The sequence below is a fragment of the Symphodus melops genome (genome assembly GCF_947650265.1).
Source record: "Symphodus melops genome assembly, chromosome: 15".
NCBI lineage: Eukaryota > Metazoa > Chordata > Actinopteri > Labriformes > Labridae > Symphodus > Symphodus melops.
In genome coordinates, this window is record NC_136705.1 from 12431025 (window position 1) to 12502355 (window position 71331).

The following is a 71331-nucleotide window of genomic DNA, read 5'->3' on the forward strand; positions in this document are numbered from 1 at the left end:
CATACTTGCCCAGTGCAATAAAATCAATCTGATATGTTGCAACTACGAGTTGGATTTTTAACTGCTGCAACTTGAGGTGTAAGAGTACTAAAATATTCTACTCAAGTAAAAGTTACTTTCATATATTTGACTTAAATACAAGTAAAAGTACCAGTTGAAAAGTAAAAGTAAAAGTAGCTCACTGAAAATGTTAGTATAGGCAAGACCCCCCCCCCCCCCCAATACATTTATGGTTATTATTCTGAGACTACTCAGTCTCAAAGGCTGATTTAGCTGCAACTCAGCCTGAGATGAAAGATAATACATGCAGTACTTTAAAGTTTCCTCCCGTCGTATTTCTGGTTGAGGAGGCCTAACCATACAGGCACTTGTGAATAAGGTTGGTGTTTGCAAATAATGTAGTTGTTGAATCTTACCATGTCTAGGTTTTCCAAAACATACATTGGTGAGACCTAATGGGCTATTTAAGCAATATTTAGTGCATGATTGTATAACCTCCAGGTGTTTAGTCACAGATAAACTTGCCTGTGACCATGAGGCGTCACAATGGCAGTCTCAGAATAATAAGCTACTCCGTTTTTTATCTTGTCTTAAGATCCACCTTTTTTCCCTTGGCCTTTGACACATAAACGTCTACTTCATTTATCTAAATTTCTCTTCTTGTGTCTCTTTTAATTTCACTCATGTTTTATGTCTTTCTATGGTCTGTAATTTGTTTATTCTCCTGTGAAGCACTTTAGTCAACTGTGGTTGTTTTAAAGTGTTTAACAAATAAAGTTGGATTAGACTATGAAGTTTGTGTTCAAAAGCTCTCTTTACCTCTTTCTGACTACCAGTTTCAAAGAAAAAATGCTTTTACCTTTTTTCTTTTTCCCAAAAATATTCATACAGCTATAAAGATTGAAAGACATGTGTTCCTGTTTGTTTAACAGTGCATTTGCTTAATTGAATTGGGAAATTTGTCTTGCACTGAAAGTGCTAACAAACTTTGAGTCCAAGACATATTTCCTCAAGGGGACAATGACGTGTATGTCTTAACCACATATAATTTCGTTTGGAGATGATTTCAACATTGATTCACCTTATTGCTTTACAACAGAAACATGTGAATGTTGCATGACATTTATATATTAAAAAAAAAAGAAAATATAAAACGACACTTTTAATTTAAAAAAGGGAAACAAATATAAAAATGAAATATAAGAAATAATTAGCAATGCAATTCTATAAAATGTTATATTCATCTTTAAGCACACCACTGTTTGTTATCAATTTCTCATTTGGTAATGACAGTCTATATGTGGTCCTTACAGAATCTCAACACCTGGTCTTTACTATTTCGCCCTCTAGTGGGTAAATTGTGTATGTACATACACAGTGACCCTCGGCAGTATTTACACAGGTATATAGTTACATTTATTTTATCCTGCTTTATGTACCATTTGGCGGAGGGGGATAATGATGATGTTTTGAAATTGTTAATGAGATATCAACATCACAAGTTTAATCTCTTATTTATTAGAGCATTACTACTATTAAGAAAGTTGTTCTTCTCCGGGCTGCCATGTGATCTCTTAGCCGAACCCAGACAGAATGTCAACCGTGACATGTAACCCGTTTCCCGGTAAGAGACACCCCCCTTCCACGGTGTCGTCCTATTGAGCTACAACACGTCGACTTTTTTTTTTTTTAATGCGGTTGGTGATCTCCCTTCTCTTAAAGTTGGTCTGACTGTTACCAGCTGGAGTTTCCTACTGAAACTGTGAGACTCAGCGGGGGGCAACATGCGCTCCTTAGCGGGACTGGCTGCCATTATGGTGGCGGCAACTGTCTACCTCTACCTGCTGTCGACTCATCTTCCCCCGGGACCCAAACACGTCGAGTCGGGCGCCGAGGGGGGAGAGGACGGGGGAGTCCAGGAGTACAGGTACGTGCAATAGGACAGAAAAATGCCATTTTTTAACACCGAGTAGAAACTTCCATGTGGTTAAGAGTTCATAAGAAAATCACTGTGCTTCACTATGGACAGCCTAAAGAAATCCTAAACATTAGATTATTAATTTATACATTAATCCAGGAGGTAAGTGAATAGCCCACACAGTGAGAGCAAACTGATCTCTGTCAAATCAACTGAAGTAGCTTAATTTATTTATTATAAATTAGATTTACAGGGGACTAGCTGATGTTAGAATCAATAAACTGGGTTATAAAATGGTTAAAGTAGGCTGATATAGAATTCAGAATTGGCTATACTTCTCATGAAGAGATACTTGAGTGACATAACTCAATTTTTGTAAACTGTAGATTTTTCTTTAAACATAATTCATCACACATAAAAACAATATTCTCTTCGGCCCAAAAATATATGAACTCCGTTAAAGTGATAGACATGCTTTTATTGTTATCATCTAGATCATATGTCCCTGATATAGGTTTTCTGCACATAGTTGGAACTTTAACTTCCAGTAGGTTACTTCAGGTTTATTTATGCGTAATGCTTCTACACTTTTTTATTACTTTTATGAAGTATTTTATGCAATTCAGTCTCAGACTCTCAGTTTCGATAAGTTAACAATTTTCTACCATCACTTGTAATGTGTGGGACATAAGTGGATTCCACTTTAGTATAGGTGGAACTTCAGTTTTTTTTTTTACTCACTCAGTCATAATTGTGAAACTTTTCCCCAGTTTCTTGGGTTCACCTTGTTTCCTATTCCCTTTGTATGCCCTGAATGATGGGGTTCCAATCCTTGGCTTGTGAAACCACTTCAATTAATGAATGTATTCATAAATAAATGAAGACCTGTATATGACACAAATATATGAGCTATTCTGTCCCCTTGGACTGTTTCATTTGGAACATCCTGAAACAAAATAAGAGGACAGTCAAAAAGGTCAGATTATATGTGAAGAAGATATTGAGTGGTTGTGATCCCTTTTATTAACCTCTGATCCCATCCCTCAAGAATGACAGCCACAGGTCATGTGAACCTTCAATGTATCCCTGTCTTTTTCCCTGTTAATGCTGGAATATTATTTCTACAGCGAGAGGGTACCAGTCAGCTTTACAGCTTGAATGGGTAACATGACTTCTAAAAGGGAGTGTGTGCATCTCTTAAGTGTGTTCTTGTGTGAGTCTGTGTGAGTCGTGTAAGTGGTATGCTGCAATGTGCCAGACGGTAATATGTAAGGATGTCCAGGGATGATAGAATAACACCGACCAAGACTCTCTGAGGCCAAGAGCAGGATCTGTGTGTGTGTGTGTGTGTGTGTGGGGGCGTGCGCGCGTGTGTGTGTGTGGGCATGTGTGCATTCGCACAAACTGAACTGATCATACTGTTACCTATCAAGTCCTTTGCACGTGCCAAGGTCAAAAGGTTTGCCTTTAGAGTCATGAGAATTGCTCCTTCCAATTTAAAAAAATAAAATAACTTTATGCAAGTAGATGGGGTAGACTTGGTCAGAGCGTAGATTTAAAAGCATCATATTGGATAGTTATCCAATAAGTCAGACACGATAGGAGCCTCAAACACAGTAATGCCAGGATTACAATGCTAAAAACATGTAACTCCTTTCTTAATACCACACACACCACATCCCTTCAAAGACACTGTATGTGATTTCTGTAAGTCCAAAAAAAGGTTGTATTTATTGACATCATGACTTAGCAATGGAAGACAGGAGTCGTCTTCTTTATTACTAAAAAGCCACCATTTCCGATGTCAAATCTATCCAACACTGTCTTCAGACAAGGTCAATAAACGGTTTTATTCATGTGACTTCTTGTCACAGTTATTCATATTTTTCAATTTATCTGTGGTTCCCAACTGGTCTAACCTCAGGATCAACCACCGACCAGCGCCATCATTTTTTTTCTTCCAGGCACAAAATTCACAACTCACTGAAAACCGCTCTGTAACCCAACTTTGGTTCCCGACTGTGCAGTTGAGAACCGCTGATCTAAATGGCATACCATCAGATCACTTTGACAAACGTTTACAGTAAGCAAAAGTCCCTCCTCACTGTCTGACGTGTCATCTAATGGCCATGGGAGACAGGTGAGGCAGAGACAGTTACTGTGAACTTAAAGAATATTCTGAATTTGTCTGCGTAAACATCGTCAAAAAGTGGGACAGAGTAAGTACTCAACTCATCAAAATAGATAACCTAGGTCTACTCACCTACAGAGCAGGAAATGTTACACATAATTAATTTTTCTTATTTTGAAAACATGTTTATATAATTGAATGTTGCTGAACAGCCCCAAAATGCCCCTAATGATGCATTATCCTGAAGTCATTTCAAGCTTCTTTCAGGGCTAAAATGATTAGTCTGTCGTCAGACAAATAAATCCAGTTCATCCTTTAAGTGCTTCATCGATATTTACATCGACTTTACATACGAGGATTTGCTGCTTTTCTTAGTTTGATGTCATATATGTAAATCAAACGTGTTTTGGACAGCTGGTTGGACAGTTGGACATCTCAAACACTGAGGATGGAAAGTGAAATTTGATTTCACAGTTTTCAAGTTGCTAAAAGAGTTTTCTCCACAGTGAACCTGATACCACACAGCCTCATGTCAGTTCTATTAAGTGACTTCATACTTGAAACCCCCTTCTCCTTGGGGTCTTTTTCCCTTTATATAAATACTGGTGTGAGTGTGCGTATGTGCGTTTGTGTGCGCGTGCAGGGTTGTTTCTGTCGAGGTTATGTGTAAGCAAAATTAAAATTGCCACGATGACACATTTCCCTCCTTAAATACTGTACATACATTCATGCAAGTGCATATCCTAGCACTTATAGCATCATCAACCTGATGACCAATGCATGAACAGAATGTATGTCCACTGGCCAATAGGAAGAAGCGATACTGAATGTCCAGCAGGTGGTAATGGAAGTCAGCATCTTGAGTTTCGGGGGGGGGGGGGGGGGGGGGGGGGGGGGGTCCATGTGTGTGTGTGTGTGTGTGTGTGTATACAACCGTCTTCCTACCCTCTGCTCAAGTCTGCAGCCAGAGACGCTATTTCTGTCTGTGTATCAAATGTATCACGTTACCGTCCCACTGACTAACCCACTCAAGAACACACACACACACACACACTGACATATCAACACACAGAAACACACCCATACACCCTCAGTTTTTTTTTATTTGCTGGAAGGATTTTTTATTTTTTATTTTTTTAATGAAATCTGTTTTTTTTTGTTCACGCTAATTAAAAAGTCATTGTAAGTTGTAAGTTTCTCTTATAACTTAAGATGCTTCAATGTTTTTCATCGTCCTCACTCAAAAATAGCCGAAAGCAATTTGTCCTTCCAGATCCAAATCTCCATGGATGCCCTGATGATTAACAGACTTCCCTGTTTTTTTTTAAATTTTCTTTAGAATTACTTACACTCTAATCTGTTCGATTTGTTGCGTAACTTGTTCGGCTCTTTCTAGTGCAATATTTAACGGGTTTATTCTTATTTGACTCGTCAACATTACCATGTGTCTTTCCATTCCATGTAGGTTGAAGTTCCCCTCTGACCTGGATGAGCTGCGAGAGCTCGCTGAGATGCTCAAATTTTACAAACGAGAGCATCATGGCTACGTTCTGCTGCTGTTCTGCAGTGCCTACCTCTACAAACAGTCCTTCGCCATCCCTGGCTCCTCCTTCCTGGTGAGACCTATTCTTCAATCCAACACATTCGATTTATAGAGTGACATATCTCAACAAAGATGATCTCATGACCCTCATGAGTCAAACATCCAATGACGGTTGATGGATGCTCAGATAACCTTACACAATAACCGTAGTTTTGTCTGTGATACGAGACAAACTACTGAAACTGATAAACTACTGGTCACTCAGTTCTTCATGTCTTCTAGGCAGGCTTCAAGTCTAGTTTACTGAAGGGTTTCATCTAGCGTACTTCATATTGATTATCATCTGCAGGAGTGTATAAAAGTTTCCAATTAGAGGAGTAAAAGTTCTGAACTCAAAGTGAAACTCAGATTTAGTTTAATCTTCGTATTCAGCCTTTAAAACTGCCACATACATTTCTTTAACAGCAAAAATAAAAAGAAAGTGTCTTATGTCTAATATATATATATATAAGGTAAACCAACTTTTTTTTTTTTTTTTTCATTCTTCGATCATCCCTCCTTCAGAACATGTTGGCTGGTGCAACATTTGGGCCTTGGGAGGGTTTGGTGTTGGCTTGCTTGCTCAGCACTTCAGGCTCCACATTCTGCTTCCTGCTCTCCTCGGCCTTTGGAAAGCAGCACGTGGTTCAAGTCTTCCCTGAGAAGGTGGCTCTGCTGCAGAGGAAGGTACGGTAGACACGTCTGTCTGTGAAAACGTGTTGTACACCAGTGCTAGCAGAGCTACAGGCTTTGGCCTTTAGCTTAAAATGTCATCTTCTTTTCACCCCTTTTTTTCTGTTATTAACTTGGCACCTGAGCTTTTTACGTCTTTCTCTAGAAAAAAAATCGTACCTTTTCATGTTTATAACTTTCGACAATCAGCTGACAGTGGCTTTCAGAAACAACGACAAATAAAGAAATATTGCTACATATTGCTATTAAAACAAAACTTGCCCTCAGTTTTTAAAGCAGTGTAAGTAGCTTCCTGCTGTTTTGTCAGCATCTCTATATTTACATGAACAAAAAAGAACCTCTTTTAGGATTTGTTTCTGCTTTTGTCTTCTGTCCACCTCCTTTTCTTTTACTTTTATCCTTTTGTTATTGTCCTTCTTTCCTCCCCGCCAGGTAGAGGAAAATCGTAGCAGCTTGTTCTTCTTCCTGCTTTTCCTTCGTTTCTTCCCTATGACACCTAACTGGTTCCTTAACATCACTTGTCCTGTCCTCAACATCCCCATACCTATTTTCTTCTTCTCTGTGTTGATAGGTGAGACAACACACACACATTTAAAACAAAGACACACACACACGCCGCACTATTAGACCCTGGTAACCTAGCTGTTAAACTTCCTCCTCAGGTTTGATCCCCTACAACTTTATCTGTGTACGAACGGGCTCCATGCTCTCTGAGATCTCCTCTCTTGATGATATCTTCTCCTGGGGGACACTAGCCCAGCTCCTGGTCATCGCCCTCGTTGCTCTCCTACCCGGAGCGCTGATCAAACGCTACAGCAAAGCTCACCTCAAGGTAGACGGCATAGACAATAATGGACCCAGGAAGGATGATGTCAAGCAGGACTGGAAAAGAAAATGATTGTGGCATGACAGAGGGATCTTGTGGTTTGGGCTCGTCCAATGGTAGGCATGAGGCCATTTGAAATCTACAGCCTCTTGACAGACTTCTCCTTATTCGTTATATTATGTTCTGTTCTGAACTTTGGAAGTGCGTTATGGCAACATAGCACCAACGTTAGAGAGTCTATGTTCCTCACTCCAGACATCTTCACACAGGTACCAGAGTTTTGGGGAGCTCGTCTGAGTGGAAGTGTACTTGGATTTACTATGAAAATAAGGTCTTAACATTGGAAGCTGAATGGATTCTTAGTAGTTACTATTCAAAAGGAAATACTGTAATAATAAATGGTGTTAAATCACCATGATTTATTTTGTAATCTTCGAGCCTAAGGCCGTTTTTTTTCCCAGGAAGAAAAGTGCTGGCTGTGCACTCGGGAGGGTTTTCATGACGCGTTTGTGCACTGAGAAAAAAACAGCAGTCTGTTGTTACTTTTTACTGTATGTTTTATATTTGAGATCGTTTTTTTTGGCCCAATCAGACACGGAGCAAAGAGGATGTGGGTAGAAGACACGATCAAAAATACAGGGAATATATATATACAGGGAAAAGTGCGCCAGTGACATCAACAGCGTCTTTTTTTAAAGGTGAAAGATATTTAACTTGAGTGCTCGGAGCAGCCACACAAAAAAGGAAGAGGGCTGGGAAGAAAAGACGCTGGGCGCTTTCTGCTACAAACGCTCTTCCATCATTGAAAACAATTGAGAAAAGAAGCTGGTGCTCAGAAATGAAAAAACAAAACATGAGGTGGATACGGGGCCTAATTTTAACTTTCAAATAGTAATTTCCATTTTAGTGAAATACAATATTGTTGTTACAGACATGATCGCTGTGATCTCAGTGAAACAGTCAGTTTAGGGGGGCTTCGTCAGAGGCTGCCCGTTATAAAAGTTGCCAGCGGCTAATTATGCACTTTGATGATCTACGTGTCAACATACTAACCACAGTTGTAAATGTGACCCTCTTTCCAGTGTGTTGCCTCTTTGTCAAGTCATCACTAGAGCTTAAAAAGGAATTCTGTCCGTGTGATAAACATCTAGTTTAGACCTGTGCAGGAAGCCCCACTTGTCCCCCCCCCACCCCCACCCCCCGCTGTGACGAAACCAGTGATGCCTTAAACACACTAGAGGTGCTCCATTTTTTGTTGTTGTTGATTTTAGTCCGCGGTGGTTTAAAGAGATGAGAAAACTAACCCCAAAGACAATCATGGCTCGCTCTGTATTAATGTTTACTCACTAACTCCGTTTGCTGCCATTACTTTTTCAGGGTCAATGTGGAGACTTTTTTAAAGACTTTTTTTTTTTTTCAAGCACATTTATACTCTTTCTTTCAAAGTCTCAAGCTTTGAGTGTGAATCCGTCTTTTCCTAAAGCACTTGAACATGTGTCTTAATGTAGTGGAGGCTGTAACCACAGGGGGTTTACTGCAGCTCTGTGAAGATCATCTAATGATGGACTCAACAAAGACAGAGAGCACGCTGTTGGGCGTGATTACAGTTGTAAGAGACTTTCAGAGATCCTTCAACTGTGATTAAAGGCAGGGTTGGTCATTTTCGAGAACTAGCATGATTTTGAAAGTAGCATTCCCTCAGTGCTCCATCTACACCACAGCTCAACACCTGACCCCTCCCCTCTGTGCTCCCTCAAAAGCCACACCCCTCAACAATGTTGTCTCACGCCTCATTCAGCGGTAAATAAACACTAAACTTTACCATAATGCATGTTCAAAAAAACAGATTATTGACTGGTAACAACGGCCAACGACAGACTCTCAGCACAAACAGCATGAGTGTGAGCTAGTGCCTGTAAGGGGTAGAGAACGAGCAGGGAGACAGGGAGTCATGATTGGTTTATCAAACTGGTACCTCGTGGCAGACATTGGTCGAAGTTTTTAAGTGCTTACAACCGCTACAGATTTTTTTTGTTCCTTTTTCAGAGCACGAGTCAATCATTTCTGTCAGGACCTAAAGACTAATGCAACCAAAATCTTCAAACGTATATCTGGAGAAAATGACCAACTCTGCCTTTAAGTTACTCTTCAATTTAAAGGTCCCATATTATGCCCTCTTGGGGGTTCATATATCTATTTTATGTGTTTACTAAAGTACATTCACAATCACAATGTACGAAAACGTTTTCACTTACTGCCGCTCCATGCAGGCTTTCTCATCTGCCTGTATTTCAAACGCTCAGAATCCCTGCTAACAGGACGACGTCGGAGAACCTGAACAAGACACCTGGAAAACACACTAAAGAGCATCTAAAACCAGAAAAAAAAGTATAATATGGAACCTTTACATTTTTAGACAATCGTGAGTCATTCTTATCGAGGCCTTTTACTGCGAGTGATGTTGCACTGTCTTTTGTAATCAGTTAAACTGATTAATTGTTTCAGTTCAACTGGTTTGGGATTATTTTTTTTAAGTGAGTGTTCAGCAGAAAAGATTTTTTTTTATATAGTCGTTTTAAACTGTAGCTCCTGATTTAAAAAAAAAAAAAAACAACATAAGTGAGTTCGCTCCACGTTCATGATGTATCTTGATAAACGAAACAAAAGTTGTTGTACATTTTTTTAATGTAGAGTTTAAAGGGTTTATCATCATTTTAAGATGATCTTTTGTGAAATGTTTGTTGTATATATATGACCTTCAATCTTTTAGCCTGAAAGTGCAATTGAGGATTTGTACAGTCACAGAGTGGAGTCACGTATGGGTCAGTGTAGCAGCTCTGGTCACGAAGTGTGAAAGCGATGATGCGGAGTGTCACGATGTTCGGACAGGAAAGTGCACAAGGCTGCACAGGAAGTCTTAATTTAACCATGAAGGGCTTTGTTTATGCTAGGAAGTTTTCTTTTTTTACCAAAATGCAAAAAACATTCAAAGTAAAAAGATACAAAAACTGTCTTTAAAAATGGACATGGTGTTATCCATTATGTTGTGAAAAAAGTTTGGTTTTCTGTCGAATGTCTATAACTGGGATAAATGTGTGATTTCTGTTGACCTTTGCTTGTACCGCGTCGTATTTATTATTTTTTTTTAAATGATTGAATTACGCACATTCAGGATGCAAACAGTAGTTTATTTTCAGTTTATTTGTGCCTTTGTCACGGTCACACTTACCCTGATTGATTTACAGCAACAAGAGCAACACAAAGGAACACACAAAAACAAAAAAAAAGTGAAACAACAGCACACAGTAACTGCTCGTATTCACATCGCTCTTGTTCCCCCTCAGCGCTTTACTACACTTAAAAACACACATCACCAAGAACTCAAGACACTTTTCTCCATGCACACAAAAACACACGCGCGCACACCTTCACATCGGCGCAGGCACTAATCTCATTAAAACATCTCAGTAAAAATAACAACCTGGCGTGATTCACATGAACAAACGTGGCGTTAGTTGTTGGAAGACCGACATATTTGCAAATTAGTGACAGGCTTGTGATAAAGAAAATGCATTTAGAAAATAGGAGGGTTTTTTTTTTTCTTCTAAATTTAATCAAGTGTTCCGGAAAAAAGGCCAGTAACATTTGTCACGTACGTATATCACCATTCATCCATTTTACACACATCAAACACAAACAATACGTGTAGTGTAGAGAGTGCTGGCAGACGTTCAGTGTGAGCTGAACAATCTGTCAACATACAGGACCTACCTTTCTCCTACTATGTCAGTTTTGTCTACATAAAGTATTGGCATAGCTTTGGACAGTAATCACGACTTTCTCAGTGTTATCCAGTAGCAACAATTTAAGCATGTCAACAGACGGGTGTCAGGATAAAGGACTGTTGTGCAAAATAAAATGCTCGAATTAAGAATCTGGTGTACAAAAAAAATGTATTAGTGCTTCCTCACACAAGTTCAGGTGTGGCCAAGAATACGTTTTTTTTTGGGTTTTTTTCAAATCAAACTTGTGCCACATGAGGCGGTAAAGGCTTCTCTGCTAATTTCTCACCCTCGCTGAATAAAGTCAATTTGTGACTTGGAAAAGAAATCAGGACCAAAAGTTCCAACATTACAGCAGCAAAGCAATACCACGATGCAAAGCTAACAAATATCATCTTCTTCTGCAGCATCAGAGTTGTGTTGCCTGTGAACAATGTCACTAGTCTGTCAGTGCAAACGGTTCAGTGCTGAAGTAGTAGTCTATTCCGCTTTCGTGTCATGCAAGTTTTTCTCCATGGCTCAGGGTGGTTACAAAAATATCAAAAGCTGAAACAACAGGCGTGACTCAAGATGATGTTGGTTTTCAGCGAGCAGCTCTCAAAGCTTATGGATACACTGAGCGCAATATCACACAAATGAAACGAGTGTTTTGCAACGACAGGCTGACGAATGGCAACTTGTCCTCAATCAGAAAGCGTAATCGTCCTTCACACGTTGAAGATGTGCAGCCTCATTCAGGAGTTGAGTGGCTGCCAGCTATCCAGAAGAGAGGACGTTTAAAATCATACAGCTGATATGAAAGCGAGCTCAGTGAGCTCATGTTTGATGACACATTAAACTGAAGTGAAGATTTAGTCCAGAGTCAGGAGAGGGGAGCGCTTGTTTCCTCTTTTTTTTTTTTTTTCCCCCCAACGGTCTCACAACAACAGCTTTGACATGCGAGCTGCTTCGACCGCCTGTCAATCAAAGCGCACACACCTTTTGAATATACCTGTAAACATCAACCTGAAAACCCCTGATTGAACCAGGATAAACTACATTTTATCAGGCTAGTTGTGAGTCAGTAAGCCATTACCTAACCAGTATCCTGGTGGTCGTTGAAAGAACTGCACCATAAGGCACTTATGCTTTGGTTTGCAGACTGGGTCGTGGTGGTTTCAGCTTTGTACCTCCTCTAAAGTGTTATAGGACCATCCCGCCCCATCTTGCTCCTCCCTATGTGAAGCTGTACAGCGCAGCGGGGTCATCCCTGAAACTGCCCTGGCCTCCCGTGGTGTCAATCACTCGTCCCTGTTGAAGCCGAACACAGTACAGTTTGGCGTCGGCTCGCCCGGCGCACAAGCCCCGCTCTGTCAGCCAGTCCACCAAGTCACTTCCCCGAAACGCGCTTTCCGAACAGGACTGGGGATGGGTTGAGCTTGAAGCAAGACCATGCTGGTGTGGGTGGAGATGAGCTGGGACCTGAGCCGTGTGGTCACTGTCAGGATCAAACGTGGATCCAGAGGGAAGGGAATATTGGCTGCAGGTTTCAGCTGGAACTTGAGTTTGGTGCAGATTCTGCAGGTTGGGGTTTCGTTGCTCCTGAGGATCCTGATGCGGGTCAAGTTGATGGAGCTGATTTGAGGGGGAATGTCTCGAAACCACCTCCTCCTCCTCCTCCTCTAGTACTCCTCCAAACCTGTTATTATCAGAGGAATGATTCACCTGTGGAAGCGCTCACACTCTCCCCTGAGCCACTAGGGGAATGAGAAAGGAAAAAAGGGGAAAGGGCGGGCGGAGGGAAGCATCGTGGAGGAAGGAGAGGAGGAGGATTACAAAAGGAGAGAGAGGAAAGAAAGAGTGTTAGAATAAAAGAAAAGAAAAAGCATTCAAGAACCCTTACAAATTCAGAGAGTCAGCGTGAGTAGGGTTATTATAGGAGATGTTTGTTGTTGAGTTAGATAGCACAGTAGCTCCATTTTATGTCCAAAACCAGTGACATCATTTTGGCTCAATGCTGTCAAAAAGCAGAACGGCGAAAAATCATCTTCATCGTTCAGCTTATTTTCTTTTCTCCCCCCTACAGATTCACAACTTTTACTACATCCTGCACAACACCGACCAGATTCAAATTTAGGTCAAACACCTTTAATCCGTATCCTCATCCTGTACTACGAACTACGATTTGAAGAAAAATAAATCGGCTCAGATTGTTGCTGCAGCAGAACAGTTAATCAGAGAAAAATGCAAAAAAGGATGCAGAGGAAGTTATAGGAAAGTCCCAGGGGAAATACAAACGACTATAAAGTCAAAGCTTAGTAAAAATGTAAATTGTTGGTTTTCCACAGGTGTACATGATGTGTATTTCGCGCCTCGTATAAAAAAATTCAAACAAGCTGAAAATATGGCGAGAATCTGAAAACAAAGAATTCACATGAAATCACTGAGAACATACTGGAATGTTTTTTTCATCATGAGGACAAAACATATGGTACACCACATGTAAACGCTCAGACTCGTCGCTATACCTGCGTGTGTGCACAATGTCTTGTACACATTGGTCTTTGTGGTAGCGGACAAACTGGGTACAGGTGAGTCTGACCTCCTCTGGTACACTTGAAGGACTTAAGTCATCGACGTCCCTGCCCTGCCACAGGCCCAAAAACCTAAGAGACAAAAACATTGAACTCTTCTTCTATCGAAACCAGAAACTTCACTATACATGTCAGACAAGGTGCCAACTGTCAAGAACTCTCACCTCTTTTTAAAAGGCAGGAGGATTAGGTGTCTGTCCAGCCCGAAGATTCCGAATGACAGGAAACCCTGCACGAAAAAAAAAAAAAAGCATTAGTAATTACTTCCTGTTGTGGTTACAAGTTTTGTTTTCATACACGCGCGTGAGGTTACCTGTCCATAGTTGGCCACAGCACAGAAGAACTGCAGTTCAAGGTAAAGTCTACCAGGATCTTTGTTGAACAGCCACCACAGACAGCTGGACAGGTTCTACAAACAGGACGACACAGCAGTGACCAATCAGAGAGCAGGACATTTGACGCGTCAAGTTTACAACTGAGCTCCCAGTTGAAGAACAAGGCAAGAGAAAATAACTTTCAGAAGTGTTTTTGATGAGTGTGCTTGTTTTGATTTTTTTTTTTTTGTGTGCAAACATCTAAATGACAACAACGATGTGTCTTTCTGGTTGTTATTACTGACAAAGACGCACAACCCTCCCATCAGATCAGTAAACCGTGGAACAGCTTGTATTGTGAAAGACACGATACTTTCACCAGGCTCACTAGCATCTCATGTGTGAAGAGTGTCAGTGTGTGACTTCTCCCCCCCCCCCCCTGCTAATTTGCTCATCACATTCAGACTTTCACAGAGACAAACACACTTCGCTCCCTTAATGAGAATTCAACTCTCACCGCCAGCAGACTGACACTGAGGAGCAGACAGAGCAGAACGTGCCTGACTGTCTGCTTGTCGTCAGTGGGTTGAAGCCCGGGCGGCGGCAGGTCCAGCGGCTGCTCAGAGGTGGTAGAGCCCAGTGTCTGCCCGTCTAATAGCGCCCCACTGTGGCCTTGAAATGTAACACAACAGTGATTAACTCCACTCTGACTGATATTTCCATTCTGTTTTAATCAACGCTTTTAACACTTACATACATTTAATATGTTTCAACTGACTTTGTTTTTCCTACTTTTAACAACACAGAAATAAATACCAGTACTCCCAGTGGAGGCAAGTTACCACTTAAAGTATAATTGCGTTAAATAGAGAAATGTATTATTTAATAAGCAGACTTTTATCAGTGCCTGGCTATAGTTTCTGCGTTAGCTAGATTAATATAGAGACATCAGAGTCAAACAGCAGGTCATACAGTTAAAAAAAATAGAATTGGAAAGTATCATATTTGTTTGTTTGTTACCTGTGCTGTTGGTGTGCTCCCTCCGCGTGCTAGCTATCATATCCGGTAAGGACTGGATTGGAGAGAAACCGTTGTGGTCTGGTAACAGAGGGGAAAAGTAAGCAGAAAGCACAGCAGACAAAGGGCTGCCTAAAATCCAACCCGATGGGGGCGCTGGTGGCGCAGTGGTTAGAGCGTACGTCCCCATATATGGATGCTGTAGTCCTCAACGCAGACGCCCGGGTTTGACTCCGGCCTGTGGCTACTTTGCTGCATCCCCACTCTCTCTCTCTCTCCCTGATTTCCATCTCTGTCCACTGTCTTATCTCTCCAATAAGAGGCACAAAAGCCAATAAAGAAATATAAAAAAATAAATAAAAAAATCTAACAGCGTTTAAGTACAGATTAGAGTCACCTGAGTTGATGCTGCAGGCAGGCGAATTTGCTGTCAGCTGTTGTTGTGGTTGTCGCGAGTCCTCTGAGCCAGCAGGGGGCCTCAGCTCATCATTATTACCCATAACAGCAGCTCTGTTCAGGGCCTCGTAGCCTCTTTGCTCCCTGTCTCCCTGGCTGAGGCCCATCAGAGATATTGCACCGAGCCCAAGGCTGACTGCAAGCACTACTGCCGTGCTAATAATCTGTAGGGAGACGCACACAAAAAAAATAACAGAACTTCCAGGACTGCTTAATGAGGATTCTGTTTGTATATTATATATTTTTTTTCGTGTTTCATTATTATACATTTAGAGATCTCCTTAACAGATTTTGATAAGAAATAAAAAGATTCGAGCAGAGCAACGACAGGAGACATAAAACATGTGAAGAAAAGCCTTGTGAAGAAAAAAAAAAAAAAAAAAAAAAGACGCTGAATTGAATCAAACGTTTCTCTAACCTGTGCCCTGCCATAGAAAAAGGCAGAGTCGATGGTCTCAGTCCTTTCTCCAAATACCAGAAGGCTTCCAACCATTAGAAAGGGAACCCTACACACACACACACACACATACACACACACTGATTATTGTTTTTTGCATCAATGTAAATATTAAAACAACAAATACTTCATCAGGTTTCAGAGAATGTTCTAAAGGTGTTTCTGCATGCTGACCTACCCCCAACCCAGGACCATGAATACTCCTGGTCGGAGTCTGAGCAGATCATCTCTGTCAGTCAGAGCCAGACACAGGGGGATCAAACCTGAACGAGAGAATGAAGCTTGTTAGAGTCAATCAGCAGTACACACCCACAAACAATTCCTTTTTTAGTCACATGTTGTCCCGATTGATGGTTACCGAAGGGTTCTGAACTTCTCACTCATATACACACTGACCCGTCCAGATGTAGGTGCTGTACAGAGAGCCATAAAGCAGCGTGAAGGTGATAATTCTGCCGATCAAATTGCCCTCTTGTTTCACCAAGACGTTCCACAGGATCATACTGACACACACCAAGAACTGGAGAAAAGACAGTACTGCGAGTTAGAAAGGCAAAGGATACGTGAATGTGAGGTGCTACTGTTCTTGAGAAGAAGAAAAAAAACAAAACTCCAAATATCATTCACACCGAACAATACTGGAGAAGCACATGCTCCTTATAAACACCCCACACACTGTTTCAAACGTTCAATCTCTTCCAGTGACTGGAGACTGACCTGAGCCAAGAAAAGATTCAAGGCAAAGAGGTGAGGAAGTCTGTTGAATTTTCTGCTGAGCAACATCACCACTATGGTCCACACCTAAGAGAAGAAGCAAGATACTTGATCACACTTTTATTTTACTCTTCTGAGTGTGGAATCATAAATGGAAGCACTGGGGGGGAATTCAAAATGATCGAAACGAACCAGTGCTAAAAGGCTGACTATGCTGATGTTGAAGCTGACGTTTTCAAGTTCTGTCACCAGGGGGGTCGGGTCCATCAGGGGGATTGTTAATAACCAGGCTGAGACGTACATGATGGGAGCAGACAGAAATGTACTGATGACCATCCCCGATGTTACCTGTAAGAAAAGGACATTTTAAAACACATAAGATAAACAAGAGGTCAAATGAAAGGAAAAAGTAATTTTGATGCATCAAAAAAAAAACTAAAAAAAACTGAGCAGGCAACTTGGACCTGAAAATAAAAACTGTATGAGATTTTTTTTTTCAATTTCACAGGCTTGGTTGTGATTTCCAGGTAGAAAGTGTTTTTTACTCTAACGTTCCATGTAACTGCAGAAGAGGAATGTAACTAGGCGGTGTCATGGGTGACTGTTAATACAGTTTGACGGTGGATTTCTGGCAAGGCATTAAAAATGTCTCTCTTTTTTTCTTTTTTTTTTGCATGTCTGTGTGAGATTCTTTTATAGCTTACTCTTCACATGTGACTTGACTGAAGCCCAGCGGTTCATACAGTAGATCCAGTTTTGACTTTGATCCGGTTCAAACGTTTAGTGGGATTTTTTTTTAAATGACTTTGAAGTAGGCAGGGAATTGTTTTTTTTCTTTTAAAAAGGAGGAACGTTGTTGATCGCAAGTAAAGAGGAGGTAGAAAAGAATTAAACCGTTAAAGTGTAAGGAGTCAGTTTTTCACAAACAAAAGCTGCTAGCCCATGCATCTTTGTTTGTTCCCAATGTCTGAAAGTCATTTTCAAACAATGCTGTTTAAAGGGAGACTACTGCCGGATGAGAGGCACTCACCACTTCCAGCTCCATGTTGTAGTGTGCAGCATAGATGGCCACACTAGGAGCGGTCGGGAAAACTCCATATAGGAAAGCAAAGTTAGACAGACTGGTGTGGTTGGCACTGGTGCTGTTCACTCCGACATCCAGAATATCAACCATGTCTTTACAGACCAGAGGCATCACCAGGCTGGAGGCACACGCAAAATAAACTGTTGAACTGATTCCATCATAATGTTGTTTACGTGGTTGAGTTAAAATCAAAATTATTTTGAAAACTTTTTCGTACAAAAACCCCTAGTAGCTTCTCAGATTATTCTTTTTTTTAAAAAAATGGAATTTCCCATGCAAAAAAATAATCCTTCTTCTAAAAGATGTTTTATAGATAATTATGATAAGATTCAAGAAAGAAATACAACAGCATGCTGAGGTTTTGTCACAGGTAGATTGATCACATTTTTTTTACACTTTTTTAAGCTGAGGAATTTATAATAAATAGCAAGGAAAAAAATTATATATAAATAATAATATATATTAAATAAAGTGTAGTGTAATACACAGTATATATTGTAGTACGTGAGGCCATCCCATAATTTTAACACACATACACCATCCCAATGTGACTTACAGTTTGGCTGTGATGAGGAGAATCAGGGCCACTCCTGTGTCTCTGGTTAGTTTCTTAAGTTGGCCAACCTGCCACAGAGACAGAGATATCACTTCACAATGATGATGACGTTCAGATCTGTTGAAAGTCTGACTTGTAGTAGAATAAATACAGAGGATTCAACATAAGTAAACTTACCATAGTGAGGCCGAGATAAAACAAGGCTGCACCTCCAAAAGAGTTAGCCAGGCCATCGATGAACTCAGACAGCACCGCAGGGATCTGCTGGCCCAGGGCAAAGTGGGCTATGATTCCCACTATCACCATGAATACCACTGGGTTCTTCAGCACCTGTGGAGGAGACAGAATGTGTGATGGATAAAAAAAACCCGGCAGTTAATATCTTAACATTAGTAAAATGACTGCAAACCATAAAAATGTAAGGTTGTCAATATGTGATATACTTTTAAAAAAAAAAACACCTGTAGCTCACCTGTAGGACTACAACTCCCACAATACCAACAGTGCTGTGATGTGAATGGCTGGCCTGCCTCCATTTCTGCACCTCACAAAGAGCAAAGCCGATGGGATTGAGCAGCATGAGGGACACAGGGGCGACTAGATAGATGTACTGGAGGTACTCTGGGTATGTGCTCCGGTACAAAGCATCAACTGGAAGAACAGGAAAGAAAGAGAGAGATGCATACCTTTCTTTATTAAATAGTGTGGGGTTTTTTTAATTTTTTTTTAACTTAACTGACAATTTGTGTGGAATTCTACATCAGTGTTTTATGTCAGCCTCACCTATAGGGTATCCTAAGGCAAAGTCATTGCTCTGCGTAGCAAAGATGGCATACAGACCAGCTTTGCTGTATCTGTTGTCTGGACCGGCCACCATTAGAGTCAGCACGCACACCAGCACAAACACTGTCACCTACACACAGGAGGGGGGGGGGGGGGGGGGGGGGGGCACAACAACATCCGGTCTGGTTCAATTGTTATCACTATTCCATATGACGTGACTTCAGAGAACTGTTTGTTGATATTTAACAGAAAGTGCAGAAAAACAAAAATTGCTAAGAGATGCAAAGACACTGACCTTGGCGACCAGCACGCTCCAGAGAAATGCCCAGATCACGTCTCCAAAGTCCAGCAGCACCATGTTTTTGAAGAGAAGCGCTGGAAGAGCAAACTTGGACACAAAGTTCCCCAAACCCTTCGCCTGGCTCTCTGTGATGATATCAGCCCTGTAGGCACAATAATGTCCTTATTTGAGGGCCAATTAAAGCAAGTCTTTTCAAGTAAAAGCTTTAATTCAATTGTTTTGTCTATGGCTGTTAGTGGTTTTTTTTTGCAGATGCCTACCTGCCAGCGATGTAACCACACAATATGATGCCAAAGCACTCAAGCAGAGCTGGGAACAGCTTGTCGATGGACATGTGGGGTACAGCGGCAGAGCCTGCAAGGGTGTTGTGAGATATGTTTTTCCCATGGATCAGCACGTAGTTGTTGGCGGTCTCCATGGTGATGATAAGATGGGGTCAGAGATGTAAAGTGATGCTGAGGGATATCTCTAGAGGAAGGCAAGGATGGAAAAACATTCAGTGACAGGAATCAGTGAAAGGAGGGAACATAGAAGTTTAAAGTCATTTTATGCTAATGTCTTCCCTTTGGACTAAACTCAACATCAAGCATATTGTGGTGACATAAAAGAGGATGAGGGTCTGCTCTGTTGTCTAAAGGTCTCAGGGTCCCTGTTTACGCCTCTGAGTATGAGCATGAGCATTAGCACAGTAAAGTCAACCAGCTTCACACAGTTACAGAAGCTTTCTTTAATGGAAACACAACAGCAGACAACTCAAATATATCAAGGCAAGATATCGGCTGTCCATGACAAAGCCCATGTTATTGCCAGGTGATCGTTACCGTTAGCTAGGTGCTAAAAACAGAACTATTGGTTAAATCGGAGGTCACGGTAAGCTATATTACCTTTAACATCCGGAAAATATTTATGATTTAAAAGGATCTAATAAGAAATTTTGTTTTACCTGTCTCACTCAGCAGACCATCTTTAAACAGAAATGAAGGAAATTCATGTATCTTGCAGATTACAAACCCCCGTGTTTTTCTCGTTTGTGAGAGAGAGGGGCTCTGGTCCTGCATCTGACAGCTGCGTCGAGCGGTGACGCCCTGGAACATAACTGACAGATGAATTAACCAATAACCGCCAAGTTACGCTTTGAACTCCTGCTCTGATTGGCTTATAGTGTGCGACGTGACGCTGCATTCATGTGATAAACGGAATGATAAAATCTGTGGATCTCTTCACTCTATGCTCGTGTTTTCTTGCACCCAGACAGCTGCAGTGGTAATGTGACATGAAAGAAATTCCAACAAGAGTAATGACGAATTTGTAATTTATTGATTATACCCGTACAGTAGAGAACTAGGGTCGGTTAAATATCTCTATAGTTAGTGAGAATTAGAAAAAGGCTTCTTTTCTCCCATTACAGCATCATGTTGTGTCATATAGCCAAGGCCTACATAAGGCTAAGGGCCATCTGCGATACTGTGGGGTCTAAGTGAGATGCTCCCAGGTGTTGCCAAACTTTTCATCCCATGACCCCCAAAATAACACTAACATAAAATGTTATTTACCAAATGTCAAGACAGTCTGATGTAGAGTTTCAAAATAAAAGATACCTGAAAAATTGAAAATATGTAACATTTCAGGCTTGTTTCAATTTAACATTAAAAACAGATTATCTGTTACCCCTTTAAAATGAAGAATGAGCTCAAAATAAAACAAGCCATTTTCATATTTTAGATAGCTTTTAGCTTTTATTTTAAAATTCTACATCAGATTGTCTTGATGTTTTGTAAATAACATTGTGAAGTGGTGAACTACCAGTCTAGACTGAGATTCTGTATCTGTGTTAACATGTACAACAAGTTTATTTTTTTATTTCAAATTGAAGTAAGCCTTTAATATAGCTCTTTTTTTCATCACCAATTTTGTTTTTGGAAGGCATCTGGCGACCCTAAAGAGGTAACATAGAAGTTTAAAGTCATTTTATGGAACCACTAAAGTAGCCAATAATTTCTGAGTGTTTTTAATTATATCAATCCAAAGTAAAAGCTTATTTTTTAAAATCAATTTCTAATTTTGATTTTACATACCCGAGGGGGAAATTGTGGTTCACACTGTGTTCTTTTAGAGACATGCCTGAGTCCCACACATGCACAGGCAGGACCTGTGGACATGCAATAATGGAGAGATGTCAGAGTGCGGCAACAGCCCCCTATCCAAATATTTATTACACATACTTGAGTACACGTTTATTCTTGCTATTACCATTGACAGTTTGTGATAGTATATGAAGAGCAAGTCAAGGGTTGTATTTATCACGTTCACACCATAGACTGTATAAATGCATTATTATTTACAGTCTATGGTTCATACATGCTCAGTAAAAAACAGATAAATCCTAAACTGTTGCGAGCTGACTCTAATTTATCTCCACTACCCTGAAATCCTCTGGTACTGTACGAGGCGGTTTAACAACATGTACAGTCAGTCTTTGCATATTTGCACAAGGTTTTATTTTTTTTTACTTTTGTAAGTTAGAAATGAACATAAAAAATGATAATGATTGTACAGCTGTACAATGGCGTGAAAATTAAGACACTCTCCTGAAACATTGACTAGTGAAACATTTTAACTCTGACATAAAATGAAAGCTATCGTAGCCCTTCTTTTATTATATGACACACTGTTCCATCAATGTATTGTCCAACTTTATTGCACAAACATGTTAATATCTTTTATCTGAAGATGTAAAAAAATGGATAATGCAAAATAAATTCCTACCTTTGGATACTCACATTACAATACAACATGTTTGTCTGTAGTCAAAGTGAAGATCTTGACACAAGAATATCAAAGCTCTTTAAAAAATCAAATAAAAGCAGTTTTAAAGCAAATACCTTAAAGCATTTATTCATATATGTAAATAGGTTTACCTCCCTATGATTGTCTTTAAGATGACATTTCTCTGACCAGCACATGATAATATATCTTGAGACAAAGACTATTTAAAGCGGTGCTGGGGAAAAGAAGGTATGAAAAAACATAATACTGCACAATACAGACACACAACTTAAAACGATACAGTCCTTCAGTATCACTTGAGTATTTCGCACAGATGCAAACAGGGGTCCTTCATAACAAGTTAAGGCAGCGTTTAACTTAAAAGCAAAAACAAGAATACTGCCATAACACTATACAATGTCCTTTAAAACATCTCAAACAGGAACAATAAATGCAACTTTTACAATCATATAAAAAGTACCATTCAGCGGTTGCAATGTAAATGCAATGGTGATAATATCCTTAATATGAAGACACGTGTGGCTTCTGCAGATTCAACCCCTGCGCTGAAGCCGATAAAGAACCATAGGCAGTAGGGTTTAGGCCATTTTTAGTTTGTTCGGTTTGATTTCTGTCTCGTAAAACAACGCTACCATATTGAGACTCTACATTTACTTCAGCAGAGGAGATCCAACTTGACCAAACAAACGTACAAAAATAATTTAAGGCACTTTTGGATAATTCCCACTATTCTTTTGAGCAGCCTGGAAATACTGTCCTGAATAGAAAGAGGCACAAGGAAAACACTGTACCAAAAAAGAGAAAAGGCCTATGAACACATCTTTGGGAGCTGACATTGACATCCTGTGACTATGTTGATCACGCTTTACACAACTCTGTCTGAACTTTGTAAACAGGCTGCAAAATACTAGTATTTTTTTTTTTCTTAAAAGTGCAGCTAGTTGGTAAGATATAAAATCTAGAAAAATGTGAAATCCAACAAGCAGGAAGCATTGCATTATGTGGAGTAAATGTGGATAAAGGTTCTTGAAAAATACTGTTGTTTGTTGATGATCAGTCTCACATGGACAGCATGGATGGAACCTGAAAAAAACACACCTAGAGAAGTACACGTTTCCTTTTTTATCCAGACATAGTGTACCACAGAAAAAGAAAAAAAACCCCAACTTTGGTCATTTAATGCTGCCACAGAGGTGTTGTTGTAAGTTTGTCCTTTTACTGTGTCAACCGTCTTTCAGATCCATTCTATATGCTGCAGTCCCGAGATGAACCACATGCCGCAGATTCAAGCACCACAAGTGCAACAGTGACGGGGGGGGGGGGGGGGGGGGGGGGGGGGGGGGGGGACAGAGAGAGGTTGTGGGTATGGCAAACTTTTCTTCACCTCGGTATTGGAGGAAGTGGAGGAGCTCCTCTCTCCTTTTTACCAGAACCTGAAAAGAGACAGAGAGAGAGGTTTACATTTTACTTAACTGTCCAAAGATATTTCCACCACCAGGGGGCACTGAGTCATAGTAGAGCTTAACTTCAAGCTAAATTCACTTCAGAGATGTTTTACATAACTATCTGACAGTATATAAAAAAAAACTTAGATGTATGGATTAACATCAACTTGTTTTGATTAGTAAACTTGTTCATTAGCGTCTAACTGACCTCTGCCGTCACTCTTGCCGATCTTGCTGGGGTAGGTTTTCTGGCTGGGCACATAGGGCTCAGGTGGAGGAAGATCAGACACAGGATGGAAATTGAATCGACTCTCCCATTCATCTGTTGAAAGAGACAAAGTCAGGTCAGTGGTTCCCATTCAGTCTGACAAAACCCTCCATGATACAAGCATAATGAACATGTACATCACCATGAATGCAGAGTATTGGGTTTGTTTCTCACATTAAACAGGGTCCTCCTGTTTTATTATTGTTTCTCAGTTTTTTATGGGGTTTTTTTGTGCATTCATTTTTTCAAACTTTTTTTTATTATCGACTGCAGAAGAAAATCCGTTTTTTTCAGATATGCCTGGTTCCGTCAATGAAACGTGTTGCTAGCTTGCTATGTTACTGCTCAAAAGAAAAGAAATACATACATTGAATATGGAATCAGATTTAATGATGCAACTACTTAATGTCCCTTTTCTATTTGAAGATCTAACTGTTCCATATTTTTCAGTTAGAAGGGATAGTGTAATTAGCTTTAAAGGAGCAATGTAAGATATGTAAGTATGTAAGATATTTACTGAACTGAATCATAACAGGACCTTACTATATCATCAGACATAAAGGAGACATACCATGTTGAAGTTTGCTTTTGTTTTGATCAGAGAAGGAAGGCCGTTTTAAGGTTTGCCAGGCAAACTGCAAACCAAGGTGTGGAGCAGCGAGCGAACTGAACTGATTCTACCTGACCTAAAGAAAAGCCTCTGCATTATTCTAATAAGCTTCAAGGACAGATATTGTGGTTGGATAAATATTGGAGATGCGGTTGAACAAGAAGGCGGAGTTAGGACTCAGAACCCTTGGAAGTTTCCGTCTGCGACATGGTAACCCTCGTGAGCGGCAACTCTTGGGAGGAGGGGACCGGGAGAGACGGCTCTGTGCACCCTACAATGTTTTAAATTTGGACTACAGTCCTCATTTTAAATGCTACGTGTCAGAGTGACATATTGCTCATTTAAGCCTTCATGTAATATCATAACACAGTGTTTGGCCTTTTTTTAGAAGCATTCCATTTTCACTGATTATTGGATGGGTGAATTTAAAAATGTCAGGTGTTTCCCTCGCAGGACATTTAGGACCTCTTTTTACTTCTTCTTTTCAAATCGTTCTTTGGCTCAGTGAGAAAACAAAATAAAACTGAAGGGAGGTCAGCGGTTTACTCTGCAAAGCAGAACATATTCAAATCTCCAGTGATTAAAACAACACAGTGGGCATCATAATAATCAGCCATTAGAGTAACTACTGGCATACATGAATTCATATATCAGACAGCTATTATGAACAATAGGGTTCTTACTTTCTCTGACATTATCGTTTGTACGTCCCAGTCTTGTTCTTTACTGCTAAAAGTAAAGAGCTTCTTTCCAACAGATTTCACTGTTCTCTATTTCCTGACAATTTAAATGATCAATACTTATATATGATATATATTAAGCGTATACCTTGTCTGATATACTCACCCTGTATCTGGTGGTGGTGAGAGTTTTGGAACCCGTTACCCATAGGTGGTTGAGGAGGAGGGGCCCCTCCTATCGCCGGCCTGTCTGGGGGGAGGGGAGGTCTACCACCAGGTCCACCACGAGGATGTTCCGGACCTGGCCTACCAATAGGAGAAGGAGCTAGTGATGACATCACACTGCCCCCACCTATGCTACGGCCTGAGGGAGGAGGCGGAGGAAGAGGCCCTTTGGAGGACGGAAAAAAAAAAAGGATGAGAAAAAGAGGAAGAGAAAAGTGATTGTTTGTACAATACAGATAAAATATTTTAAGTGCAATATTTACAGCCACTAACAACAATTTGTTTTCACACAGGAGGCAAACTTGGCTTGCAATTTATTGTTGAATGAATCACTCAAGGCTGCCAACCTGTGCGTACTGAGGATTGGTTCCTTCCAAGAGATGGTGGTCTCTCATTCGGTGGAGGAGGGAGAGGTCCTGCCCGACTATGAGGTGGAATTGGAGCATGGCTGGCAAGAAGAAACTCAATTTTGAATCTACAGTGTGTATCCACTATATGCCCCACAATATAATGATCAGATGACAGTCAATTTACAATCTAACTTTGTTTATAAATGCCACAAAATATGTTTAGACTTTGAAACTCAGGCTCAACTCTCTGTAGGTTAATATGAGGCCAGATGGAGTGGGAAAACTAAACTAGCAAAGTTACGTATAGGCTAAACTAAGAGACAATGCGTGCAAGAGGGAAGCTACATAGAGAGGTTTGCATGTTGTGTGAACTGCAGCAACACAGAACACCTACTAGATCTGAATCTATGCAAATTCTCTCTGCCCTCAAATTAGACTCAGACATCAAGAACATCCATCAGTGTCTGACGCCTGATAGAAAATGCTTTGAAGAAACAGATTCAACTTTACCTATTGAGTGAGCTGTTTCTTTGTGGCAGACGAGGGGTGCTGTGGTCCTCCCCTACAGCAGGGGATGGTGGGATGGGAGGAGGGCCCGGTCGACCAGGTGGGAGAGGCGGCGCACCTCCACCGATTGTAGAGCGAGAGGAAGAGGAAGGAGAGACAGAGGAAGAAGGTTTGGAGTTGACAGATGGAGGAGGTGGGGGAAAGTCTCGGGGCATCGATGGTCGATGACCTCCCACAGGGGCAGGTGGAGGTGGGGGTCGGTCGTCGGGAAGTGGGGGCCTCCCCCCAGGAGCTGGTGGAAAAGAGGGTCGGCTGCTGTTAGGGGGAGGGGGAGGAGGTCCAGAGAATCCTTTTGGTCCAGCTGAAGAGCCTCCTATCGGAGGTGGTAGAGGTCCATGCCTCCCAGTTGGAACGCTAGGAGGCAGAGATCCGGAAGCATGGCTAGGCCTAGGTCCTGCAGGGAGTGATGGTGGAGGTGGGCCACCACGAGAATGGAAGCTCTGGTTTGGTCTGGGTGTGTTGGGTACAGGTGGAGGGTGTCCTCCAGGAGTGTCCTGTCTGGATAAGAAACTTGGTCGGCCCTTAGGAAGATCAGGTGCATTACTACGGACACCAGTAGGGCCTCCTGGGAGTTTAGGCGGACCTCCACCAAAGGGACTTGGCCCACAAGAGCGACCTCCTGGGGGGAGCATTGGTCCGCGGCTCGGTGCCGGGTCTGTAGGAGAGAAACAGTGACAGTGAATTAAGCATGTTAAGTTTGTTTTAATATCATTATTATTCTTCCAGTATTTATTTAACACATAGGCAGGCCATCCAGGTAAACTCACATCACCAGGTATATTTGATGGCCATTTCTTATTTATCATTAAAATCTTTATTCTTATAAAAAAAGTATATATTGTATACCACGAGAGAGATAAAGAGAGAGAGACAGAGGGGCGTCAGACTGTATGTCGCTCCCATTAATGAAACATGTGAGGTGTGAAAAATTAAAGCTTCTCTTACATTTAAGACGCACACTAAAATAAGTTAGAGAATCAAGCAGACTTTACACACACACGTGTATATATATATAATTTTTTTTTTAACAAAACTAATTTTAACATATATCCTAAGCTGATAGACCTCTCTGCACATGTTGCCCGTCAATGACAGACACAGAACGCTTCACACTTCAGAGAAACTTCAGAGTCATTTATTTGTTGAATTACCAGTGGACTCTCTGTTCGCTGAAGACCTCAGTTTTGGCATTCCTCCAGCAAACAGGCCTCCTAAACCAGCAGGAGACCCACCACCAAATCCACCACCACCACCACCACCACCACCTCCTCCTCCACCTCCTCCTCCTCCTCCACCTCCACCTCCTCCTCCCATGCCACCTCCTCCTTTGGGTTCTGAAAGAAGGAGAAAAACAAAACAGAAAAAGTTAACTGTTTCTTGATATCATATATTTTGTACATGTAATATGCTGCACTACATACGCTGCACTGCAACAGTAAAGATAATGAACATCATGAATATAAATGTTATTACAGAGATCTTGACTTACTATCCAAAGTTGGTCCACTCCGGTCATTGGTAACAGTTTTCTTTAATCTGGCTCCTTTACAAATGTCACCCAACAGAGCGTTCCTTCCCTGCTGCTCTGAGCGTTTTAGACTTGGCTTCTCTGTGTTGGCCTATAACACAAACACAGATACAGAAACATTTTAAACACAAATTAAATGAATTGAAGCGAGGTCAGGGGGTGTGAGTGTGTAGGTGACACAGTGTGTTTGGAGGAAAATCCGGATTGAATTTGAATTATCATCCAACATTTTTAGAGATAGAATGACTTACAAGAGCAAAGGTGGGAGGAGGGGGAGGCCCTGGGGGTGGTGGGGGAGGCGGGACTGGCATCTTCCTCTCTCCAGTTTACTCTATCTGAACTGGGCGCCGCACCCTGGAGGACAGATAACACATGCATTTCAGTCATGTGGACATCGGAGGAAAAAAGCAGATACAATGCACTGCCAAATATAATGTCAGAATTAGGCTCCCCTAAAGCAGAGCAAGGTATTTCAGAACATCTGAGGGTTTCTATCAACTTGATTTCAGATAAGCATTACTCAAGTCACCCCCATCATGTGTAATGAGTCGTGACAAGTGAATGTTTAACCAATTTATTTCATCCACACAGAACACCAACAAGCTGTCACACTGAGACTCTGTAATAAAAAAAAAGTGAGTGTTCTCCAGTGGTTCTCAAACAATCAAGTAGACACAAGAGATCAGATCAGTGAAAAACAAACAAACATAATAATTGTTGCTGATTGGGATAGAGCACTGTTTTCAATTCTTCATTTACCTTGAAATGGGACTTCAACGTGTTTCATGTCACGGTGCAAGACGAGTATTATTATATAATAATAAGTATAATTTAGTGTCAAATCAAATATTTGATATTATAGTTGATAGTTTGATTTCGGTTGTTACCATGCTGATAAAGCTTCTCCAACTTACACTTACAGTAACTCTTATTAACTTATTAACAGAAACAAGTCTGCTACTGACATTAGTGCCACATTATTTGCCATGGGCAGATTTTATTGGCCAAATTCAGATTTGCAATAGACGTTGTCTCCTGTTCCAGTCACCAAATTGTGACACACTAGCTCCTGTTACAGGCGACATGGTGGTAAGTGCCGAGCACAACTTTTTGTTTAAAACTTCCCTTCAGAAAACCAGCAGGGGAACGTCAGTCTGAAATCAGCATACAGATACACTTACCCTAAAAAAAGAATTAATTCAGAATCTTAAAGTATGTTGGAACAACATGCATTAACTCTGATCTGCTGATCGTGAGTGTAAAGGAAATGAAAGACCCGAGATAAATAACTCATAAACAGGAAGTTGAGTGTTAAGTTCCCTGAAACATGACTTCATAACGTGCTGCTTACTCTCTTAACAAACATCACATAATTCATGATTTTGTCAGTGATATTACTGGCAGAACAGGAAAGACAAGATGTGTTTTTCTGTGTTAATGTCACTGGGGAGAGATAGTCTCTAGTAATAGTAGTCAAAGCAGCACTGTCCCCCGTCCATGCGTATTTGTTATCATGGGAATATGAATCAATTTTTGGCGCTGGAGCTGGAAACTCAATTCTAAACTGAGTGACGACGCAACAGCAAATCGGATCAACCAACTGCATCAAACAAGGAGGAGTACAATTCAATGCTACCTGAAAAAAAAAAAAAAAAAGATGATGTAAAGCAGCAGCAGACACACCGTCAAGGGACATTATGAACTTCAACATGCATGAAAACTTCATCATGCAAGACAAAGAGAAGAGTTTTTAACACCTCCACTGCAGAGAGAAAAAAAACTTCCTAAACTCTCTGCATACAAATACACTGATTATAAAACACAGCGTGCAATAAACATGACAAAAACAACTCACAGGACGTAAGTCAGATACACTTCCCCTTCTTAACTTTGTGGTCTGATACACACAAAGTAAATACAAGACCATCAGCAACATTATACTGCACTTCAGGTGGATCAAAGACATGAATAGTAGTGTGAGGATTCATATATAATATCCACAATGCCACACAAAAAAAGGACTTTTGTGAAGAAGACAGAACTCACCCATCAAGCCAACATACTTGAATTGACTCGAGCTTCAACAAGAGGTGTATAGCATCAGATCTTTAAGGTACAGTTGTATTTTATCTGGATTGCTGTAAGAACAGAGCTAAGCTCAGATCAAATACCATGAAACATATCTATTTCCAAAAGTTGGACATCTTGTAAGTTGCAGCTTGCACAGTTTCAATCCTACACAAACACATTTACTTTGACACTGAAATAAATGACTTTCCCTTTACAGAAATACTCACATTGCTCGGCATTTCGCTTCATTTTAAGTCACACACAGTCAGACCATCCTCTAAAAGCCTCACACTTCCTGTATGCTGCTGACAAACAGGAAGTCACTACGCAGCTCTGGCACCGCAACCATCCGGCTGCCAGGATGATGATGATACTCCTTCATCTCAGCTACGCTTCATTTTGATATTCTCCACCTCCCTCAAACTGTGCATCACCCCCCTCCCCCATTAGCATGTTTTTTTCTCAGCTTCTGCAAGTGGCCGCATTATCTGTCACCCCAAAACTTCGCACTTCGTTACGGAGGCTCGACCTTCAAAATGGTTCGTTAGATTTGTGGTTTTAAAGTCTAAGTGATGAGTAGTGAGTCTAAACCAAATGACACGGAATTCTTATAAGTCGAAAAAAGCCAACAAAAAAATGGATAAATTGAAGTATAGGAAGCTTTTCAAAGGGACAAAGCTAAATATAATTTCACATTGTCAGTATCATAAGAACATTATTACATTAATGTCAACCAATAAATAAACAGAAAATTATATAGAAATGATGAATGTTTCTTGCTGCTCAATCTTCACCTATGAGCCTCCATACATGAGTGGTGGTGGCTGCGTCTGCAGAAACCCTGATGTCTGCCTGGACTAGTGATGTTTCTGAGTGAGGAACGGGTAAGGAACGGGGCCAATGACAGCTCACAGGTGAGTATAGGAGTGGATATAATTCAGTGATTGCACGCGATTCACACAGGAGAGTATTGCAGACGTGGATACATTAGCATGGAAGATCACAAGGTCAAACACCACACCTATAAAGATAATTCTAAAATGAGGTTAAGGCTTTGCTTGACTTTCACCAGCGGATGCGGAGTCAGCCTGCTTTCTTAGCTGGCTAGCTGGAATGCTAAATGCTAAATTAGCGTCTTTTTTTCATTACAAATGTAATATTCTCATGTAGCTTGCAGCATAGGTACAAGCTGCGAATGTACATGCTAAATTCCTGCATGGGGCGTGCAAGTCTGATGGCGATGAGCCGAGGAAGAGGAGTCTTATTTGAATGTTGAGTTTACAAGCTGCAACGAACATTTCTACTGACTTTACCTTGAAGTGTTATACAACACTTAAAATCTGCCTCACATCAACATGTAAGCATTATTACCACCAATATGTTGCTGCGCTAGCACTCTTCCCTCAGGCTGTCGCTTTCATGAAAGCTAAAAAGTCGTGTCAAAAGTGTCACTGTAAAATACCTGTAGGCCTAACCCTGAAACCAAACACCCATTGTGAAAGGACATAAGTACATTTTATGTTCAATATCTTAATCATGAAAATACCATAATATTACAATCCTCCTCCTTCAGGATCAATCTATGCACACTTATAATGTAAACACCGTAAAAACTCTCCCCCTTATGAATATTAACCATCTGTGGAGAGCTAAATTGACCGAAGTCACATTCCTTGTGTGTGTAAGCATACCTGGCCGATAAGGCTGATTCTGATTAGCAGTTAGTCTAAAGCATGGCTGTGACAGTTCTCTGCCTGAAGGACCTACTTGCAATGCTGTCGCTTTGATTTGAAGGCTCTGAAATACAAATACAGTTTTCGCAACACACTTATTAAACCGTCTCTAGAATCCTAAAAATAATAATAATAATATAAAATTTCATCTGTACTTTACATTCATCTCAAAGCGTTAAAATAAAATGTACATGCTAAATTCTCGAGAACGCTGTTCAGATGAAGAACCAAACTTCCACAGCAGTGGCCTACACTGACTGATATGCAGCATTTATCCAAATATATCAACACACCGACCTGACTTTTGTGCTTATTTTACAACATGATTATTCCTGGGCCTGTTAATGTCTTCATTGAATATATTAAGCCGTTTTTACTAACTTGTATATGACCGCCCCTTACTTCCACAGAGAACATGATGGAAAAACACTTGGAACGTGTTTAACTCACTGAGAGCCAAACATGAAAAACACAACAGTGTAGTAGAAAGGCATCTGTTCTAAGAGCTTAATGCCTTTCATGCAGATGATAAATGTGTATGTTGTGTGCATGTGACAACAGTTATCACTGTGGTTAGAGTAATGTAAAGAAAATGCTCGAGATCATGGATACATAGTTTGAGATTCAGGTTTTAATACGTAGGACTCTGTGAGGATTGGAAACTATAACAAGCAGAGTCTGAGGTTAAAGAGGGAAGTCAGTCCTCAGTGTGACTTTGGGAACATCTTGAGGTTTAATGTTTTCTGCTTTATCTGGTGGTAATACATCAAAATCATTGACACTACATCTGATATTGCATGTGATTTTTTTGTTTGTTTGTTTTGCACTGTAATGATGTTGAGCTGTGGCCCTTTTTATGAAATAAATAATAGAAATTATAGGAAAAATACAAAGTTCAAAGACTTTAAAGTCAAAGCTACACCATAGAAGACCTCTCATTGAAACATTCAAACTCATCTGTTACTCAGACATTGAACTATAGTAAACGTGTATCAATTTGTGTCACACATGAGATTAACTTTTAAACCCAAACGTTTCTAAGCAGTGATAACAAAAGAAAGGGAGTCTTGATGACTTCATGTTCTAAAGGTTTAGTGTGCCATTCTTACTTGCAACAACTTGGAAAAAAGCCATTTATCTAATACTGTCTGGCAAATTGCTGGGACATTCTTCTCATTCTCAAACTGTCACTTGAAAAGAAATAAATGCTGCACACTATCCTATTTTCGAACCCGGCGCAGTTTCAGCCGGTGGCTCTTTCGTCATGAGGCTGGATTTGCCCAAAGGTGTTAAAAGGCCCCCTGCAATTTATGCTAAATTTTGCTTAAGTGCTACGCTCATGATATATTAAGCTGGGTCTTTGTAATGTTGCAATAAGTGTCTTGAGATGACACTTGTTATGAATTGATGCTATACAAGTAAAGATTGATTGATTGATTGACTATTCTTGCTAAGTATGAGCAACTTATTAGAAAATAAAAGTGTTATCACAAATCCTGCTGTTCTGTTCCAGCAGGATTGAACTCTCACTCTCAAGCACAGTGATGACATGCAGTAAAAGGCGCTTAGGTCAATTAGTGGGTCTAAAAGAGACCTCACTCTTCCCATTACAAGTCAGCGAACCCTTCAATAATTAAAAACACTAATTCATTATCATTATCGGTAATTATATGGTATACAGAAGTTGCATGATGTTGCTTACTCAGATAACTGGCCAGCGACAACTGCCAGTCTTTGATCTGAAATTAAATATGCTCAGAGTTTGGTTTAAACAAAGTTAGCTTTAAGTTAGCTAAGCAGGAAAACGTCACTCACACACGGGCAAACTTCAGGCTGCTCAAGCTGCACCGACAGATAACAAAGTTTAAAGCCAAGCGCACATATGCATGTTTTCAGTGTGCTAACAGCTACAAGATGTTTCTATTTGGCCTGCGAGACATCTGAACTCTCTGGGAGAGTGAAATGCTAAGTGTCCATGTTTAAAGCCTAAAAAATGCTGATGAAATAGAAGCCGAGCACGCTGAACTAAAAGAACAGGCTGGTTGTTGTTAGGAGACGGCTAAGAGTGAACACAGAAAGATCTTACTTCAGGTTGTGGGGGAATTCGTTCAAGCATGAGCCAGTCTTATTTCACAGTTTGAATCATGAACAGTATATAGAGGCTAACAGTTTTGACTCATTTCCTGTAGCAGTGATGAAATGACACTGAGAACTGCAGACGTAAGATGGGCAGATAAAATCTGGCAGGAAGACGGGAGTCATTGAGTTTAATTTCTTTGGTGCTGCAGGGGGAGAGGGGGCTGTTACGGAAAACCCCCTAGTTTACTGTTGGCATTTATCACTTTCACAACGGTCACTCTCGCAAACACAATTGGTTCAAAACATCTAAAGATACACTAAAATGTACAGGCTGAAACCGAGAACACTGAGGGCAACTATGAGCTGACTGTCAGCTGGTGCAACATTTGCTCTGAGTGAAGGCAGAAAGAAATCTACTTTCCTGCCCCAGAAACAGGCCTGTGTGTTGAAAATGCATGACATGACCCCCCCCCCCCCACCCCCACCCCCCCCGACACACACACACACACACACACACACACACACACACACACACACACACACACACTAATATTAGCAAAGCATTTACAATGGCTCCTTTGATGGACACAGAAAGTAGAGATGGAGAGAAACAGAAGAAGATACAAGGTTCAGGGTGCGGATTCTTTGAACACACACACACACACACACACACACACACACACACACACACACACACACACACACACACACACACACACACACACACACACACACACACACACACACACACACACACACACACACACACACACACACACACACACACACACACACACACACACACACACACACACACACACACACACACACACACACACACACACACACACACACACACACACGTGTTTCAGTTTACAAACGGCCGTAAAAAGGCTTCTTCATCCTGCCCATGAACTTCCTGTGCTCCTCGACTTCATTAGAGTCACATTGGACCACGTCTCAACAAAGATCAAGTGTTAAACGTTAAATGGACTTGTATTGCACTTTTCTAGTCTTCTGATTACTGGAAGCGCTTTTTACACCGCAGGTCACACCTACCGATTCACTACCACTCCCACACTGACAGCAGAGGTTGCTATGTGAAGTGTCCATGAGAACAAACTTGGGGTTATGTGTCACGTCCAAGTACACACTGGACATGTAGCTGCAGAACTGGGGATCGAACCCCCCGACCTTCCAATTAGGAGACGACCGAGTCTATTTGTGCCACAGCCGCCCCACGTGTGTTCTGCTCCAACTTGTTAAATCTGTTCTTTTCCTAAACATCACACATCAATAGATTCACAAGATTGTCTGCATCATCTGTATTCAAGTATCTGCCGATGTATCTCCCATTGAATTTTGAATCCCTTTTGTGGTAGCTTTTAAGAGACAGCTGTGTAAACACTGTTCATGACACTCTAAGTCGTTGTTGGCTTCCTGGAGGAGGTCTCTATAAGACTGTTAAGACTGAAACCATATGTTACGCCGGCTTAAACTGCTGCAAGGGGGCAAAAACAGAAAACTGGAGAAATTTGGAGAGCCTTTTTTTTTTTTTTTAATCCAAACACCACCCAAGCTGGAGGCCAGCTGGTTTCACATCAATGTGCAAAGCGATACATGACTCAAATGGCACAGGTATAACCACAATATGAAGTATAACCAGCCAGTTCCAAAGCAGCCGCTGTAGGTTACTATTCATGTGTCTAAAGTGACTGAGAAGCTTTCTCTCGAAGCGATACAGAAAAACTTGACAACATTGGGGGTGGATTACTCAGACAAGATCATGGATGGGAGAGGGTATATCATTAAATGGAACCCTCTCATCACTTTGACTCAGCTCCACCCAAGTTCTCAAACGGCTAAATAACGTGCGTGAAGGCTCGCGAAACTATCAAACAGGCTTTCTGTAACTTGATGATTAAAAGCAAAGAGATATATTCATATGTCTCACTAGAACACAAAGGAAACATGAACATGCACTACGGGGGAGGGGGGGGGGGGGGTTCTGAATGCAGACCATCACTAGTCATAAATGTGTTAGCTGTGCAGTAACAGTGCTGAGTGGCTAAGCTAACATCCTGTGGTGTGTTCACAGGCACTTGCTCACACACACACACTTTAACACTGCAGCTGTATCTGGAAACAGATGTGGTTCTCTTGCTGCTGTTTTACACATCGACTCAGCGGTTCATTTTTTCTCTTCTACAGTCTTTATAAAGAAATGAATGCTGCGGTTCAGAAATGTTCACAGAACAGCGTCCTCTGTGTATTTGTTCTATTAACTGATGGATTTCTTTCACAAGGACTGTGTGTGAATAGTGTGTGCGCGTGAATGTGTGCATTTCCTGTTTCATATGTGTGATCTGTAACCAGATGGAAGTTGACTATATTTATAGAAAGATTATGAAAATGTTCTTAGCAGACTAGAAGAGATTTTTTTTTTTTTTGCAAACAGTCAAAAAACAGACGGTTCTGAAAAGTCATAAATCTTCCAACTCTGGCAAATCAAAATCACTTAGCACCATACAATCCAGATGACTACTTTGAAAGTTTGTGTCTGCTTTTCCCTCATGGCACTAAAGTCGATGAAGTTTCTTTTACTTTGTTTTGGGCTGCAAAAAAATTGTGAAGTGTTGTTTTTCTTGGTGACAAAGACTTCATTTTCACTTTTAGTTTGATACGGAGTTTCCACGTTTACTAATAATACCCTTTTCACACATACGGAAATCTCATGAAAAAACCTCATTACCCGGAGGGGCTGTATATGTGACAGCCCGAATACTTTTCTCAGACTTCACCCACAGTTTCTCTGAATATCTTTCTGCACGGTGGTGTCGTGGATGTCCTGCGAGCCCACAGACATTCACTGATGTCACCGTTAGAAACATTGTGACACCTCTACATTAAGCACAGATAAGCAGGTGAGAAAGTGAAGCTGAACTTTGATTTGGAACTGTAACAGAAAGATAGACATCTTTCTCTGCAGTGAGAGTGTCCTGTCTACTGACCTCTTTGTAGAGTCGGCTTGTCTACCACTGATAATATATCACATATAACATCAGCAGGGTGCTCTTCAATAAGGAAACCCCTTAATTTTGTGTCAATGTACAGCATTGTGGTTGACCTAATGCAGTGAACAACTGGTTACGTTTTCTAGCCTGAGTTCATGTGAGCCTCCCAATCAATACTGATATGAAACAGGATATATTAGCATGCGTTTGAATAGTTTCATAAAAAAGAAAAAAAATGACTGCAAACCGTTGCTTAACGAGAGACTTAAGGTATTATATCTACAAATTCAGCTCAAAATAGTCGAGTCAAAGACAAATTGAAAAGTCTACTTACTCAATCTGTGTCCATAGAAGAATCAGCAGTTGTGTTCAGAAGGTAGTAGCAGAAGCACCTCTTAGTTCTTTCCTCATTAAAAGGCTAGATGAGAACAGCAGCCACATACAGCTGAAAACAGTAAAAAGAGGAAGATTAGCAACACCGAAAAAATCCTTAAAAAAAAAAAAAACACACACACTTTGCCTAAAGTAGAACTTCTTGATTCTTCTTCCTCTAAACCCCCATCTCACTCTGAAGTCTCACTTTAGCACACAAACATGCGAGTCACTTGCGGAACACAGCATTTCCTCTTTTTCAGTTCCTCACCTGAGGTGGGGGGGCTCGGGGTGGGGGGAATGGAGTCAGTCTCTTAATGTTCTGGATGTTATTTCACCAGAAGGTGTAGACATCCACGAGACAAAAAAAAAAGCATCAACATACTGTAGTATTTTCTTCGTAACTGGATTATGTTTTAATAAAAAAAAAAACAGATGTTGTTAGCAGACAGTCAAGTTGCTTTTTTTTTTGAGTGTAGTTCTTCGGCAATGTCGTCCAAAGCATACCAGCAAACATCGTTCGGGGGAACTTTTTTTTTTAATTTATCACAAGTATAGCAGCATCTGGGGCGCCAGTGGCCTAGTGTGCGCATCCCATGTAGGAGTGAGGCTAAATTCCTGCTGGCGGACGGCCCAGGATCAAATCTGACCTGTGGCTTCTTCCCCATTCTCTCTCTCTCTCTCTCTCTCTCTCTCTCTCTCTCTCTCTCTATTGTCCTGTCTCTTTAAGAAAAGCACAAAAAGCTCCAAAAGTCAATCTTTAATAGATTTTACAGAACCTAGATTTGTTGCAGATTACAAACTGCTTCATCGTGAAGTTGTCCCACTGACCTTATTCGAACTCCACCGTTTGCAAGACTCTCACGCTGATAAAAGGAACTGTTTCAGGAGGAAGATGTAGACTTTTGCAGAATTGTATGTTTGCTAATCTACATTACAATACCATGTCTGGTATTTCCTATATTAAGATGAAATACAAAATCTCCAATATTCATAATGCAGTCTCCACAGACACCACTGGTCTGCTCATGAGTGATGATAGATACAAGCTGTACTTTCTCTTTTTAAAGACGAGATGATAGAAAGGAGGAGAGACATTTAGGTCAACTGGGTGAGAAAGAAGAAGCTCCAAGAAGTAGTTACACTGACATATTTTCACCAAGGGGACAAAATCCTTTATCGGGCAAGTGACTATTTTTGGTCATTTCGGTACACAATACATATGGCCCCCCTTCTGCACCTCGGGTAGGGTTGAGAAGCATGTGATCCTCACTCAGCCAATCAGAAGAGATCACCCTGAGTCACTGATCACGCTATTGTGGCATTTGAACCAAATATGGTAACTTCTTCAATGTTTGTTTTTCTAAATGAAAATTAAAAAATTTGGATTTTTTTTTAACAGAAATAAAGTTCTGTTATGTCCCCCAATAACACTCTGAGGTTGAATTTTTGAATTTCAAAGTATTTCAATGAGTGCCCTATAAAGGGTTAAAAAAAACTTGAAGTTAAAAAAAAAATGAAAGCAACTGCAAGTGTTCACTATTTAAATAAATATACATATTTATTCAATGAAAAGGGATTTTATCCCAGCCCTTGAAGCAGCTGGGTGAAAAAAGAGCTAGCATAGCTCCACACACAGCAGCCGCTTCCTGTGCTCTCAGTGTCACACTTCCTGCCTTGCAGCACACTTAGCGGCAGGCTGCCAACACACCATCAGCTGCACTTCTGTACTCTCTTTCCAGCAACTACAGCAACAGAGCTGCGTCTCTGAGAGGAGCACCTTGGCTTTCTCCCCTGAGCTCAGCTGGTTTTCTTTACTCCCGTCTCAAGTGAAAGGGGAAAACATGTCTGAGCTGCTTCTTCCATTCACAATAACAAGCCCAACACAGGGCTCTTTACTTGGCTAATTCATCAGGAAAATATGCACCCACTGTTTGATTAACACCTCTTGCATGCATGTTGAACAAATGTGCAACAGGAAGTCAATTGGACTCCACATGTGAAGCAACGAGAACATTTCAGACGGGAAATAAAAATAGAGCGTGAAACATCCCCAAAAAACAAACTCACACATCTCAACATCCTCCTTAAAAGACTAAAAAAGGTTAATTCCTCAAACATCTGGATTGTTTTCTTGTAAAAATGATGTAAGTTTTTGATGTGAAGCCGTTTTCCTGGCAATGCTGTCATTCTTATATTGTTTCTGTTTTTGCTGAAATGCAGGTCTTTGTTTGGAAAGTGACATAATGCTGTTTGAGATCCATTTACCATGTAACACCACAATGCAGTACTTTCTGACTGCTGAATCAGGCATCCAGGCTGCAACTGCAGTCAATCAATCCTTCCATTCATTCGCTAAAGGGGACGCTTGAGAGTCATTTCAGCGGAATCACAATTAAAAACACCACTTTGAAGAAGAAGTAGGACATGTTTATGGAGATTAAACTCACTGCCAAATCTCCCAGTAAAGCCAACAAATATTGTTGTCCCCTTTTTCGTATATAGAAAAAAAAACCCAAAGATGATATAACAGTGAGCCCTGTGCTCTTCACAGATAAAAGCAGGTTCACACTGAGCACATGTGACAGACGTGACAGAGTCTGGAGACGCCGTGGAGAACAGAAAGTTCTGCTGCCTTTAACATCCTCCAACATCCATGACCAGTTTGGCGGTGGGTCAGTAATGGTGTGGGGTGGCATTTCTTTGGGCGGCCACACAGCCCTCCATGTGCTCGCTAGAGGTAGCCTGACTGCCATTAGGTCCTGAGATGAGATCCTTAGACCCCTTGTGAGACCAATATGCTGGTGCTATGGGGCCTGGGTTCCTCCTAATGCAAGACAATGCAAGACCTCATGAGGCTGGAGTGTGTCAGCAGTTCCTGCAAGGTGAAGGCATTGACGCTATGAAGTGGCCCGCCCGTTCCCATCTGGGACATCATGTCTCGCTCCATCCACCAACGCCACAATGCACCACAGACTGCTAAGGAGTTGGCGGATGCTTTAGTTTAGGTCTGGGAGGAGATCCCTCAGGAGACCATCCGCCACCTCATCAGGAGCATGACCAGGTGTTGTAGGGAGGTCATACAGGCACGTGGAGGCCACACACACTACTGAGCCTCATTTTGACTTGTTTTAAGGACATTACATCAAAGTTGGATCTGTCTGTAGTTTTTCCACTTTCATTTTGAGTGTGACGCCAAATCTAGACCTCCATTGGTTAATAAAATGTAATTTCCATTGATAATTTTTGTGTGATTTTCAAAGTATTTAGTAAGAATACTTCACTCGTTCAGAAATAGGAAGTGTTACTTTCGTGTTCCCTTTATTTTGTACAATAAATACAGCTCACAGCTCGGCAATTTCGAGACAAAACAGCTTTACTCAATTGATCTTTTAGAGCTGTTGTGTTATCAAAACACAGCACGTGTTCATTCTTCAGAACACTTCTTTTCATCTCTGATATTAGACTGGTTTTGCGACAGCAGCCAGCTCTTCTCCGAAAACTGTCAACATTTTCTTGTTGTTTTCTTGTCCCACCACTGAGTCTGGAAAGTAATTATTTAAATCATGAACACAGATCCTCAGTCACTAGTTGCCTTAGTGCATTCTCTATGAAACACTAAATACATAAGAAAAGGGGAACTGGCATGGCCTCCATTCTGTATGTCACGGTCACATGAACAGTAGGGCAACTTGCCTGAGGGTTTGTCAGTCACTTCTTCAGTGGTCACACATGACTGATCAACTGATGGCCAAGCAGAGGAGCCACACAACGAAAACAATGTGATTCAAAGGGTTTAACTGTCCAAAAAATCTATAAAAAAACATTAACATTAACTATACTTCTAATCAGAGTAATTGTGTTGTCGTTATATTCAGTAGTTCTAGTCTGTGTTCAAAGCTTTTAAAATAATAATACTCATTTATGTATTAAGTTTAAATGCAGCAAATAAGTGTTTTATATTAAATTAATTGGGGAGTGCTAAAGGATGACCTGCCCCCTCAACTCTGCTTTGAGAGTTTTGGAGTTTATGACTTATAACAACTCTGATATATGCCAACCACGCGCTCACAACATTCATGTGTAAATCAGCCCCGATGACTCTGCCCTGTTGCATTCAGAAAACATGAGGCACATAGTCATGTGTCTCTGTCAGATGGACTGCGATATGTCAGGGTCACATGATTAACACAGGAAACAGAACACAAGCACAAAGACAGAGCGTTATGCAACCCACGCACACTAAACAAACGCACATGCTCTCCTCTGACCATAACACACGCTGAACAGGACGTCTGTTCTCCTCAAATGTACAAGAAAATGATGAGACACTCTTTCAAAAAAAAAAATCTTTTCAAAGGAGGACACATAAGAGGTTTGAATAAATAGTCAAGCAGGGACACAGCCCCTCAGTCACCACCTCCTTACGCTGAGGCATGCCAAGAACTCAAGAGCTGCGTTGACTTCAAACTACAGAGCGCACAAATGACAACACAACCAAAAAGGCAACATGAGCATGTAAAAAAAGGCTCCTCTCTGCTGATGACCAAAACCTCAAGACTTTTTATGTAACCCCAAAATAAACTGATGAGATCGAGGAATGACTGATCAGCCTCTGCTGCCGCTGTGGGGTGACAGCCAGATGAAGAAACGGATAAACAGACCATGAGCTTGTAATTCCTCTCGAAGAGTTGGAGGAGTTTAAAATCCAGCAGAGTGTAGAGAGGGACACGAGAACATTACAGAAACTGACATGTCTTTTATTTATAGCCAAATATGGTTAAATATGGCACTATAGTTTGCTTAATCTGAACCCTAAACATTGGGACACATGCCCATCGTTTGCTCTGTCCTGCATTACGTGAAGTAACACAGGTTGATATTTTGACATTCTTTTGTAAAAATGTGACCATATAAGAAGTGTTTTGGTGGCAGTACCTCCATCTTCCTCCTGTCCAGAGGTAAAAATTACCCTGAGCATAACAAAGACAAGCCTCATTTAAAAATCACGATTTGGGATGTGTTGCATAGGCTGCTTAAGCTTTTTTTGTATTTCAATGTGGTACAATTCATTTTGTCATATTTTAACACACTTTAGGTGATCTAGAGTCATGTTAGCAACCTGGTCTCACAGTCTGCGTACAAATAACATTACGCTTTCAAATTACGTGTCCATGCATTCGCCAAATTTCAATTTTGTGTGCATATGATACGCCAATCCCTGCCACTAACTTCTGTAGCGAGCGGAAGCGCACGCTTTACCTTTCAACGTCATGACGTCTCCAGTGAAGTATAGCGAGACAGTACAAGAATGTACATAACTTTCATCAGGAGTCAAGGGGTTACCCATTCCTTAAGCAGTCAGGATGTGTTGCAAGTCAGTCTGCTGGTTAGGCTTAGAACAGGGGTCTGGGAGGGACCAAAGACAACTACTCTAACCTCTCCCAATCCTTTTTCCTAACCTTAACCAGTCGGGATGGGTTGCAAGTCGTATCATACGCACGCAAAATTGCAATTTAGCGTATGCATGGCCACGTAATTTGAAAATGTTATGTTCTGTTATTTGTATGCAGATTGACAAGACCGGGTTGTCATGCCACACCCCTGCACAAGTTAGTGCCCAGCTGGGGTGACCATGAGTCCAAAAAGTCAGAATCTGTCCCTTTTAAGTTAAACCATGCTACTTCCTGTAGGTCAACCAAAACTCAGACTAGTGACAACAATGTACCTGGTTATTAAGGTAAGAAGGTGTGTGAACAGAAAAGGAAAGCTGTTTCACGTCCATCAGGCGAGTGTCATGAAGGCATGAACCAATTCCTCCAACCAAAGTAGTCAGTTCTCTCTAAACAAAATGTTTACAGAAGTAAACGTTTAGTTTAGGGAAGCTTAGCCTGGGAGTATGTGTGTCTGTGAAAGAGTAGTGAGTATGACAGCCAAATGGCATTCTGTCAAACAGGTTACACACACACACACACACACACACACACACACACACACACACACACACACACAGTACAAACAAATTCCTTTCCCTTAGCTTTCTGACAGTTAACTGGTGTGGATGATAGGTCCAGCTACATTGTGTGTGTGTGTGTGTGTGTGTGTGTGTGTGTGTGTGTGTGTGTGTGTGTGTGTGTGTGTGTGTGTGTGTGTGTAGGTGTGTGTGTGTGTGTGTGTGTGTGTGTGTGTCCTCTAGCTCTCTGAAATGAACCAAGATTTAGGAAAAATCTACGCACCCCTCCCCAAAAAAAAGATGTCTAATGTCTAAATGTTTAGTAACAAGCGACATCCTCGCAGCAGAACAATAAATCCGTCACTCCACGACTTCTACTGATCATCGTTTGTTAGTGAAGGAGCGAACCTTGATTTGTCGTCAAACTCTCTGAACCCTTTTTCAAGACGTGTGTAAGTGACTAGATGCGTGTTTAAACTGTTTAGCAAACAGTATTTCTGAGTTCATCCCCTTACTGCTGGACTCTGCCCCTTCGGCTTTATGAAAACGTAAACTTATTTTAGTTTGTTAATCGAAGTCGGATCGCAGGAGTTTCCGCCCCGCTGAAGCCCTTTTTCTCCACAAGCAAACTGATCACTAAACTGAGACAAAAACTTCCGATAAAGTTGACTTAACATACCTCAGATGCTGCGTGCACGGCTAATAATCGTCCATAGATTTTAAGTATGCTGTGGTTGGTGTGCAGCCAATCCTCAATCTGCAGTCTAACAGGACGACGCTGCTACGCTGGCCCTGTCCAGAGCCGTATGTTCAGGGGGGCCGAGCGAAGTCTCCTCCTGCGGGCTGTCATTAGAGCCAAATAGCAGGCCTAATGTTTCTTCATGGAGACACTGGAGGCATTAAAACCATAAACTTTAGAGGGAATAAACGCTGGCATAACACAGAAAAGGAAGTCTAAACAAAGCTCACTTCCTATTCTACTTACATTTTATATCACCTGATAGGTCTTAATGGGAATTTTAATATGGTTAATAGTCAGCTCTATAAAAAGTCGCCTAACTATTCGGCCAAGTACAGCTAACTTGTACTACACAAAAAAAGCTAGCCTGTATGTAGTTTAGTTCTGCTTAATAGCTTATATCAAAATGTCATTATATTGTATTTTTTCTTCCTTTATTTAATTAATGTAAACTTGCATAAAGCTTTGTTTTTAATTTTCTTTGCTATTGATGCTGCCTTACATTTTCTCTGGTGCTGCTTTAACAAACAAATTTAAAGTTTATCCATGTCCAAATAGCTAATGCTCTAATGCTAAACTTTGATGCATAAGTTTTGGTCCACCAAGAAAACTTCATTGAGAGCCTCAAGATTTGTATTAACACATATAAATTACAGGCCTACTCAATGAACCTATCATCATCATCATCATCATCATCATATTTGGCCTTAATGCTAATGTCTAGCCTTGAATCATTGGCAAATGCTACTACATTACTGGTTAAACAGTGCAGATTAAGGCATCTCATGCTTTTGCAAATGGTGTTATATCAGAAAAGTGCCCTCTATCTTTGTCCTAACCTGAGCTGGCTTCTTATCTTCTTTGCTGAGGACGGTTTTGGTTGACTAAACCCTGTTTATGCACCACTCTGGCTGTTGCTCATGCAGCTGTGTTGGCTGGGTCTTTTGTCCAGGGTTTTAGCAGTGATGCAATGTTTCCAGATGTGGAGCAGGAGGAGGGAAAAATCATATTATTATTACCAAAGAAAGAACTATTATTTACCCTCCCACAAATATGAATAAACATATTTGTAATGATACTAATGTAAGATCAATCTAGGGTCAATGGTGCGTGCATGCAACGTTGTATGTTGTGGTGTTTAAACATAGTTTACTGCTGTATGTTAAACCTCTGTCACTATCAGATATATTTGACTGTTCTTTAAACATAACATAGTTAATGTGTTGTATGACAGACACCTGGACTCTTTTTACTTGCCACCAAACAGCAGACTCGGAGTCAAAATTGTGAAGGATTACATAACCATTTATTCTAACCTTTGTATATTTATTTCCTACAGGGAAGGTTACACAACAAATGACCGTCAGTGAATATATTGTGACAATATCATACTTTGTGAAGTCTTTAAATGCATATTTTGACTAACAATTGTGTCAAAAGGGACTTACAATAACACCCCGTTAACAAACGAGGGACAACATGCAAATAAATATTATTTGTTTTGAGCCTATAAGCTTTTGGACATGTATAAAAAAGTCACCATCTACATGTATTTAATTATATAGCTTGCATAACTTTGACACACGTGCCATTTTTTCTAGTGAACAACACAGTGATGAAAGCTGTTTTGTGTGTTCCGTGAGGAGGGAGTAGGTGGAGAAGCCTGTTGGACAACAATGCACTGTGGTTTGTTTAGCCAGATTGTCTCCTGAAATCTGATGGACAGAGACTTAATTGGCCACTGTCACCTCCCTGAATTTGAACAGAAAAAGTCCAAGTGCACCTCCTGTTGAAGAAGAGAGGACACAAAGATGAGCTGTTATAATGAAGGGATAATGCAGGACAGTCACTCGTGGATTTGCAATGTCTGAGAGCACTAAAACATTCTTAAATTGAGCTGTCCTCAAATTCCTTTCTTCCAAAAAGGATTTGTGAACTTGGATGGCAACAAAGGTGCAAGGACTGAAGATAAAACTGCTTCAGTGAGCACAACAGACTCGGTTTTTCACGTTTTGCAAAGTTTGGGGAGGACTGTTTGTTTTTCATGTGCCTTAAAAGAGGTCTTGTGCTGCATTGTGTACATTTACATTATAAATGTCCTGAAAACAATTGAAGTTGAAAGCCTTGTGCGTTGCTTATGTACAGGAAGTATCAAAACTCCAATAAGTTTTGAGTACAAAGTTTAGATTTAAAGACTGGAAAAACTTTTCAATAAGAATACACATTTTTATTTTGTTTAATTAATGGTAAGAACATTAATCACTCATTGTATTCAGGATGTTTTTGAACCCCTGTTCCTCATCAAGTAATGATGGAATCACAAACTTAAAGGGATACTTCACCCATTTGCATGAAGCTGTGTATCATTAGAAACATGGTAGCAGTGTTGAATGGTTGTGAGTCCAGCCCTTATTTTGCCCTGAGATGAGAAAAATGTGTTTTTCTTTGCCTGGAAGTTTTCTTCATGTGATGCAATGACGCTTTTTAACTTGAAATTATCTAATAAAATACATGGAAAATTTACATGTGATTAAATCACTTAAAGTCTATGTTTTTGGGTTAATTATTTTTATGGCTGTTGTCCATGTGGGACCTCAGTCCAGATTTTAGGGCATGTAGGAAAGAACGCCCTCTGGCCAGAAATTCGACTCAGAAATTTTCCACATAATGATGAATCTACCAGCTTTATTGTCGATTTGGTTTCTTTAAGAGGGTAGAGTAGTTGAAATATGGAGGAAAACAATTGTGGGAAAAAATTCTGATGCACAAAAAATGTATTTTTTACTTTAATAACACTGTATAATTTCAATACAATTTCCAAAGTATCACAATTATATACAAGGGATGATTGTTACTGCAGAACCTCAGCATGTTGAGCCCCACATACGTCTTTCTTTCTTGATATGAAACATTGTCTATCTGAGAAGTCTAATAGAAAAAAAAACAGTAATTAGCCTATACTGATTTTTTTTTTAACTTTATCACGTAAATTTCACAAGTGGAAGTATTCTATTTATTGTTTTATATACCTATTTTGCATAATGTATAACAGGTGTATTGGTCTGCATAAATGTAGAAATTCAACATTTAAAAAAAGAAATCGCAAAACTATTGAAAGGCATTAGTGCTGCCTCACTACCCCCAGCGTTCACTCCTAGACTGCTGAGGGTCAGATAAAGAGCACAAACTTCATTTGCTGATCAGAGAGGTCTGTAGGAGAAGACAGAAGCTGATTGGCTACTCAGCCACTTCTGCTGGACAGACACTGGTTGACCACCTCCAGCAGAGAAGAGTTCTCCAGAGCTGCTGCCACTCTCTCTTTGTCTCCCAGCTGTTTGTTCACTGCAAAAGAGCAAAGGTAAATAATGTTGATACATCTTGAAAACAAAGTGTTCCCTGTTAATGATTAGCAATAATGTAGGAATTAGAGTTTAGACATAATGTTTGACATTACATACCTGCGTCCTCTGAGGCATGAGTGCCGGGAGTGATTTGGACATCAATCTGAGAAGAAATAGTTCAACACATTGCATTTAGAGAACAACTGACTATCAACACAGCAAAGCTAATCCTCAATAATTAGTGGAAATCCTGTTGGCACATGTATGTGCTTACTTTAAACCTCTCTGGTAGGGAGCGTAGCAGTTTGACTTTGATTGACAGACCAATGAGTGTTGCCATGCTGCAGTGAGGGATGGTGGGTGTGAATTCAACGCCCACCATGTTCTCTGCATCATTTACCTGTGAAGAGACAAAAGGACAGAAAGGGAAGGAACTTGTAAACCTGGGTCATTTTAACTTCCACCACAAACATCTCAACTTAACTTATTTGGGGGGGCTCAAATTAAATCAAAGGATACCTTGACTCGAACCTGCTCCACGACATTGAGTTCCTCAAGCGACAGAGGATGTTCTGGGTCATTGATGGATCTGATCATATGTATTTCTAGTTAAAGATGTATCACACCCAAAAGGACGTCACAAAAGGCTTCACAGTGAATTAAGATGTTTGGGTTTTTTTTCAAATTATTCATAATGAAGTCATATTACGTATTTAATACCAATTTAAAACTAGGTGAATCATTTTAAGCTCACAACCTTTGAATACGTCTAATTGGACTACTTAAGTTTCCATCAGCGTCAGGAACAAGTTGCTATAAGCAAGTCTTTATTTAAATAGCACCTTTAAAACAATTAGTTACAAGGTGCTTCACATAATGCAAAAAGTAAAAACATACACGATGAAAAAATGCTAGATAGCAGTGGATGTTAATGTCATTAATATATCAAAGTAGCCTACTTTAAGACGAAAAGGCTCTAATAAATGACTTCCTGTCTGATACGTTGACAATAACGCCATGCTAGATATAATGTAAGCATAATATAATTGCAGTTAAAATAAGAAAAATAAATAAATATTCGTGGACACAGTATCGCTGTTAAACGAGAACACAGTTATCTGTCAGGAGGAGCCACAGCAGGATATCAAATATTTCTCTGTCATCAATCGGATCATGGATGTCTTCATCCTCATCGTTCACAGTCTGCAGCCTCTCCCCGGTCCGCTGGAAAATCACTGGGTTTGCATTCTCCAGCTGGCTTCCTCCTGACATTATTTTAATCCACGGTAAAGAGTACAGAGAAGGCACGACGTTGTGATACTGGACTAACCTCACCGCATACACAAACACTCGAGTTTCACTTCCGGGTATTACGGAAAGCGAATGTGACCAAAAAGATAGTGGTATAAGTTTTAAAGATACAGTCTAGCAAACCAGGTCATTCTTTCATTTTGAAATTCATCGACACGTTTTTATTGCCAATACTACATTATTAAAAATATAATACCCAACATAACACAGGTAAAAAATGTAGTAAGCTAAGCATAACTCTTCTTACTAGTTGGGTTATAAGCAGACATTACTTAGTGTAAGATTGTAAGTGCATTGCAAGTCACCAAGCAGAAACCTTAGGAGTTTTAAAAACAAGCCATTTTTGAGGTGAAAAAAATAAAACAATGCTGTGAGTGTCCACTTAAGCCTGGCTCCAAAAGACACAGTAGTGCCATATATGTCAATTTTCACAGCAGACATAAACATGATTAAAACCTGGTACACAGAGGGGCATTGGTCTAATTATTTATTGTCTGTATCAGCACATATTTTTTTCATAAACCCACCCATTAATATTTTAATAAAGACTAGCTAGACACATGACTGATCGGTAGCGCTTTATCAGCTCCAGATACTGTATACCAGTATATGCCAGATCTTAGGATGACTTAAGGTTTGATCGAGAGACAAGATATTTTAGGCAACATCATTGTAGATAGCCACAATTTTGAATCCAGAGGATCTTTAAATAGAAAGGTAGCTGCCCACACGTGTAAAGAAAGTGGAAGAGATACAAAACCAACCTGTTTTTGTCCTTTTCGTTACAGATTTAAACATATTCTCTGTATCAAATGCTGTTTACCGCATACTGCTTTGAAATATATTTAGCTGTTTGTTTATCTCCAACCTTTTTGTGAATGTTTTTTCAGTTTGCTCCTGCTCTGTGTTGCATCTTTAAAGCAGTATTTTTGTGTAAACTGTTCCTTTACTGTTAAGCTGTGACTCACTATCTGACCTGCAGATGGCAGACACTACCTATTTTAGCTCAATAGGATTGCCTGTTTTCAAAGAGGAGTCCTATCACGTTCTGCCTTGGGTTTTGTGCCTGTAGTTTTTGCACTTTCAATAACTAATGGCAGTTCAAAAGCGTGGTCAAGAAGACAGACCATTCCAGCTCAACACAGGAAGTCCATTTCCTGGTCTGTAATCCCAATTAAAAGAGAAACAGCAGCAGACACAAATGTTACCAGAAAAATCATTTATTTAGATTTTTTATTTTTTTTAAAAGGAAAGTCAACAGTTTGCATCTATGTGATACTATTGTACTTTCCTCTTGTCTCCTGTAAACAGGTGACCTTTCTCCCCGCAGCTTGATGAATAGAGCTATATGTTCTTTGCCTCCTAAAAGAAAAAAAAAATGTTTTACTTTAACAAACATTTGTAACAGTTAGGCTTACTTAACCCAAACAGGGTGATTTCTTTTTGAGATATATTCTTAGCTAGTAGGCAACTGAAAAAGTAGCACTATAGCTAGCATGCCAATGGTGGCTTATAATACATTTTGGGGTAGTTGCATTCATGCTAACTATCAAAAATGAAATAAACCAGTATAGATTCAAATTTACCTCAAAACGAACAGTTTGCGTTGAAGGTAACTTATATTTTACTGGACATCTTCAGTTGAAAAGCTGGTCTTCATAACAGCAGTCCAAACAAACAAAAAATTGGTGCGAAACAGTCGTCAGTCAAAAGTAAGCCTGCCTGCTATAATATATCTGTAACAGATTATAAAAGGATGATGCAACAGCCAAATTACACAGTTTGGATTTATCATTTGACAGAGAACTGTCCATGCCAGTGTTGCTTCTATGTATTTTATTAGGAATCAATCAAAAATGTGTAGACTTCATAATTTATGAAAACACTCACTGTATTTTACAAAAATTAGCCATGGGGGTCCAATACTGAAAATGTACCTGGAGGGACAGAAACATAGCCCCTCCCCTATTTCTGACAGTGTATGCAGGCTCGCTGAAATGTCCTTTAGCAATAACTAGACAATATAGGTCTTTATACCGGGTGTTTGTGGGTCTCTGGCTCAGTCACTTTCTGCTTCTTCAAGAAAGCAATTCACCAGAACAGTGCTTGATCACAAAGTGTTTCCTGTGCTGGGCCAGAATAATAAATTAATTAGCAATGACACTCGAGCTGCAGTGCATAAGACTGATACTCAAAAGTCAAGTTGTTGAATGTTTTTAATGGTTTTAACATCTTTTTAAATGTATACAGTTTAAGTTTTCACTTTAAAGTTGGAGCTGTAAACACATTATCTTGTTTGAAGAAAAATACTGGAAATCTGTTTATTCTTGCAAAGACAGAGAAACAAAATGGATCAACTGTAATAAAAAAATAAAAATGTATAAAAACAGGCTGTCAGGCAATAAGATAGACACACATGCTAACTCAGCAGCCAACCAGTGAATCTCTAAGGGCAGCTTTATGTGGGGGTGTTTGGTTTGTTTGTTCTTTTTTAATCAAATAAACGAAAGGCTATGATGAATGTTCCTGCTGTCTGGAGAGATGAGGAAGAAACAATGAGAGAAACTCTTTTTGTATACAGGGTTCAGTATAAAAGGATCACAGGTCTGTGTTGGACTGGGTGCAGACAGTGACACATGAGGGGGTAGAGGTAGACTTTAACATCATTTCAACAGTCAGAATAAACATCAGATGGACACAAAATTCACAATGTTCTCACCAAAGGTGAAAGTTTCTTTAATCTGTTTTTATTTTATTCTAGAGTGGTTTCCTTAGTTGTAAAAACTTTTTAATCTGCTTTTAAAAGTTACACACAATAGCCAGACTTGGTTTTATCTAAAAAGCTTTTTGATAAATCTCAGGCTGGACTTTTATCTGTTAATTTCACTGTAACCACCCTGTCCATGGTGACAAAGGATCTTTTGGTTATTGATGACTTAGACTGCTCTTCTGCCCTCCTACTGCTACATCAATACTGCAGATCACAGCTTGTTATTACACCATCTATCGAGCCACAAAGGGTTCAGCTTTAGCAAGGTTACACTGACAGGCTACTCTGCAATATCAGTTGGTCTGAAATATTTGAGACCATCCTGACCTGAAAGGTGATACAAGTGGGGAAAAAGGACATAATACTCAGGTTTTAATTCTAAAAAAACATGACCACCTTTAGATATGTAAAGGGTGATGATAGCATCAATCTTCACAAGTGATGTTGTCAGATAGAAAATTTTTGAAAAGGCACTTCCAATTATAATGTCTTTTTTGTCTAACACTGCCTGTGGTGGGGAAACATGCAGAGAAAATAATGTAACAAATACAATCTTGTCATTGGTGGTCTCATTTGCTTTTGTGGGCTACAGAATTAATTTGAATCTGCTTTATGTTACACACTGCTTTATGATGAAATCCAGATGGAACAGAAAAGGATTCAGGCATTTAAATGAGTTACAACGGTTTGTAAAATGAAACTGGATTACCCTGGGGTTTTTTTAACCGGTATTTTTAATGGTTGTTCGGCTAAAATGTATTTTGATGCAAACCAGCAGTTTGCAACTGCTTTGACTCTTATAAAACGAAAAAAAAAAAAAAAAAAAGTATGATAGAAAGTGGAAAAAAATAGCATATAAATGCCTCAGTTGTTTGGCCATTTAACTATTCTGCAGTGGAGGCTATTTTAGGTCTAGAACAATCTTATTTTCTCAAAAAATACACAAGGATAAAAACACTAAAATCATCATGGTAGCCACACAGAGAGACAGCATCCATTCTTTGTTTTCAAGCTGCCACCTCAGGTAGATTTCAACAAGAGAGAACAATACCCACAGCACAAAATATTGATGCTACAGTACTCACATGTGTACTTAGGAGAATATGAGCCCATTTTTTGTGTTGTGCTTATTATTCATGTTTGTGCACATCACCCATCGTGCAAGTTACCATTAAGACAATTATAATGGGTCTGATGATGTGAATAAACACAACAGGGATTTCACCCACGCTATGAATATTTCATGAATACTATTTCAGATCCTCAATGGTGTCATCTTTGTGTAAATCATAAAGTGTACTATTTGCTGCTTGCAGCCGCAGTAGGAACAGTATTTAAATTCAAGACAGCATATTAAGGTTTGGGCTGTTATTACCTCGTTAATCGCGATCAATTAAGGTCTAATGTAACATATTCATTTTTTTAATCGTGATCACATGCTATTTTGTCCCTTTATGCGTGGACGCATTGTGGATAAGAATGCAAAAGAAAAAAATCACCACCAACAGACACTCGGCCATAAAAAGAACCATTTGCACCTGAAGCTGTTAGCCACTAAAATATTGACAAAATATCATTTAAACAAGCATCGTCATAGTGTAGAAGTGGCAGAGTTGTGCATTTAAGAAGGCTGTTTTGCCCCTCTGTAGACCAAAAAACATGGTAAGACGTTTCAGCTGTTTGAGTGCCCTGGTTAAACAGCAACAGCTGTTTTAGCTGTCTTTGACATTGTCAAACGCTCTACTGCCCAACTTTTTTCTTCCTGTCATTCGAGCAGATTGGGTCTGTGCTGACCTTTTACTGTAATTATGTTCTGCTAGTGCTGCTCTCTGATTCATATTTGGCTCTATAGAGTAAAATTACTGACTGCTGGATTAAGTTTAGGCTGACGAGTCTCTACAAATACGAACAAGCAGAGCAATGATAGAGGGAAAACAAAACAGACTTCACAACCGTCCGTCCGTCCGTCTAATTCTGCTTTCCCTGTCATTAATATTATAATCATTATCCAGTTTTCCAGGTCACTGGAAACTTCTTGCTGAGTTCTGACCTATTTTTTTCCAAAATGAGTCCCCATCACAGAGAAGCTTTTTAAAGGACAGCAGGGATGTCACTCTGTGATCTATGAAGGCCGCAGGGTCTGGCACTCTGGTGTCTTATTGAGGTGAATTGAAGGAGATAGGAAGCAGGGCAGCACACTGGATTTGGAGGAAAAGCAGTCTGATACACTATTTGAATTTTTTCATCTCCAAAACCAAAGTCTAGAAGAAGCTCTAGTAGTGAAAAGTGGGTTTGAAGGGAAAACTTTAGGACAAAGCTTAACGTTTTTATAAATCAGCTGTCACTTTTTTTTTCGTATACGATATACTGTAAGAGTATACTGTTCCCTTACACTAATCTTTTTTGACTTCCGGATCAATTTACACTCTGGCAGCCTTTCAGAAGAGGAGAACTCACCTAGAATATGTGATCAATAGAGTTTCACATCAATATATTCAAGAAGTGATTGAAAGAGTTTGAGCTCCATGTTCTATAGGCAGCATCGATTCATTGAAATACTATGGTGAGGACGACAGTTTTGATATTATTGATGATGATGATGATGATGATGATGATGGTGGGAATGATGGTTTTGTTTTTAAGATGACGATGTTAAGATGGTTATCAAATTGTTAACACCGATAGCCAATTCGTTAGCTAGTGAAAGTGTTGGTTTAGGAAGATTATTTTTGTAGCACTTGAAAACTGCAGCTTAACATAATTAAGAATCTAAGAAAACTATTGCAGCATCGTCACAACGCTCGGTGGTTATACATTTGTATATACAGTGCTTTCACAATTGCACACAACTCCTGAAAAGATTTCCTTCATGGGTGAAAACAAGCAGCAACTGACATCAACTCATCTCAACTTAAACTTAATGTGTCCCTGAAAAGCGATTGGTTTTGTGGCAAGGCAGAAAAATGACAAAAGTACATCCAAGAATCCAACACTGCAAATTATTTTAGTAGGACCAGTGCACGTCCATATTGGCATGCACATGGCCGATACCATCTCTGTGCACATAATTAAACTGCTGAAGTTTGTTTCCTGTTCCCCAGTATACAGTATTTGTCTCCTCACTTTGATATTGTGATCCCGTTCAACTATAAAAAGATTTGATATAAAGACAGATATTATCATTTTATTATTCACATCGCTGACTCTGATGCTTTGTCCGCCATTTCCTTGTTGTTCTTTTTAAATCAGTTATTGCATCCCCCCCACCCCTCCTGTCCGACAAGCTGTTAAGTGCAAACCACCATGTCAGGAGGATTTCAGGAGAGGCATACCGTATGTGAAAACGGCTTCGCAGTAACACACCCTACTCCCCTGGAACCGTTTCTGAAGTGCCTGAAGTTGACAGTTTTGTGGGAGAGGTTAGATCTCTATTAAGATATGCCTGGATAATCTTCAGGCTTTAAGAGATGAGCGCTTGCAGGAAGTAATGGAAGGAACAAGGTTCATCAAAAAGAAAGCCCGGGAGGCTGTTTTGTTTTTGTGTGTGTTTATAGACTATTTATGGATTCCATTAGTAATAAAGGCACAACATTTATATATTTCATTGGTGTTTGCTGGAGAAGGTCCCTTTCCTCTGCATTGCTTCTCTGTACTTTAATGCTTAGCTGCATCCAGGAATCCCACTGTGCTCAAATGATGATAAGAATGTAAGTCATTTTTCTGAATAAAATACTAAAAAAAAAACATTGTTCTCGAGTGTCTCATGACTGAATTTCTAAATAAACAGTGTTTCTTTTGAATTGCCAGCCTAATATCACTGTAGGTTTATACGGCAGAACAATGATCCACACTCAGCAGTGAAGAGGTGTGTTGGGATTTTATGAATGAGTCAGCACATTCTTTTTTGAAGACGGATGGATATTATAACAATACCTGCTGAATAGTCATTCCTTGATTCATTCATCTCTTTGTCTGAGAAGAGGAATCTGACTCTCAATGCATTACAAAACAATTTATCCCACTTCTTTCTTCATTCACAAAGAACCCTGCAAGAATCCTTTAAGACCTGTAAATTGGTTATCATCTTTGCACTTCTGGTTCCCTCAGGTTCTTTAAACAAGTGTTTATCTCCTAAAATGCAGTCTTTTGTCAACACAAGCATTTTACTTTAGTAGTAAAACATGTCAGTTACAGTGTCTACACTTTAAAGCTTTGTACAGTTTTAAGCTTTAAATGGAAAGTTTGGTATTTTTGAAGTGGGGTTGTATGTACCAGTCAGAAGTATGTGTATAGAAGATGCAATTCAGCATGGTGCCTGTACTGACAATCCTGCCACAGTGCTAACATGGAAGCTAGGCTGTACATCTCTGCAGACGGGCATTTGTACCACACAATTTATATAATTTAAGCCGTTTTGACATATTCACTCCTGAAGATATCTAGATCATTTAAGGAGGACTGCTTCCGAAATTCCCCAGGCTGTTTCTAGCTGAATCTCACAGTGTCCTGTGGCAGAGGATCTAGAGGCAAGACATAGCATTAAAAAAAAAAGAAAAGAAATGAAATGATGCAGAAGAACAGGTGCACTGTACAATACTTTAATGAAAATGTCTGCCTTCATATCAACAAAAGAGTGACGAAGAACATACTGGCGAACAGAAACTGTAATGCAGCCAGTGGAGCCGTTGCATGCATGCAGTCTTATGTCACAGCCGTTAAAGCCAGTGAACAGCAGGTTTCTTGGTGCTGAACAGGCTCATATGAATTCTCTGTGCACCCAGAGCAAAGGTGCCAATTTTCTGTGACATTTTAGCGCGATGAGTGACGGGGGTATGGCATGCTCCTGGGTTAATGAGATTTATCCAGAAAGGCCAATCCGCTGATCGAATTGCCTTTCTTCCCCTTTTAGATTGATCCATTAGTGGCAAGAACGGCAGACTTTCACTACAGGCTAAATCAGAGGACAAGACATACACTTCACTCCATTTAATCTACGTCTGAACCTTTTGGGAATGATGGATATTCATTTCACAGTTACAGAAAACAGCTGGCTCTGAGTGCTGCAAACATGAAGGCTACTATCATGACATGAGTAGAAAATGACAGGAACATCCTTTTACCAGGATTGAGCATGACACATTACAAACATAAAAATAGGTAAAGGCGTTGTCTATCCATTATCTACTGTACCGCTTTTTCCCATTCCAGATTGTGGGGGGTGGGGGCGCTGGTAAGAATGTAAGTCATTTTTCTGAATAAAATACTAAAAAAAACAAAAAAAAAAAAAACATTGTTCTCGAGTGTCCAATGACGGCTGGAGCCCAGCTGTCATTGGACAAGTGGCGGGGTACACTCTGGCCTTTTTGTTAATCAATCACAGATACAGATGCACTCACATTTACACCTACAATTGACCTAAGGAGCATGTCTTTAATCTGTGAGAGAAAACCGAAGTAGCTGGAGAGAATCAACACATACACAGGGAGGACATGAAAATTATACAAAGAACACCCATCCAATGAGGATTCATACCACTGATCTCCTTGCTGTGAGACAATAACCACTGCAACACCGTGTAGCCCATAGCAGAATCTAAATGTTAAAATAAGTGTGATAAAGATGTCTTTAATGTTCCGCACAAAATGTAGCCTGGTTTTATTTCACTTTTAATTCAATATATTTTTACCCCCAGTAAGACCTATAGTGACGGATAGGCCACATTATACAGCATGTGCATAAACCACTGACAGATTTTATCACAGAGAAAATGTAAACCTAGATATAGATAGGGAATACAATTATGTGCAGAATGACCTGAGTTATAAAAACCTATGCTAAGGGTGTAGCTCCATAGCACATGAGGGGCCCTGATCTAAAGATTTAAACCTTTGGTGCAAAGTTTACAAGGGCATAACTGGCTACATTTTCCTATAGCTAAATGCTGCACAATCCGGACCTTAAATGAGAAACAGGTTGATTGAAATCAGGATGTCAGCAGAATGTCATTTCCTATAATTCCATATTTCCACTCGTGTGCAGGTATATTGCTATTTACTGGGCAGGTTTTGGGCTTTACACTCATGTAACCTGTAACATGCTCTACTAGCTTCTAAAATAATAGAGGTTTATTTGCCACAGTTATTATCCCAGGAAATGTCCTTATATATATATATATATATATATATATATATATATATATCAAAGTGAAAATCTAATTTTGGAAAGATAATGTTTTGTTTTGTTTTCTTGGTTAAAATAAGCTGCAAAATAAAATCCATGGAAAAATTATTGTGTGAGATAAGACAAGTAAGCAAGTGTGATTTCGTTAAAGTGTAGTTTTATTTTCAAGAAATAGGTGTGATGATTTATTTGATAGAACTCTGCTTGAGAGATGGAATTAATACCAATAATCTCCACATCTGCCATCTTGTTCTGCCTTTGTGTCTGTTATTTGTTTGTATGTCTGAGGTCAACGATTTTGCACCCTCATAGAAATTTGTTAATGTCACGGACAAGGGTTGAAAACAGGGAAGGAGGACCCAATTGCAGGTAAAATCAAAGATTTATTTTAAACAAAATAACTAAATTACTCAAATAATAAATCAAGAATGTCAATAAAAAGCCATGAGCAGAGGAATACCCAACTGGTAGCAAAGACACGTAAGCTACATTGAACTGCCACAGAGGGTAAGAAACACAGAGACTAAATAGACATGGGGTAATCAGACACAGGTGAGACTAATCAGGGGAAACTATTACGCAAGCTCACCACTCAGGCTACCTCAAGCCTGCTTCGTTTAGCCCAGTGAGCCCGTAACCTCATAGCCTACCTCTCCTTATGTGCTGCGCTTACGTGAGAGTGTACCTGAAAGTTCCCTGGTGTGTGCGATTGTCCTGTCTGGAAAAGGGGGGTGGGGGGGTGCATGTGGCTGACCCACCAATCTGCTGACCACCTCTCATTTGGGCCGCAACCCGGTGGTGTTCCGCTCCGCCAGCCCACGCTTTCCTCCTGGATGTCTGTTCAAAGTAGTGCACAAACAAAGGTCCCCCGTGGTGACAACATGAAAAAAACAATTGTTCATCTGGTCACTGTGTTTTTCTTCCGGCGTCTTGCGTCTCGGCGTCCATTCTGTTCAGTCTCCCCCGCCACACTCCTCCGCATAAACTGCTTATCAAGGTTTCTGAGTCTAGCCACCACACCTCCCCCAGGTGTGATGTCAGTCCTGACCCTACCTCTCCGCCTACCAAATACACCCACTGCCAAAGACCCCGGAAGAGACTGCCCTCAAGCATTATCATATCAGTAATCAACAAACAAGGAGTAAAGAACACAAGATCAGACACTACAAAGTAACTACAAAGTAAAACCTGTCACTGAAAACACAACCTAAACTATATTATTATATTATATATTACAAAATAAAACAGGAAACACTAAAGACTAGACTAAGAAACACTAAACACCAAACGAGGGACCTAAAAACACAAATAACACAGGAAACAAACTTACAGGTAACAAAGAAGGGCACAAGGAAACATTAAAACACACAAGGGAAACTATCAACACGAGGAAACATTAACACACAGAAACACTCGGGAAAAGTTTCCCTCCTTTCGTCAACAGTTTCATCAGGCTCCACGGGAAAGAGCTGACATGTTTTCTCTATAATCCCATTTCTGTGTCCTTGTGAGTGTGTATCTGTGCGTGTATAGTATTGTATTGTTTTTTCAATATGCATGAAAACAAAGTGCACTGATGAACATGAGTAATGGAAAGATCCCTGAATTTGAAGGAAATTCAGTAGTGATTGCTCATAAGAGGCGGATCATAGTGATACTAAAAAAAGAGTAGTGGTTGCATATTAGAGTCTGTACATTGAAAAGCAGACTGTTTCCCCTTCCTTGGAGTAATGTATTCTCCATGCTCCCCTTTACTAATCTGTGGTCAGATGAAGTCCCTACTAACAGCACAACAGGCAGCAATCACAGCCACCAGAATCAGTCTGGGAAATCACTGAGCAGTCAATCAACAGCACCTATCACAGGCAAGGTGAGTTCAATCAGCTAGGCTAGAAAATCAATTTGCTCCATGTAAGGCACGTTAGCAGCTTGGAGGATAGGCAGCGCTGTGTTTAAGTAAAGTAATTTTAAGGGGAGATTAGTTTTAAGACTGATTAGCTAGTTCTGCTCATCCACACTGCTGCTGCCAAGCAGACAGTTCCTGGCAGCCATTAACGGTTTAAGTGCTTTCAGGTGGAGCTAATTTAGTTTTCCATGGGGAAAACTCAGAGAACGTATGCTATGATCAGGTGGAAAAATGAGATTCCCCTTTCAGTGTGTATTCTGAACATAAAAACAGTGGGTTTTTTCTCCAGTCTTTTATATTACTAGATGCATTTTATAGGTTTAAAGCTACATGAAAAAGTATAAATTTGGGCTTGAGAGGTTAGAAAATTTGCATAGTGTAGTACTTGGGTTAGGTGTGATTCTGCAGATTTACAGATTGAAAGGGAACCAGTCCCAAAACTTTAATCCAACGAGATAAAGCACTTTTCAATATCAGACTTTCTCACAGACTTTTTCAATTTTAATAATATTGTCTATAAATGCTGAAGTTAGACATGAAGTAATTTAAATAGGACAGCAGGTTAGAAGATTTGATTGATGCTTCTTCATCAACCACTCCAGCCTTAATCAAAATGCCAAACACCAGTTTTGTTCAAAACCAATGTAACAAGTTGTTACATTACTATGAGAAAATTATTTTTCCCTTTAATGTAATAACTGACAACATTTCGGGAGAAAAGTTACTACGTTTTGGGGCACTGTATTTTGTGACATTATATAGTGGGTTTTGTTACATTTTTTAAAATAAAATATCAGGTCCTTGTTACATTTCGTGCTCCAATGAGGCCACAGGGTTTTGAATTTGATGCAAACAGAGACTGAATTAGTGACGATGTATTTTTGTAGGCCAAAGTGGAATCAGCTTTGCCATGGATTCGAACAAGAATTCGCCGATGGGATTTTTGCGTTGGATTTTGGATCATTGCCGAAAATAAACTCTTTGGCAAACTCACGTTTCTGATGCATCTAGCGGTTTTGTTCAGCTGGATAATCTTTCAGATGAACATTTATATGAAGTTTGAAGCATTAATGCAGTCGAGAGAAGTAAAAAGCTAATGTTACGTTACAAGGAAACTAAACTGCAGTCGGTTGATTTTGACGTCACGACCGTTATATGCTTCATCAGTCTATTCAGTGGTTTTGACAAGCAAGCAAAAGCTTAGCTTAATAAGTAGTTTATTAACCTAATATTTGCAATAGCACTGAAAAGCACGAGTAGAGGTTGTAAGGTGACTATCGAGAGAGTTCCTGGCAAGATGACATTTAATGTCTCCAACAACCATTGTAGTGTCATTTAACCACTTGTTAGCAACTGCTGTTTTAAGTATGCATACAAACTTTAAAATGCATAAGGGGGGTCTTAGCTATCTCGTCTAACAAAACGTAAACATCTCTTCAGCTTGTGTTAACCACAGCCCTAGTTTCAGGCGTCTAACCACAAACCCATTCAAAATCCCCATTGACTTTTAGAGTTAGGCTTTTAGAGGTGTGATCTAAAATACTAAAAACAAAACATGAACATTTTCCATGCGATATCTATAAGTGTTCTGTCTTCAACTTACTTTACTTTTTTTGAGATATTCGAATTTGTGTTATGAAAGTAACAAGAAAAACGTTTTTCAACGGGAGCCTTCAGAATAGTAAGCAGAAACCCAAATGAGAGTCTGTTACCATTTGTTACGGGTCAGAATGAATTTGGAACCAGACGCACGACTCAGAGACAGAAGATACAAACAATAATTTATTAAACAGCGAGTGACAACGGTGAATAAATGTACTACATGAAATATAATGTGACTAGACTGTGCTACTTGAAATATAATGTGACTGGAATGTGCTACATGAAATACAATGTGACTATAATGTGCTACATGAAATATAAGGTGACTAGAAAGTGATACCAAAACCCAGAGTCCAAAAACACGCGTGAAGTTGAGCCAGACGTAGACGAACGAGACGACGGGGGGGGAAAGACGAGATTGCAGGAAGGGCAGGCTTGGGTAACTAACGAGAGGGAGAAAAAACACGACAGGTCAAAAACACGACAATCAAAAACGAGCATTCAAAGATTCACTAGAGAACTGGTATTGACACGGAGAGCACAAACCCATGAGGGAAGAACAATAATCTTGCGCCGGCAGCATGGAAGGAGGCGGCTTAAATAGTGTGCTGATTGGAGTGCAAACACCTGTGAGCCAACCTGAAACCACATGCATGCATGCATGGATGGATGGATGTATGGATGGATGGATGTATGTATGGATGGATGGATGTATGGATGGATGTATGGATGCTTTATTGATCCCGAGGGAAATTCAAGGCATCCAGTAGCAGTATACAGACAGGCAGGACACAGGACATTAGTTACAATACACACCCGCTGTCCCCCTCCCCTCTGTATACAATAATCCCCCAACCAAGATTTAGCAGCCCCTATGTGACTGAGAGTAAACATAATTACAAGTTAAACCTGTGCAGTTAGTATTAGACTTAAAACTTATATAGCATAATGTACATAACCTGTGAAGGAGAGAAAAACGTGCTGATTAAAAGAGACTTGCAAACAGTTAAAGAGCCTTAGAAACAAATTGCTGACCTTCTAGAAACTAGTTACATGTGCATGTACAGAGGTGTTTGAGGTAGTGCCAGAGGTGTGAGTACAGTCATTAAACAGTCAATGCAGATTGGCCATTGGCATGCTCAACAACATAAAGGAGCAGTGATTAGCATTAAGTGCCCCAACCAATCATTAATTAAGGGGTGAGGGGAGACACAGAGGGAGTAGACAGACAGGGGAAACAAAACAAACACGTGGAAGCACACAGAACCCCAAACATGACACCATTATTATTAAAGATAAAATCAACATATCAAGATACATTATGCAAGTAATCTTGCATACTGAAATATATTTTAACAGCAACTTAATGCAAGTTTTTTAATCAAATGACTACAATGACAGCAGAGGAAGCCAGGATGTGCACCCACAATCCACAGCAGGCAGAGAGCTGTCACATTGATTTTTCTCTCACCCAGGACTCTGGTTCTATGTGGCATTATTCATACATTTTAAAGCTTTCCAGCAAATAATGAGAGGATCAGGCAGATATCCCCATGTGTTGGGGTCTTTTTACCCCTGCCATGACCTTATTACTCATATTGTCAAACATCCTCCTAATGAGGTAAGACCGGATAATTATTTTGCATATAAGCATCCTAATTACCTCGTAAGCATCAATGATGGAGACCCTCTGCAGAGATCATGAGGATCGCAGCAAGTGCTCAGCAGTCATTCTTCCATGATGAGAATCACATTGTTGCTGAAGTTGCCAAATGTGGACTTTAAAACACGAGTGTAAAGAATAATTGATAAATGAGTTATGATACTATCAAGCAGATTGAAGATAAATGCTTCAAAAGACTTGCATGAAATGTACGATTCTCTCCTTACTGCAGTTCAAACTCCCTACCCAACAAATACGACACCTTCATGGGATTGCCCCCGAACATGCAAAGACTGGTCTGATTTTCAAAATAAAGCAGTCACGTTGGTGCATTCCAATAAGCAACAGATTAGAAAAATTAAGCTTGCTAGCAAGCATTTCACATGTTATGACTTTTGACAGAGAACATTAAATGATGCGTGGTGTGAAATGCACAGCATTGCAATGAAGTTAATCTTCGGCACAAGAAGATCTTTGTTGTAATTTAGTACCATAACTGCTTGGGTCGGCTCAGGACAAGGGTACTGAAGAGGTTTTGGTTTATAAAATACTGATTTAAGTATGCCTAACTTACGAGTCTACAAACTTGTCCGGCTCCTTGTCTTGTTGTCCATAGGCAAAATTGTTTGTCAAGTAGATATCAAGTAAAACCATTTCCTGTCTTGCCCATCGTCCAATTTAAATAATCAGTTACATCTGTATACATACAGTATGCTTCAGGCAGACTATCCAGTAACTGTTTTACTGTCAACAACCTCAGAACAGACAAAACCTCTCGCACCCCCTGAGAGCTTTAGCACCCCCAGAAGAGGGCAGAGTGCAGATCAGGCCAAAGTGTCCAGCATTTAGGTGAAAATGAGTGGGATGAGGATGCTGATGGTTTCAGTTTGTGTGCTTCATGTGAGTGTGGGAGACTTGTTCAGGTCTATACATGTCCAAGTCAACTCAGCACCTAGTTCATAACCACAGCTGAAAAAAAGTGCAAGTTAACTCTTTCATGTTGAAATACAATTGGACACACCAAATATTGAATAAAATAAGGGAACCAAGCCCGCACTGAAAAGAGAGAGATAAATTATGACAGTTATTGACATTTGGAAAAACTGATGGTCCTTAGCGTGAGAGACATTTTCTTTTCATCGAGTTACTTCATGAAATTAGCAAAGCAGCAGCTGCTACTGTAGTTTTCTCTCCTCTTGTATGCAGAAGCACACCTGGCTGCTAACACATGGACTTATTAATGCAGTGTTTGCTGTGAATTATTGTCCTTGTATTTAAGTGCAAGTAAACTGACTTAATGTCAAGATTTTTTCCTAGTATATTTCACTTAATTCTTTCACTTAATTTGATAATGGTTTTATTTAATGCATGTGTATTATAAGTGGTGGAGGGGGAGGAACCAGAGAGGATGCTGACAAAGGAAGCTTAGAAGAAAAAAAGAAAGGCATTAAGCAATGAGCAGAACAAGAGTAATTTTAATTTGTGAAAAACTGAATTACTCTCCAAAAGTAGAGTTATAATCATTCTCTGCTCCTATTGCCGCTTTGAAGAGCTGTTATTTCTTCCAAGTTGTATCCCTGAAAATCTCTTGGCACATACAGTAAGTGCAATCACTGCCGCTTGTTATTGAGACAACATAACACAATCTTCTTTAAATACCGTAAATTCCGTACTATTGAGCGCACCTGGATATAAGCCGCACCGGCTAAAAATAAGTAAATAAATGTATTTGTACATATATAAGCCGCACTTGATTATAAGCCGCAGGTGTCCACGCTATAACAAGAGCTATTTACACAGACGTAGGCTACCGGTAACATCCGCAAATACTGTAGCGTCCGTACGGACGTTAAAGGACGACGAGAGCGTTCAAATAATAACTTTTAATAACCCGATCACTGTCGGCCGTGACCACGCCGTTTACAGCAGAGAACAACACATAACTTGTCGTAACAATCCAACTCTCTCCCCCAGCGTTCTCTCATACAGCCACTCAACACGTTCTCGCTGGTGCATTCACTGACTCTCCACATAATCGGAATTATGAACACATTATCAACTACTGACTTTACAACATGAACCGTTACAATACGAAGCCTAGCCGACGGTGTCTGTAACACGGCTGATGAAAAAGATGACCGTAATATATTTCACAAGAAAAAGTCCATCCATTCACTGCCTCAGAATGACTTCATTACTCACTTCCTCAGTCTCTGTTGTCGCTTTCAGTGTCATCTTAACGTGCAGCAGCTTTATTAGCTTCTTTGACAGCCAGGTCGATCGCCTTTAACTTGAAAGCTGCATCATATGTATTTCTCCGTGTGTTTTCCATGATGAGGGTGCGTGCATGAAGCGCAAAATGACTGATATTAAGATCCGACGTGACGAAGTCAAATGTTTTTGCGGCAGAAGCTCATTGTCCCCCATAAAAAATCCATGCATTAGCCGCACCGGAGTAGAAGCCGCAGTGCTCGAAGTGTGAGAAAAAAGTAGCGGCTTATAGTCCGGAATTTACGGTATGTTTTTTTTTTCTCCCAGGGTAAAGTTTCTGCAAAGCTAGTGACATAATCTTCAATCTTGGTGCTGCTCGAAGTGTGTGTTTGTGTGACAAAGCAAGAGAGCATGAGGTAAAACAGATGGAAACCAGACAAAGCAGGACAGAGACAGAGAGGGGAAACAAAACAAGACAGAGCATATGAAGAGACAGATGGAAAGAAACCCTGCACACTGCTTTCACTCCTCTTTCATATTTCATGCCTGTGCACATCTTTAACACCTCAACAGTTATCAAATCATTAATAAAACTGCATCGGATCTCCAGGGCTTAGTTAGGAAGAGTGGCAGCAGACACCAATGTCATTCTTATACGCTCTTTCCAGAAGTTGAACAATTATATTGCAGATAGAAATATTCCTCACAACACCACTAGTAACCAAACCACCAATCATCCTTGGTCTTTGAATAAATGTAATAGGTGTTTTTTCTCCTCACACTTTCTGTGAGCTGAGAAGGGCAGGTGTAGATAGGTCGGATGACACTTCAGAGCTTCAAAGGCAATTATATTTTTTCACTTTCTTTACCACAAAAAATAACATTTAATAGGATGTGATTGGTTACAAAGCTGAGAGATCAAATCACACAGAAATTAAAGTTTTTCATCTAAATGAAAAAATAGAGTGAAGTGAAAATGTTGAGTAAAAATACAAAGATGAGACAGGCCTATAAAAACAGTGGATGTGAAGCATATCCATTAAGGGTTGTACAGGAGCTCCAAGACTAGACTGTATATATAGTCCAAGACTATATATTATATATATGAACAATCTACACAAGGCAGAAAGAGCACAAGTCGGATGGTATGATAACACTACACTGTACTACACTTATTTTCACAGCTGTGGGAAATTGGAGAAATATTAGGATTCAACACTCGAAGAATGATTTACTATAGATCCAAAGGATGGTGGAAGCTCTGTAATCTACATTGGTGGGTTTTAAGTTATTTATTTAGCAGCAAGGTAACCCGATTCAGCTGAAGGGTTGCAGAGGACATGCAGGTCTTTGTGAGCAAAGGCTCTCTCCTTAAGATATTTTGGAAAGCTTCCAAGCATGAATGCTGCTGAAGTGTCTTTAAGCAAGATGCGTAAACACTTGCAGCTCAGGCAGTGATGTTCTGCTGATGACCATGACCTAAGAAAGCCCTGTACGAGGACAAGTGTAAAGAAAAATTCTTCCTCATGATTAAAGCAACTTTATGCAACACTTTGCCTTGAACCAGAGCGTGTATGAATCCACTTATACTTGACCTCAGCAGCTCAAATACCCTCCTGTCAGTCATTTTGATGAGCTGTCTGCCTTGAACAGCCTCAGACCTGCAGTTGAAGTGGCACGCCTCTGGGAATCCACCAAAGAGTTGAAGAAGTCAGGCATCGACACAGACTTTTAATTGTTGAGATATGATGTTAGCAGTGTTTTGAAGGACGAAAAAAACAGAGACCATGCAATCACTCACATTATTATTTTGTGTCTTAATTCAAGGTAATTTCTCAGTCTGGCTGTAAGGCCCTGCTACAGCTGGTTAATGGCTATGCTACCATTCAGTTATTCTTCTCACTCTCTATCACTGTTTAAAGTATGCACATAAGAAGACTCACAGCATGTGGGAGCTACTCAGGTATTTCATTTTGAGAAGTTTTGACAGTGTTGTAATTCAGTACATAGTTATAATGGTTGGCCTTTGCTGGCCACATTTCATGGTTCAGATCAGTTAACTTTCATTTCATAGTCCATTAATGGAGTAGTGCAGCAGCTGCTGCCATGACTGATTGGTTTGAGCTGTGTGTCTTTTAAAGTGTGTTGGTCAGTGTGTGTGAGTGTGTGTCTGAGTAAGTGTCTGATTGTGTGAGGCTAATGAAAGGTAAACTGAACAATCAGAGTTTGCACTGAACAAAGAAAAGCAGCTAAAACTAAATTAGATGGAGCAGGCCTTCGGATTCCTGTAGCAACTTTACACAAATACTGTGATTTCTGTTTATAAAATGTAATCAAAGCTCTTGGATTGGCTTTGATTGTGCTGCGTAGCCAAAATGACACAGTTTCTATGTCCACAGTCATAAACAGAATACTAAATGGCAGCATGGAGCAGCTGCACTCTGAAAGTAAGGCTTTCAAGAGGACTTTCGTCCCGACTGCGAGCCTAGAAACTTTGATAAAGGCTTTCCTGTCTTTGAATACAGACAGATAAGATGTATAGTGGGATGCTTTTACAATAAACTGCTGATCATTTTGAAATTAAGTTTGCTTGTCGTGCAGATAATTAAACACTGATTGATTCTTTGATATAATTTGAATCAAATCTTAGTACATTTGTTCACTGTTGGGCAGATGGCCTGACATTTTGTAGATAAATTAAGAAATCAGTGGGAGAGATAGAGTGGAAATGACATGCAGTAAAGAAGCCATAGGTTGGACTTGAACCTTGGCCCATGGACTTTATTAGCTTTGTCCTTTAACCAAATAAAGGACTTAATTATTTAATGTCTAAGCAGGACCAGAGTTCATGGTGGGAACGTTGTGCCATATTTCAGCATTGGCGTCTATGAAGGCATTGATGATGGTGTGTCTGTGTAGCTCAGAGAGCTGGCTGTAGAAGACAGTGTGACGTGTAAAGGAACCCACCAATAGTTAGCAAAACTTAAAAAAGAAGTACCGTAAATTCCGGACTATAAGCCGCTACTTTTTTCTCACACTTCGAGCACTGCGGCTTCTACTCCGGTGCGGCTAATGCATGGATTTTTTATGGGGGACAATGAGCTTCTGCCGCAAAAACATTTGACTTCGTCACGTCGGATCTTAATATCAGTCATTTTGCGCTTCATGCACGCACCCTCATCATGGAAAACACACGGAGAAATACATATGATGCAGCTTTCAAGTTAAAGGCGATCGACCTGGCTGTCAAAGAAGCTAATAAAGCTGCTGCACGTTAAGATGACACTGAAAGCGACAACAGAGACTGAGGAAGTGAGTAATGAAGTCATTCTGAGGCAGTGAATGGATGGACTTTTTCTTGTGAAATATATTACGGTCATCTTTTTCATCAGCCGTGTTACAGACACCGTCGGCTAGGCTTCGTATTGTAACGGTTCATGTTGTAAAGTCAGTAGTTGATAATGTGTTCATAATTCCGATTATGTGGAGAGTCAGTGAATGCACCAGCGAGAACGTGTTGAGTGGCTGTATGAGAGAACGCTGGGGGAGAGAGTTGGATTGTTACGACAAGTTATGTGTTGCTCTCTGCTGTAAACGGCGTGGTCACGGCCGACAGTGATCGGGTTATTAAAAGTTATTATTTGAACGCTCTCGTCGTCCTTTAACGTCCGTACGGACGCTACAGTATTTGCGGATGTTACCGGTAGCCTACGTCTGTGTAAATAGCTCTTGTTATAGCGTGGACACCTGCGGCTTATAATCAAGTGCGGCTTATATATGTACAAATACATTTATTTACTTATTTTTAGCCGGTGCGGCTTATATCCAGGTGCGCTCAATAGTACGGAATTTACGGTAAGCAGTTACCTACAAAAACTGAAAATGTCTGAAATTAGTAAGCCCCCAAAATCCAAGAGCTCCTCATCCTCCAAGTTGTTTATGACCCTTCCGGTACTTTTATCTATTATATAGCCATGTCAAAGGGCAATGTCGGGCAATGATGATGCCGTTTTACAGGTTTGAAATCTGTTGCCTCTACATAAGCAGCATGAAATTTAACAGTAGTGGATTCTTGGGTTATGGAGTATGGGAATGCTTTAGAGAAGGATTTTAATTTGGCCTTAGTGTTGTTGCACACATTATACACGTTCAACTTTGGAAGGGAAAGCAGGAATTTGCTCAGGATGTTTTCAGCAGTAGTGAAGAGCTTCTGGGGCATGGCAGTTTCTTCCAGTCTGCCTGTAGAAAAAGGCCTCTGATTGTGTCACCTGGAGGGTAATCTAGGGGGAACTGTGTAAATAGGGGCTCCAGGTGTAATCAGTGAGAGCTCTGGCTGCATCCCAGACTCAAAGTTAGAGACAGACCTGGTGTGTGTTGCCCTCCAAAAGAGTTGTCCCTTGTCACTGATTTATTTAATTTTATTTTATTTTTTCAGGGACAGGATCTCAGGGCACAGCAAGGGGAAGAGGTCATTCAGTTTTGGAGCCTTAGAATTGCAAGCTTTTTGCAAATGTCTCTATCTGGTTTGTTTATGTCACGGATGTGCGAGCTCCTCAGCACCTCTACTGTCCTCTCGTCCATGCGCTCCACTCTCCTTTCTCCAACACTCTCTACTGAAGAGCACTTGCCATCACCGTTTTAGATGAGCTGTACCCCATTAACCCTGTGAACTCGAAGCCTCTCATGCACAAAGAGCTCCATTACCATCCTGTACAGCCATTTTGCTCTCCATTAATTCGTCACCTCCATACTCTGCTGGTTTACCACAATAAACTGCATTTCAAACAACTTCATCATTAAATGTGCACATCTTCACTGAGTGAGATGGATCCCTTTGTAAAAGCCATATTCAGATAACACCGGGTTCTGCTGCGTGAATTTCAAGAGTTCTGTTTTCAAAGACATTAAATGAGGAATTAACCACTGAGAGCTTGAAATTTGTTGACTGGAAGGAAGCAGTTTGATGTCTAGTTCTGTGCTTCAATTCAGGAGTACAGCTGCGCATCAATTTGATAATTGTATGTGCAATTCACATTTTATAAGGGAATGTAATTAGAAAAATAAAAGATTTCTTAACACCAGTGTTCTTCTGCCAGGGATGTGATTACACCAGATTATACAAACAGCCTTCTCTGTAGAGTCTTTTTTTAGATGTTGATAACTGTGCTGGTAATATGTGGGAGGCTGATTTAACCAGGATTTGTGTAGATAGCTCTCGAATAAGACTACATGTGTTTTACAGGAATTAACTACATTTTGGGTAAAGAAAGTACATTTATTTAAAGGAAAAGGACAAAAAATGTGCTGCTTTTCCCATTGTTATCAAATTTATACAATTGTTTGCCTTGTTTTGCATATTCATTAGGGCAAACGTACTATTTGGACTACGTGTTGTTTTGCTCAGATGAAAGACTCAATCCTCACTGCACGCTGTTAGTAAATCAGATTGCACATTTTTTTAATACACGCAAACGTTTAGTAAATCATGCCCACTGTGGTGTGTTTTGGGTCTTGTAGTTTTAATCACATCCTGTAGGTGCAGGGCCATTCAAAAACAGAGATTGGCTGATAAATGACAGGTGTTGGCAGACAAGAAGGAGGAAACAACCAAGAGAGTCATAGAGAAAGGGACAACAGAGGACTGAAGCAAACAGAGAAAGATTGGTGATCCTGAAAATGGATGGTGAGTGGGTCAGAGCACAGAGGGTATCTATGTGTTGATTATAAAGTCGCCTCTTCCTGAAGTTTCCCGTGCCGTGCAGCAGACATATGTGCTGCATGGGGAGATGTGCAGAGAGATCTTTACTGCTTTCATAAATCCAGTACGACACTTACAAGGAAATGAAATAACAGCCAGAGATTTGAGATATTTATAGTTCAGCTGCATCAGGCAATGAGAAAAAAAGGGACAAAAAATCAGCGGGGGTTAGATTTAACGAAATGATTACACATAGAACAAGCCTACCGCAGAGGTCAAGGATCACCTTTTGGTTTACTGACTGAATGTAATGCTGTTAACATAGATACGAGTAAGATACAGCAGATCAATCTTTAAAACAATTTCACTGAGCAGCTTATTTGCTGTATTTGTGAAAACTGATCACTTGTGTTTTTCATGCAAATTGCTAACGAGCTAACATGATGATTTAAAACAATAGATATTTAAATGTAACTTGGCAGAAGGTCAAGTCCGACTCTATGTGGTGGTATGTTTGAAGAATGTCAATCCTGGGCAACAGAATAAATCCTTCCCCCATGGAACCACACTGGTGGTGGTGAAGCCAATGACTTGTTGAGACCGGATGGGTGATGAATTGATGGAATATGAATTTGTGAAGACAGAAGATAATGGGGAGGTAAAGAGGCGCCTGAACAGTAGCATAGGCAAAGAATGTACCATATTTGAAAGGGGCGCAGAGCGAGGATAGTCTGACGATTGAGGGACAACATTATTATTATTATCATTATTGTTATTATTGTTATTATTATTATGTTATTACGCCCCTAACAGCACCCTCTGACACCTCTTTTGTTGTCTAATTGAAAGAAAGCCCAAAGCAGCTTTTTCTTCCAGCTGAGTGGCTTCTGTCAGTCACTGTTGGCAGGTCAGTTATGCTCTGAAAGACTGTTTAGGTGTCCTGGTGAGCAAACCTGCACTTAATATCACGGTTCACAACCCTGTCAATAACACTGCAGCGCTGCGAGAAAGCCCAGCTCAGCCTAAACGATCCCACAACACC

General features: G+C 40.2%; 4 protein-coding genes across 8 annotated transcripts; 1 reads left to right on the forward strand and 3 right to left on the reverse strand.

Moving 5' to 3' along the window:
• The first annotated feature begins 1427 nt into the window (after positions 1–1427).
• LOC306836099 (transmembrane protein 41A-B-like) lies at positions 1428–11126 on the forward strand. 2 transcript variants are annotated; one of them, XM_079363030.1, is made up of 6 exons: positions 1428–1624; positions 1723–1927; positions 5515–5665; positions 6157–6318; positions 6757–6895; positions 6987–11126. In XM_079363030.1, the coding sequence occupies exons 2-6, from the start codon at positions 1785–1787 to the stop codon at positions 7220–7222; spliced, it is 831 nt and encodes a 276-aa protein (XP_079219156.1). In that variant the 5' UTR covers positions 1428–1624; positions 1723–1784; the 3' UTR covers positions 7223–11126. The 2 variants fall into 2 exon arrangements, with proteins under 2 accessions (XP_079219156.1, XP_079219155.1); XM_079363029.1 differs by having other exon boundaries at positions 1428–1927.
• Positions 10318–20288, reverse strand: LOC306836098 (lysosomal cholesterol signaling protein-like). Of its 2 annotated transcripts, XM_079363027.1 has the most exons (21): positions 20131–20288; positions 19448–19655; positions 19182–19329; positions 18887–19016; positions 18576–18754; positions 18281–18433; positions 18104–18171; positions 17494–17665; positions 16656–16811; positions 16467–16550; positions 16146–16269; positions 15928–16012; positions 15711–15798; positions 15234–15456; positions 14840–14917; positions 14337–14491; positions 13819–13914; positions 13670–13734; positions 13440–13577; positions 11911–12610; positions 10318–11878 (listed from the first exon to the last, which is right to left on the reverse strand). In XM_079363027.1, exons 2-20 carry the CDS (start codon positions 19603–19605, stop codon positions 12148–12150), a joined length of 2763 nt encoding a protein of 920 aa, XP_079219153.1. In that variant the 5' UTR covers positions 19606–19655; positions 20131–20288; the 3' UTR covers positions 10318–11878; positions 11911–12147. The 2 variants fall into 2 exon arrangements, with proteins under 2 accessions (XP_079219153.1, XP_079219154.1); XM_079363028.1 differs by lacking the exon at positions 10318–11878 and having other exon boundaries at positions 12470–12668.
• A 1575-nt stretch (positions 20289–21863) lies between these two features.
• LOC306835750 (WAS/WASL-interacting protein family member 1-like) lies at positions 21864–43732 on the reverse strand. Of its 2 annotated transcripts, XM_079362461.1 has the most exons (10): positions 43548–43732; positions 36878–36988; positions 27899–28001; positions 27609–27738; positions 27271–27453; positions 26063–26774; positions 25550–25650; positions 25144–25368; positions 23628–23741; positions 21864–23407 (listed from the first exon to the last, which is right to left on the reverse strand). In XM_079362461.1, the coding sequence occupies exons 3-10, from the start codon at positions 27956–27958 to the stop codon at positions 23355–23357; spliced, it is 1578 nt and encodes a 525-aa protein (XP_079218587.1). In that variant the 5' UTR covers positions 27959–28001; positions 36878–36988; positions 43548–43732; the 3' UTR covers positions 21864–23354. The 2 variants fall into 2 exon arrangements, with proteins under 2 accessions (XP_079218587.1, XP_079218588.1); XM_079362462.1 differs by lacking the exon at positions 36878–36988.
• Positions 43733–46275: 2543 nt separating this feature from the next.
• Positions 46276–48326, reverse strand: ciao2b (cytosolic iron-sulfur assembly component 2B). 2 transcript variants are annotated; one of them, XM_079363296.1, is made up of 5 exons: positions 48090–48326; positions 47468–47543; positions 47223–47348; positions 47066–47111; positions 46276–46949 (listed from the first exon to the last, which is right to left on the reverse strand). In XM_079363296.1, the coding sequence occupies exons 1-5, from the start codon at positions 48218–48220 to the stop codon at positions 46849–46851; spliced, it is 480 nt and encodes a 159-aa protein (XP_079219422.1). In that variant the 5' UTR covers positions 48221–48326; the 3' UTR covers positions 46276–46848. The 2 variants fall into 2 exon arrangements, with proteins under 2 accessions (XP_079219422.1, XP_079219421.1); XM_079363295.1 differs by having other exon boundaries at positions 47468–47537; positions 48084–48326.
• Between the last annotated feature and the right edge of the window lie 23005 nt (positions 48327–71331).

Excerpts from the sequence above, each read along its gene's own strand:
- ciao2b (XM_079363296.1), bottom strand. The coding sequence starts at position 48,220 with ATGTCAGGAGGAAGCCAGCTGGAGAATGCAAACCCAGTGATTTTCCAG. Across the intron at positions 47,349-47,467 it reads TGGAGCAGGTTCGAGTCAAG|GTAAATGATGCAGAGAACAT; the intron begins GTATCCTTTGAT and ends GTCTCTTCACAG. Across the intron at positions 46,950-47,065 it reads TCATGCCTCAGAGGACGCAG|TGAACAAACAGCTGGGAGAC; the intron begins GTATGTAATGTC and ends GCTCTTTTGCAG.
- LOC306836098 (XM_079363027.1), bottom strand. The coding sequence starts at position 19,605 with ATGGAGACCGCCAACAACTACGTGCTGATCCATGGGAAAAACATATCT. Across the intron at positions 16,013-16,145 it reads CAGCACCTACATCTGGACGG|GTTTGATCCCCCTGTGTCTG; the intron begins GTCAGTGTGTAT and ends TCTCTCGTTCAG. Across the intron at positions 14,492-14,839 it reads GGAGCACACCAACAGCACAG|GCCACAGTGGGGCGCTATTA; the intron begins GTAACAAACAAA and ends TTACATTTCAAG.
- LOC306835750 (XM_079362462.1), bottom strand. The coding sequence starts at position 27,958 with ATGCCAGTCCCGCCTCCCCCACCACCCCCAGGGCCTCCCCCTCCTCCC. Across the intron at positions 25,651-26,062 it reads AGAAACAGCTCACTCAATAG|CCATGCTCCAATTCCACCTC; the intron begins GTAAAGTTGAAT and ends TCTTCTTGCCAG. Across the intron at positions 25,369-25,549 it reads CCAATCCTCAGTACGCACAG|GGCCTCTTCCTCCGCCTCCT; the intron begins GTTGGCAGCCTT and ends CGTCCTCCAAAG.
- LOC306836099 (XM_079363029.1), top strand. The coding sequence starts at position 1,785 with ATGCGCTCCTTAGCGGGACTGGCTGCCATTATGGTGGCGGCAACTGTC. Across the intron at positions 1,928-5,514 it reads GGGGGAGTCCAGGAGTACAG|GTTGAAGTTCCCCTCTGACC; the intron begins GTACGTGCAATA and ends CATTCCATGTAG. Across the intron at positions 6,319-6,756 it reads TGGCTCTGCTGCAGAGGAAG|GTAGAGGAAAATCGTAGCAG; the intron begins GTACGGTAGACA and ends CCTCCCCGCCAG.